The sequence below is a fragment of the Triticum urartu genome, chromosome 6A, assembly GCF_056163025.1.
Source record: "Triticum urartu cultivar PI428250 chromosome 6A, HENAU_Tu73, whole genome shotgun sequence".
NCBI lineage: Eukaryota > Viridiplantae > Streptophyta > Magnoliopsida > Poales > Poaceae > Triticum > Triticum urartu.
The window spans coordinates 201,944,683-202,016,771 of record NC_141878.1 but is presented as its reverse complement, the minus strand read 5'-3'; the positions used below and the strand labels follow the sequence as shown (position 1 = coordinate 202,016,771).

The 72,089-nt window shown below is 42.4% G+C and overlaps 2 protein-coding genes across 2 annotated transcripts; one reads left to right on the top strand and one right to left on the bottom strand.

Moving 5' to 3' along the window:
- The first annotated feature begins 37,011 nt into the window (after nucleotides 1–37,011).
- Nucleotides 37,012–39,414, top strand: LOC147964753 (protein FAR1-RELATED SEQUENCE 5-like). The gene is made up of 4 exons (XM_087530145.1): nucleotides 37,012–37,062; nucleotides 37,558–38,051; nucleotides 38,156–38,493; nucleotides 39,041–39,414. Exons 1-4 carry the CDS (start codon nucleotides 37,012–37,014, stop codon nucleotides 39,412–39,414), a joined length of 1,257 nt encoding a protein of 418 aa, XP_087386271.1.
- Nucleotides 39,415–42,269: 2,855 nt separating this feature from the next.
- LOC147964752 (uncharacterized) lies at nucleotides 42,270–45,438 on the bottom strand. The gene is made up of 4 exons (XM_087527902.1): nucleotides 45,427–45,438; nucleotides 42,966–43,121; nucleotides 42,508–42,714; nucleotides 42,270–42,380 (listed from the first exon to the last, which is right to left on the bottom strand). Exons 1-4 carry the CDS (start codon nucleotides 45,436–45,438, stop codon nucleotides 42,270–42,272), a joined length of 486 nt encoding a protein of 161 aa, XP_087384028.1.
- Nucleotides 45,439–72,089: the final 26,651 nt, after the last annotated feature.

Genomic DNA, 72,089 nt, shown 5'->3' with positions numbered 1-72,089 from the left:
ACGATGGCGATGGATTCCCCTCTCCGGAGCCCCGAACGGACTCCAGAACAGCCCTCCCAAGAGAGATTAGGTCTTGGCGGCGGCTCTTTATCGTAGAACGCGATGAATCCTTCACCCTTATTTTTTCTCCCCGAACATGAATATATAGAGTTGGAGTTGAGGTCGGAGGAGCACCAGGAGGCCCACGAGGCAAGGGGCGCGTGCAGGGGGGTAGGCGCGCCCCCACCCTCGTGGACAGGGTGTGGGCCCCTGGCCTTGATTCTTTTGCCAGTATTTTTTATATATTCCAAAACTAATCTCCGTTGATTTTCAAGTCATTCCAAGAACTTTTATTTCTGCACAAAATTAACACCATGGCAATTATGTTGAAAACAGCGTCAGTCCGAGTTAGTTCCATTCAAATCATGCAAGTTAGAGTCCAAAACAAGGGTAAAAGTGTTTGGAAAAGTAGATGCGTTGGAGACGTATCAGCGCCATTTGAAAATTTACAACAGCGATTTATGCATAGCTTTCTTTTCAGTACTTTCCAAAGCAGTTCATCGATCATTACCTCTTAAACCACCTGCATGGTTAAGAGTGAGGAAGGTATTCATTCAACACCCATGGTACAATATTGAAGTCTTGCTAAAGAGGACGAAGGTTGGGCGGGCAATTATCCATAGCCACTAGCCTAAAGTTGCAAGGACATTCAACATCACTGAAGGATCAATATTTGCCTTCCGCTTCTGCAGTTTCTCAGAAGAGATTCATCTGTCTATTTACCGTGTCTGATGCTACTCTCCAAAGGTTTTTGATGTTGCATGTGAAACTTGGTGCTGTTGTGTAAGGGCATAACTAAGTGCCGAAGCTATCTGATGTAATTCAGTTTTGAAAACCTGGTTGCTTTTATACGGATATGAAATATCTGGCGTGTTTTATAAGATATATGAGTTTGATTAGTACATGCATTATCAATAATATGCTAATTACCCTGCTTATCGGGGTTTTCTATTGCAAACGGTTACTCTGACAGCACTGTGGGCAATGAAATCAAACAAACCTCACGGTTTCTAGAAAGTAGGCGTGTTCGATCAACTAACAATCACACACGGCTTCTGGCAGCGAACTGTTTGCGTTAGGCCACCTTGCACCAATGTTTCCACACAAAGAACTGTGTGTGATATACATACCTACGGAAATGTTTTTCTAGGATTGACCGTGTGGGATGTACATACCTACGGAAATGATTTTCTGGGATTCACTGTGTCGGATGTACATACCAACGAAAATGATTTTCTGGGATTCACCTTGTGGGATGTACATACCTACAAAAATGCTTTTCTGGGATTCACCGTGCGGGATGTACATACCTACGGAAATGATTGGGTTTCGATGCCTCACCCGATCGCACACGGCCCTAGCCTGGGTCCCAGGAGGGCCTATCCCCGAAGATTTCTGGGCCGTGCGGGAAGGACACCCTATCGCACACACTCACTTGGCGATGGTTCCAAATGTCGTCGCAGAAAGGGGTTAAAAACCATTTGTTTAGCACGTCGCTGTACCAGTGGCTATTAGTGACTTTGGAATGACTCTTTGTTGCACATTGAGGGATTGTTATATGATTTAGTTATGTTATCATTGTTGAGAGAACTTGGTCTAGTGAAAGTATGAACCCTAGGCCTTGTTTTGAAGCATTGCAATACCGTTTTCGCTCACTTTCGTTACTAGTTACCTTGCTGTTTTTATATTTTCAGATTATGAAAACCTATATCTAGCATCCATATTGCACTTATATCACCATCTCTGCGCCGAACTAGTGCACCTATACAATTTACCATTGTTTGGGTGTGTTGGGGACACAAGAGACTCTTTGTTATTTGGTTGCATGGTTGTTTGAGAGAGACCATCTTCATCCTACGCCTCCCATGGATTGATAAACCTTAGGTCATCCACTTGAGGGAAATTTGCTACTGTCCTACAAAACTCTGCGCTTGGAGGCCCAACATGAGTCTACAAGAAGAAGGTTGCGTAGTAGACATCACACACTTTGTTAGCACCTTTAGGATCAACAAAACCTTCTAGTTGCATCATATGCAACTCTTCTTTTAGAAATCCATTAAGGAATACAGTTTTGACGTACATTTGCCAGATTTCATGATCATAAAATGCAGCAATTGCTAACATGATTCGGACAGACTTAAGCATCTCTACGGGTGAGAAGGTCTCATCGTAGTCAACTCCTTAAACTTGTCGAAAACCTTTCGCAACAAGTCGAGCTTTGTAGACAGTAACATTACCATCATAGTCAGTCTTCTTCTTGAAGATCCATTTATTCTCTATGGCTTGCCGATAATCAGGTAAGTCAACCAAGCCCACACTTTGTTCCCATACATGGATCCTATCTCAGATATCATGGCCTCAAGCCATTTATCGGAATCTGGGCTCATCATCGCTTCTTCATAGTTCACAGATTCGTCATGGTCTAGTAACATGACTTCCAGAACAGGTTTACCGTACCACTCTGGTGCGGAACATTCTCTAGTTGACCTACAAGGTTCGGTAGTAACTTGATCTGAAGTTTCATGATCATTATCATTAGCTTCCTCTCTAGTTGGTGTAGGCATCACGGGAACACTTTTCTATGATGAGCTACTTTCCAATTTGAGAGAAGGTACAATTACCTCATCAAGTTCTACTTTCCTCCCACTCACTTCTTTCGAGAGAAACTCCTTCTCTAGAAAGTATCCATTCTTAGCAACAAAAATCTTGCCTTCGGATCTATGATAGAAGGTGTACCCAATAGATTCTTTTGGGTATCCTATGAAGATGCGCTTCTTCGATTTGGGTTTGAGCTTATCAAGCTAAAGTTTTTTCACATAAGCATCGCAACCCCAAACTTAAAGAAACGACAGCTTAGGTTTCTTGCCAAACCACAGTTCATATGGTGTCATCTCAATGGATTTAGACGGTGCCCTATTTAAAGTAAATGCCATTGTCTCTAATGCATAACCCCAAAATGATAGCGGTAAATCGGTAAGAGACATCATAGATCGCACCATATCTAATAAAGTACGGTTACGGCGTTCGGACACACCTTTACGATGTGGTGTTCTAGGTGGCATGAGTTGTGAAACTATTCCACATTGTTTTAAATGAAGGCCAAACTCATAACTGAAATATTCGCCACCACGATCAGATCGTAGAAAGTTTATTTTCTTGTTACGATGATTCTCCACTTCACTCTGAAATTCTTTGAACTTTTCAAATGTTTCAATCTTGTGGGTCATCAAGTAGATATACCCATATCTGCTCAAATCATCGGTGAAGATTAGAAAGTAATGACACCTGCCGCGAGCCTCAACACTCATTGGACCGCATACATTGGTATGTATTATTTCCAATAAGTCAGTGGCTCGCTCCATTTTTCTGGAGAAAGGAGTTTTAGTCAACTTGCCCATGAGGCATGGTTCACAATTATCAAATGATTCATAATCAAGTGATTCCAGAAGTCCATCCGCATGGAGTTTCTTCAGGCGCTTTACACCAATATGACCTAAACGGCAGTGCCACAAATATGTTGCACTATCATTATCAACTTTGCATCTTTTGGCATCAATATTATGAATATGTGTATCACCACGATCAAGATTCAACAAAAATAGACCACTCTTCAAGGGTGCATGACCATAAAAGATATTACTCATATAAATATAACAACCATTATTCTTTGATTTAAATCAATAACCATCTCGCATCAAACAATATCCAGATATAATGTTCATGCTCAAAACTGGCACCAAATAACAATTATGCAGGTCTAAAACTAATCGCGAAGGTAGATGTAGAGGTAGCGTGCCGACGGCGATCACATCACCACCTCGTCCTTAGCCAATCTTCGTTTAATCCGTAGCCCCTGATTTGAATTACAAATATGAGAAACCGAACCGGTATCAAATAACCAGGCACTACTACAAGCATTAGTAAGGTACACATCAATAACATGTATATCAAATATATCTTTGTTCACTTTGCCATCCTTCTTATCCGCTAAATACTTGGGGCAGTTCCGCTTCCAGTGACCAGTCCCTTTGCAGTAGAAGCACTCAGTTTCAGGCTTAGGTCCAGAATTGGGCTTCTTCCCGGGAGTGGGAACTTGCTTGCCATTCTTCTTGAAGTTCCCCTTCTTTCCTTTTCCATTTTTTCTTGAAACTAGTTGTCTTGTTAACCATCAACAATTAATGCTCTTTCTTGATATCTACCTCCGCAGCTTTGACCATAGCGAAGAGCTCAGGAATTGTCTTATCCATCCCTTGCGTATTACAGTTCATCACGAAGCCTTTGTAGCTTGGTGGCAATGATTGAAGAACTCTGTCAATAAAACTATCATCTGGAAGATTAACTCCCAGCTGAGTCAAGTCATTATGATACCCAGACATTCTGGGTATGTGTTCACTAACAGAACTGTTCTCCTCCATCTTGCACCTATAGAACTTGTTGGAGATTTCATATCTCTCAATGCGGGCATTTGCTTGAAATATTAACTTCAACTCCTAGAACATCCCATATGCTCCATGATGTTCAAAACGTCTTTGAAATCCCGATTTTAAGCGTAAAGGATGGCACACTGAACTATTGAGTAGTCATCAACACGCGACTGACAAGCGTTCCAACGTCTGAAGTTGCTGCAGGGGGTGGCACAGCTAGCAGTGCATCAAGGACATAATTCTTCTATGCAACAATGAGGATAATCCTCAAGTTAGGGACACAATCCATGTAGTTGCTACCATCATCTTTCAACTTAGCTTTCTCTAGGAACGCATTAAAATTAAAGGGAACGGTAGCATCGCCATTGATCTACAACATAGATATGAAACAACTATCAGGACTAGGTTCATGATAAATTAAGTTCAATTAATCATATTACTTAAGAACTCCCACTTAGATTGACATCCATCGAGTCATCTAAATGATTACATGATCCAAATCAACTAAACCATGTTCGATCATCACGTCAGATGGATTAGTCTTCAATGGTGAACATCTCTATGTTGATCATATCTACTATATGATTCACTCCTTTCGGTCTCCAGTGTTCCGAGGCCATGTCTGTACATGCTAGGCTCGTCAAGTTTAACCCAAGTATTCCGCATGTGCCAAACTGTCTTGCACCCGTTTTATGTGAACGTAGAGCTTATCACACCCGATCATCATGTGGTGTCTCACCACGACGAACTATACCAACGGTGCATACTCATGGAGAACACTTATACCTTGAAATTTTAGTGAGGGGTCATCTTATAATGCTACCACCGTACTAAGCAAAATAAGATGCATACAAGAAAAACATCACATGGAATCAAAATATGTGACATGATATGGCCATCATCATCTTGTGTCTTTGATCTCCATCTCCAAAGCACCGTCATGATCTCCATCGTCACCGGCTTGACACCTTGATCTCCATCGTAGCGTCTTGGTCGTCTCACCAACTATTGCTTCTACAACTATCACTAACGCATAGTGATAAAGTAAAGAAATTGCATAGTGTTTGCATTTCATACAATAAAGAGACAACCATAAGGTTCCTGCCGGTTGCCAGTGACTTTTACAAAACACTAATGCGGGATGGTCCAAACGCGACACTACGATCAGAGACCCTTCGATAAAACTATATGTGATGCCATAATCACAAACAGTGGTGTAAAAAGCCGTCAAAAAAGGTGCAAAATGTTTGTGATGACGGATGCATCCAACACGGTTCATATTTTACTTGTGTGTGCGATGCAGGGCATACGGTTCGGTTCAATTAACTGTTCGGGGTGAGGAGGAACAAAAGAAACGGGCAGCTAGATGAAGGCGTGTGCTATATATAGCATACGGTTCACTAGGATGAACTGTGTGTGATAAGGCAACACAATGGAAACGGTTCAACTGAACAAGATGTGTGTGATATGCGGCAAACAGGTCCGTAATGAGAAATGTGTGCGAAGACCAATAATAACACAGACGATTGCTGCTAATAAGCTGTGATTTGCTCTGTCTACAGTAGAATAACATGTATATATATAACTAAAATAAGCATCCAATTACATAAGTGACTATACAGATCATTCGCACACACCTCAATAAACAATTGCATGCATTCTAAAGTAGGAGAAACGATCGTCTAGTCATATACTTCTTGTGACGCTCCCACCACTGCTATGTGGCTCGATCCCTCATCTGGGTCAGGAAGAAGACAGTTCCTCATGTCAACCATCCGCCTGTACATCTCATAGCTTCTGTACGCGTCCATGGTCGTGTAATTGGCATGTTGTTCATCCAGTCTCTCATGCCACACACTGTGCCAGGCTTTCCTGTCCTTATTGCTCTCATTCTTCATCTTCATGTAGTAGGGTCGATGATGGCCGAGGCGAGGTCAACCAGGGAGTTCAGTTTTTTTGTCGCTGCCCCAGACCTTGTAGTGGTGCTAGATGTTGACAAGATTCGGGCATTTCAAGCCCGAAACCTTGAGCACTTTTAGATCGTTGGTGGTGTCCACCGCAGCGAAGCTGTAGTCGGAGCTGTTGATAAACCTGGAGAAACGCTTGCAAGGCGTTGTGGCCAGGTGGTAGTGGTAGACGAGGACGTCATGTCGCACGCACAACTGGAAGATGGCAACCTTCTGATCGTGCCCAGCACGACCCATGGTGTACTCGAGGTCGAAGCTGACCACTTGGTACTTGTCCTCGGCAAGGAACTGCTCCATAGTTTGGATGGAGCTCTCCACAGAGACTAGATCATTCATTTACACCCTCACGTGGGTGTCCACAACATGTTGCATGGTGAACTGCCCACCGTTGTCGTCGGCAGCTGCTGGGAGCGCCATTGGAGCCATGGGGAGCGCCATTGGAACCGCTAGATGTCCTCTCTGTATGTGTCCTCGTGGGTGTTCTTATTGTGTCATGTGAGACGAGAGATGAAGGTAAATGCCTGCGGGAATAAAATGGGGCTGGGCGGCGTGGATTCTCAGCGTGTCCACATGGCAGTTTTTGCAGCGAGTAACTACATCGTCACGCCGCGCCCTGCGCAACCTCGTGGATTCTCATGCGCCGGCCAAAAACACTGGCAGCGCGCGTGGAGGGACAAGGGCAGAGCACCCGGAGGGACGCGAGAGTAGAGCGTGCCGCGGCCACTTGAACCGCAAGCAACCACACACATAGAGCAGTTGAACACGTAGGAAATGGTCACCTACAAGCCGGCCGACAGTTGCATCGCTGCGTAGAGAGCGGCCGTGTGCTACCGCCTCTATCTAGTCTATAGTCCCATTTATTTTCTGTGCCATACTTTGCCCTCAAATTTAACAAACAAAATGTTAATGCATGTTATAAAAATTATATAATTAGAAACTATGTTCAAATACGAATCCAACTATATAATCTTTGGCGACATGAGTTCGTCTTTTATTAGTTAAATCATACTTATAAACCAGGATGGGGGTATAGTAGGTAATTAAATCGTAAACGTTTTTATTAACCGTATGTGTATGTGGCCTTTCGTCCTCCTCTCGCACGTCTTGTCACCCCACTGCCGTAGACGGCTTACAGCGCAAGCTTGCGCAGCGCGCGGGGGCGTTCTTTTGGCCAAATGGTGGCGCCAATGAATCGTCGGTGACCTCGTTCCCGTGCAACTTCGTAGGTTCCCGCGCAAGCTTCCCACCTTACTCGGTGAAATCCCCCAAAATCCCAATGCTTACCGGCCTGCTATATAAACCCTCACGGGCGGCGAGTCCTGCGTCACATTTTCCCTCCCTCCTTGTAGCTTATCTCGTCTGCTTCTCCCACAATCGCCAATGGCACCGGTCCGTCATCGTCGCTCAGCCACTCCGCCGTCATCAGAGGACAGCTCGAGCTGGGAGGCTACACCGAGTTTCGTCGACCACCGGGGTCATCACCTGCTCCGTCACCGCCGCCCGAAGGCAGGAGACGAAGGTGGATGCCCGCACGTGTGTCAGCGACCTTCCGCGCTACACTGAGTTCCTGCGGAAGGAGGAGGAGCATCTCGTCGAGCATGCAAAGAGCCTTACCGTCGCCGTGGCCGCGGCGCACACCGCCTCAAAGGCGAGGAATCAGGAGATCTACGAGGAGAACCACCGCTTCGAGAGGGGTCGTCTGGAGCGGCAGAGGGCGTTCGAGGTGAGTGTCGCTGAAGCTGCAACAACGGCAGACACCGTATTGCGGTTGCCTAGCTCGTCGGTGGCTCCTCCTCCGCCGCCTCTTACTGAGTGCGCTCGGCAGAGGAGAGGCAGCGGAAGTAGCACAAAGCCCCTCTGTGGTAGTAGTAGTATTTAGGGGCTATTTTGTTCAGTTCATCGGAGTATAGATGTGGTGGAACTGTACAACGTACTTAAAATTGGCTAGTATATATAGTTGAACTGGCTATTTCTGTACGTGGTTGGCAACAATTGGGGAAAAGTTTGGTCGGTTCAGTTGTCGAATTGAACGGTTTGTATAAATTAAGAACGACAGCTTAATCTATGCTTAATTACTAAATTTTAGTTGCAAAAATTAGATACTGCTAGTGACTTTTAGCTTCATATTTTGACAAATCGTAGTGTTACAAGGTTGACAAATGGCAATGTTACTAGATCAACAAATGTCAATCTTTCCAGTTTGACAAATGGTAACATACCCAATATGACAAATGCAGATCACACCAAATTGTTTGTAAGTGGTTGCACAAGGGTCATCCAAAAGAAACATTTGCGTTGAAGAGATGCACAAATCCTGCTCTCACTTTTCATCATGTCGTCCCAGGGTCGACGGGCGGGGCGCGAGAGGACGGCAGCTGGCAGCACTGAGAGGTAGCGTTTGACAGCGGTGTCCCATGCCGCCGAGGGGGGCGCGCACGGAGAGGAAGGCGGGCGGCCATGGAAGTCAAAGGGCTCGCTTACCAGTGAGTCTGCGCAGCGTATAGCTCGCACGCTTCCCGGTGAGCCTACACATTCAAGGAGAGCTTACATGTCTGTCGGTCAGCCTGTGCACCGGACTACGCTCGCACACCTCCCGTTCTGTCAAGGTCATGCAGCTATCCGCAGGGCACCTCCTATAGCCATTAAAACCAAGACACGTGGCATCACGTGAATGGTTAACAGAACGCACACGGTTTGAATTATACAGACGTTTGAGATATTAAAGTGGTAGATTTTTTTCAAAATGCCTTTGTTGGTTGTCATTATTCGAGTGCGCCTTCTCTCAAAATGGACACGAAAAATACCACAGCATGTTGGGTGCTATTCCATGATAGAATGCCGAGTTTCATGAATTTCAGACGAGTTTTGGATTTACTAGAATTTAAAAATAAAGTATCTCAACGTTTTGCCGGCAATCAACGGTGCCGTAGTATTTGAAATTCATTCCCATTTCTTGCCTAGGACCTAAGCATGCACCCAAGGACACAGATTTGATTTTTCAACCAATTTATATGCACTGGAGCATCTGCATGTAGTTCAAATTTGAATTATGCACATAAATGCATTGAAAACTCAGTTAATGCACAAAAAAGTCAAAACGAACCCCGAAGAATCACAAAAAAATGACACAACACTCCTGTTGTTCTATGTTGAAATGATAATTTTTTTGAAAGAAATAACAGCCAATGGATATCGTTTCGTCCCCAATGGTGGGACGTTCCCTACCGAAACCATCAGGCTTGTTGTGAGAAGCTCTGGTTTGTGAGAAGCATATACCCAAACCTGCCCCAAATGGGACAAAAATTTTACCACGGCATGTTGATGCCGCTTCAAGATAGCATGCCAAGTTTCATGAATTTCAGATGAGTTTTGGATTCACTAGAATTTTAAAACCAGGCATCTCAATGTTTTGCCGGCAATCAACAGTGCCCGTGGTGTTTGAAATTCATTCCCATTTCTTGCATGGGACCTAAGCATGCACCCAAGGACTCATATTTGATTTTTCAACTAATTTATATGCACTGGAGCATGTGCATGTAGTTCAAATTTGAATTATGCACATAAATGCATTGAAAACTCAGTTAATGCATAAAAATGTCCAAACGAACCCCGAAAAATCACAAAAATTAACACAACACTCCTGCTGTTCTATGTTGACATGAGAAAAAATTTGGAAGCAATAAGAGGCAATAGATATCCTTTCGTCCTCAAAGGTGGGACGTTCCCTACCAAAACCATCATGATTGTTGTGAGAAGCTCTAGTTTGTGAGAACCATATACCCAAACCTGCCCAAATGGGACAAAATTTTTACCACGGCATGTAGATGCCGCTCCATGATAGCATGCCAAGTTTCATGAATTTCAGATGAGTTTTGGATTTACTAGAATTTAAAAACTAGGTATCTCAATGTTTGCGGCGAGTGACGGTGGCAGGGTGTTTGACATTCATTTCCATTTCTTGCATGGGACCTAAGCAGGCAACCAAGGACACAGATTTGAATTTTCAACTAATTTATATGCATTACAGAATGTGTGTGTGGTTCAAATTTGAATTATGCACATGAATGCGCAGAAAACTTAGTTAATGTATAAAAATGTTCAAGCGAACCCCAAAAAATCCCAAAAATTGACACAACACTCCTGTTGTTCTATGTTGACACTAGGAAAAAATTTGAAATCGAGAAGAGGCAACAGATATCGTTTCGTCCAGAAAGGTGAAATGTTCCCTACCGAAAACCATCACACTTGTTGTGATAAGCTTTGGTTTATGAGAAGCTTATACCGAAACCTGCCCCAAATGGGACAAGAACTTTTACCACGGCATGTTGATGCCACTCCATGATAGCATGCCAAGTTTCATGAATTTCAGACGAATTTTGGATTTACTAGAATTACAAAAGCAAGTACGTCGACATTTGCCGGAGAGCCATGGTGCTGTGGTGTTCGAATTTCATCCCCATTTCTTGCATGGGAGATAATCATAAACCCATGGACACATGTGATTTTACAACCCACATTGGTGCATCGGAGCATGTGCATGTAGTTTAATTTTGAATTGTGCACCTGAAATGGATAGAAAACCAATTTATTGTATAAAATGTTCAAATGAACCCTGAATAATTCCAATTCTTTTATGACACACATATAGTTGCATGTTAACTCCAGATAAAAGGTCTAGAAATTCAAACACCATCCATTGCCGCTGTGACCCCATTATGTAATTCAAATCAAGATGAAAAATCAAGTAGATCGCACACAATTTATTATCACCAACCGTGTGATATGCAGCACAAAATATCCTGGAGCACCGTTGGTGTATAGTGCGCCTATGGCTTACGCGAGAAGGTGTGTCGGCTACAGTCCACAGCCGGCGTCTCAAGCACACTAGCTCGCTCCCCAAATATCATTTCATTGTTCAATCATCACTGGGGAATGATGGGCACGTCGACCCGCGTTTGTAGCGACCAGACCTCAAACAGTCTGATCTCTGTGCTCCGGTGTCATCCCTAGATCAGTAATGCTGACACCACACAGTACTCGGAGGATTTATAGCAGAGTAGAAATCACACACTTATTACATCGAGTGTCTCAAAAGAGAACTTATTACAATAAATATGGCTTAAGGCCATCTAATAACGATAACAGCGGAAGGCTTGGAAGATAAGTGAGTCCATCAACTCCAACGGCATCACTGAGTATAGAACCACGACCTAAAACTCCTTAATCATCGTCTGAAAAGTCTGCAACATTAACGTTGCAGCCCGAAAACGGGTCAGCACATGGAATATGCTGGCAAGATAACACATAGAGAATAATGGAATGCAACAGCTATACTATATGCATATTTTGCTGGTGGAAAGCTCTATGGTTACAGTTTTTGCGTAAAGCCAATTTTTCCCTACTTCAAAGGAATAAATTAATTACTATCATGGTGGTTGTTAAACATTGAGAATGGTTGACAGCATTCTCAATCCCAATTAAGTAACATCATTAAAACCCCACAAAATTAATTTTTGAGTAACATGTTGAGATTCACATGATAATCCAGGTACTAGATACTCAAGATGTTCATAACCGGGGACACGGCTAACCATGATTAGTTTGTTACACTCTGCAGAGGTTTGCGCACTTTTTCCCACAAGACTCGATCGCCTCCGTTTGGTTTCTCGCACTACAGGGTGTTTAAGAAGACGGATGACCGAGACACAGTCTTTCAGAAGTGCTAGCACCTTACGACGGATAGACCGATACACCTACTTTCCCCTACATCTTCTAGTCTACCCTGTAAGAGTTCGCACAACTTAGTCAACTATGCCAGAGCCCATAATGGCTTGTGGCTGCACACGGAAGTTTCTAGTATGAATAATCTCATGATCCCTTTGGGCCTGGGTGGCGGTCCAAATTAAAACAGGCAAGTCCTGGAATCCCCAGGTGTCTCAATCCACCCAGATGTGTGTTAGGTTGCCACCTTAGATAAACCCTTAATTATCAATCTCACATCTGTCATGGATATCACTCACCCAATCCACGTCTACTAGCATAGCATGGCATAATAAGCAAACGTAGAAGTAACTCCCAAAGGTTTGATAATAAACAGGTAATAGGTACTACCTCATCTACTTCCCCTCCCACAATTTAATTAGATCCTAACCATGCAATGTGTGAGGATTGATCTAATGCAATAAAACTGGGTTGTAGAAAAGGTATGATCAAAGTGTTACTTGCCTTGCTGATGATCCGCGAAACCTAGAGATTCAAAGTAACAGGCGGCGCACTCCGGGTATTCTATCATAGACAAACAACAAGCATACAATAAGTACTCATGTAATGCAAAGGTAAAACTCAAATAGAAGATCTAACCAGAAAGTTCAACTTAAGAACCCTGGTTTGCAAAAAGAATCAAATCGAACGAAGCAAAAGAAGTCAAACGGCGAAAGAAAACAACTTCGTTCTAGTAATCTGGATCTAGGGAAAATTTTACAGTAGCAAAAACATGTTTAAGTTGATTATTCGGAAAGAGGGTTTCGAGACGAAACTCCAGACGCTTGAATCGCCTGATTCCGATAAACGAGCGAAAAGTTATACTAAAACGAAAATCGGATCAGAAATCGCGATCAGAAAATAACCGCGGAAAAAATCCGACGAAAAAGAAAAACGACGAACATAATTATTTTTTTTAAACAGCACAGAAAACGAGGCGGCGGCGAACCTCGGGCGGCGCGCTGCTCCGGCGGCGGCGGCGGGTGGCGGCGGCGGCTGGGGCTAGGGTTAGGCGGCGGCGACTGGGTCTCTCTCGGCTCGGGCCTCGGGCAGCTTATAAAGGCCCCGGCCAGGGAAGTCCTGGCCGAGTTCGACCCCTAGTCGGTTCCGGTTTTTTTTAAATAATTCCGCTTGGAAGAAAAATAAAAAGAAATACTAAACAAACTCCAAAAATCACGAAATAAATTTTGCCGGATTTCTAAAATCAAGCCCGATAAAGTGAACATTTATCTGGGCCCAAACTAGAACTTTGAAAAACGCGCATTTTTCCTAAATTCAATTAAAAATACCGAAAAACTCCAAAAAAAATCTTATTTGATTTTTTTATTAAATCCTCAATATTTCTATATTTTGGGAAAGTCATTTTATTCCCTCTCTCATATTTTTTAATAGAAATATTTGATGATAAAATAAATGAAATCAAATGATCCTGTTTACATAATTTGAGAAAACTCAAATATGTAAATAACGAAATCCCCAACTCTCTCCGTGGGTCCTTGAGTTTCTTAGGCTTTTCTAGGATCAAAACCAAAAGCAAAATAAAATATGATATGCATGATGACCTAATGTATAACATTCCATATTGAAAATTTGGGATGTTACAAACCTACCCCCCTTAAGATGAATCTCGCCCTCGAGATTCGGGTTGGCTAGAAAATAGGTGAGGGTGGTCTTTGAGCAAATATTCCTCTCGCTCCCAGGTGGCTTCATCCTCCGTATGGTGGCTCCACTGAACTTTGCAAAACTTGATAACCTTGCTACGAGTAACTCGGCTGGCAAACTCAAGAATCTTGACTGGTTTTTCCTCATAGGTCAAATTGTTATCCAACTGAATTGCTTCTAATGGCACTGTGTCTCTCAAGGGTATGTCAGCCATCTCCGCGTGACACTTCTTCAACTGAGAAACATGAAACACATCATGCACTCCTGCCAATCCTTCTGGCAATTCCAACTTGTAGGCCACTTCTCCCATACGCTCCAAAACTCGATATGGTCCTACAAATCGTGGCGCTAACTTCCCCTTAACTCCAAAGCGCTTAATCCCTCGAAGTGGGGATACTCGAAGATAAGCTCTATCTCTGACTTCGTAAACTGTCTCTTTGCGTTTAGAATCTGCGTAGCTCTTCTGCCTGGACTGGGCTACCTTGAGCCTATCGTGAATCAACTTCACCTTCTGTTCAGACTCCTTAATCAGATCTGGTCCAAACAACTGACGGTCTCCAACTTTGTCCCATGACAACGGTGTCCTGCACCTCCTTCCGTACAAAGCTTCGAAAGGTGCCATCTTCAAACTGGTCTGATAGCTATTATTGTAAGAGAACTCTGCATATGGAAAATTGTCGTCCCAACTAGATCCATAATCTAGCGCACAAGCTCTCAGCATATCCTCCAAAATCTGATTGACTCTCTCAGTCTGTCCATCTGTCTGCGGATGAAAAGCTGTACTAAATTCTAGCCTAGTACCAAAGTCTCATGCAACTGCTTCCAGAACTTTGAGGTAAACTGGGTTCCTCTATCTGATACGATGCTCCTCGGAACTCCATGCAAACATACGATCATGGTCATGTATATCTTTGCCAACTTAGCACTGGTGTAAGTGGTCTTTACGGGGATGAAATGAGCTACCTTCGTCAATCGATCAACTACAGCCCAAATCGAGTCATAGCCTGAACGAGTCCTTGGTAATCCCGTGATAAAATCCATGCCTAGCTTATCCCACTTCCATTCGGGTATCGGCAATGGTTGCAACAATCCTGCTGGCTTCTGATGCTCTGCCTTTACTCTCTGACATACGTCACAAACTGCTACATACTCCGCAATATCCTTTTTCATTCCGGTCCACCAGAAAATATCCTTCAAATCCAAATACATCTTGGTATTTCCTGGGTGAATCGAATATGGTGAATCATGTGCCTCTTGCAAAATCAACTTTCTGATTTCCGGGTTATTGGGTACATAAACACGGTCTTCAAACCATAGGGTGTCGTGCTCATCCTCACGAAATCCTTTAGATTTTCCTTTGCTCAGTTTCTCCTTTATAGCGGCAATCTCTTTGTCGGTTTTCTAAGCTTCTCTGATTCTGTCCATCAAGGTTGACTGAATTTCTAGCGCTGCTACATAGCCTCTCGGAACTATTTCCAAACATAGTTCACGAAGATTTTCTGCTAACTCCTTGGGTATTTCTCCCGTCATTAGTGTATTGACATGGCTCTTGCGGCTTAATGCATCAGCTACTACATTAGCCTTCCCGGGATGATAATGCAATCTCATATCATAATCCTTGATGAGCTCCAACCATCTCCTTTGTCTGAGGTTCAACTCCTGCGTGAAAATGTACTTCAAACTCTTGTGATCCATGTACACCTCACAATGATTTCCAGTGAGGAAATGTTTACATGCCTTCAATGCATGCACTACGGCTGCTAACTCCAAATCATGCGTAGCGTAATTCAACTCATGGGGCTTCAGTTGTCGTGAAGCATACGAAACAACTCTCCCTTCCTGCATAAGTACTGCTCCAAGTCCTCGACGTGAAGCGTCGCAATACACCTCATAATCCTTGGTTTGATCTGGCAAAATCAACACTGGTGAGGTAACCAAACGTTTCTTCAACTCCTAGAAACTAGCCTCACACTCCTCGGTCCATTTGAACTTGGTATCCTTCTTCAGCAACTCCGTCATAGGTTTCTCTATCTTTGAGAAATTCTCAATAAATCTCCGGTAGTATCCTGCGAGTCCAAGAAAACTCCGGATCTCTCCAACTGTAGTTGGGGCTTCCCACTTGGTCACAGTTTCAACTTTAGTGGGATCTACTGCTATACCTTCTCCAGATATAACGTGTCCGAGGAATCCTACTTCCTTCAACCAAAATTCACATTTGCTGAACTTGGCATATAATTGATGTTCTCTGAGCTTTCCAAGTACCAAACGCAAATGCTCTTTATGCTCCTCTTCATTCTTCGAATATACCAGGATATCATCAATGAACACTACGACGAACTTATCCAAAAACTCCATAAACACTTTGTTCATCATGTTCATAAAATAGGCAGGCACGTTTAGTCAGTCCAAATGACATAACGGTATACTCATACAGTCCATACCTGGTGGTAAAAGCTGTCTTAGGTATATCCTGTTCTCGAATCTTCAACTGGTGGTATCCTGATCGCAAATCGATCTTGGAAAACACTTTAGCTCCTTGCAATCGATCAAACAGATCATTGATCATTGGTAGCGGGTACTTGTTCTTGATTGTTACTTCGTTCAATCCTCGATAGTCAACAACCATCCTTAACGATCCATCCTTCTTCTCTACTAGAAGTACTGGTGATCCCCAAGGCGAAGAACTTGGGCGAATATATCCCTTATCCAGTAACTCCTTAATCTGCTTCTTAATTTCCACCAAATCCTTTGCTGGCATCCTATATGGTCTCTTCGATATTGGCCCAGTGCCTGGCAAAAGCTCAATCAAAAACTCAATGTCTCTATCCGGTGGCATGCCTGGCAACTCTTCGGGAAATATATCAGGAAAATCCTTTACCACTGATACTTCCTCCTGCACCACTCCTGATAAGGAATTTACTTGTGTTCTGTTTGGCGCATGTCGGGATACGTACTTGATCCTTCTTCCTTCTGGCGTTGTGAGCAAAATTTTCCTACTGGCGCTATCGATGTTTCCTCCATACATCGACAGCCAATCCATACCAAGAATCACATCCAGACATTGAGATTCCAAAATAATTAAATCCGTTGGGAAAACATGCCTTCCTATACTTAATGGCACTTGAAAACATCCTTGACTGGCCATGTACTCTGCTCCTAGTGAGCTTACTAGCATAGGTGTTTTAAGAATCCTAGTGGGCAGGCTATACTTTTCCACAAATCCCCTTGATATGTATGAATGCGATGCACCAGTACCAAAAAGAACGAGTGCAGTAAATGACTTAACCAAAAACTTACATATTACTGCATCGGGCTAAACTTCAACCTCCTCCACATTAACGTGGTTCACCTGTCCCCTGTTGAAAGGGTTCGGCTTCTTTCCAGAGCTTCCATTGCCGTTTTGTCCTTCAGGATAGTCATTTGCATAATGTCCTGGCTTCGAACACTTATAGCAAGTGACGTGGCTCAAGTCCTTCTTGGCTGGGGTTGATGGGGTGCTGCGGTTCTGGCCATTGCTTCCTCCATTCCCATTACCATTCTTGGTGCCATTGTGATTGTGCGAGCTACCTACTGCATGGGTATGCTGAAATTGTCCTCCCGGTCTAGGGGTAAAACGAGGCTTCTGCTGAGCTCCTGAATTATACTTTCCTTGTCCATACTTCCTCTTGCGGTTCTCAATTTGCTGATGCTTCCCTTCAATCATAAGAGCAAGATCTACTAACTCCTGGTAGTTGTTGAAGGTGTCTACCATCAACTACATACTCAACTCATCATTCAGTCCTTCCAGGAATTTCTCCTGCTTAGCTGCATCAGTAGCAACGTCATCTGGGGCATAACGTGCTAGCTTACTAAACTCCTCCACATACTGGCCAACTGTCCGTCCTCCTTGGCGCAAGTTACGAAACTCACGCTTCTTCATGGCCATTGCTCCTGCTGAAACATGGGCAGTACGATAAAGCCTGCTGAAACTGGTCCCATGTGACAGTGTCGACTGGGAAGGTGGCTGTGAAATTCTCCCACCAAGATGCTGCGGGTCCTTCTAACTGATGTGCAGCAAACTTCACCTTCTCCGCATCTGCGCATCCTGCTGTGGTCAACTCCCTAGTTATCTTGCGGAGCCAATCATCTGCTACTATCGGCTCGGTGCTACTGGAAAACACCGGCGGATTCAGCCTAAGAAAACGGGCTAAGTGGTCAACAGGTGGTGGTGGTGGGTTGCTGTTGTTGTTCCCTTGATTCTGATTCTGAACTAGCAACTGCATCAAGGTGTTCTGCTGCTGGATCAACTGGGTGAGCTCCGGCGGAAAGGCAAATCCGGGGTCACGTCTCGGAGGCATCTGAGGGTTTAGGAAAAGATGAGATATAAGAATAGAGGGGGTCTAAAGGGAAAACACTACCCATATGCACATGAGGCAAAAGCACACAATTCACTTCATTCAATCAAACAAAGGCATACAATCGATCTAACTATCGCAAAGTGCTCGGACTGCTATATTTACATGGTGGACTACTACTACTGATGAGGTGGTCTACTAGAAATATTCTACGGTTGTAGACTCCATGATATCTGCTCCTGCTTCATCCACATAGTCATCATCGCTACTATCTTGTTCCGAGTCGGTGCCGTCAATGATGATGTAGTCCTCCGGGCTAATCTCCTTGGGTTCTTCGTCTTCATCTACTGATGTCGGGCCTCCCATAAATATTCCAATCTTCTTAATCAGATCGTCATTCTTCTCCACCAATACTTCAATTTCTTCTTCATAATCTTCGCGTGTAGCCTTGAGTTCTTCCTCTAGTTCCTTGATTCTAGTCTTAGCCTTCTTCAGATCTATCATGTCGGCGCACATCTGATTCTCCTGTCGCCGAATGTGCTGGTTTAACTCCTGAATAAAAGTTGCAATTGATCTATCTTTCCTGGTGCTGATCATCTCCCAGTGTTCATCTCGGCGCCCACAAATCTGGTAGATAGTATCCTTAAGATCCTTGCGGTAGACTTCTCCAATGCGTCCCATGGCGATGTGAGCTGCCATGCTCTTTCCTAGACTCCAAGTTGGTGCATCAAAAGAAAACTCTATGGGCTCAGTGACTGGCATGAACGTCCTTCCTGGAACTTGAACTTGAATCATCCAGCGCTCTTCTTCAGGTAAGGTGGCGTTGTAGGTTCCCGTGAAGCTTGGTACTCCTATGTTCGGGTATCTAGTGACTTCCTTCAAGTGGCGTCCAAAGGGTGTATCTTCATCTGGTTGGGTGAACTTGTTCCTCGCATCCGCCATCCTAAAGAGTAGAAAAGATGAGAAATCAGAAGAGAAGAGAGTGAGTAGTGATCTAGGTCTTTAGCTTAGTGGTCGTGTCCTACAGTCAGCGTGTGCTCTGATACCATCTCTGTAGCGACCAAACCTCAAACAGTCTGATTTCTGTGCTCCGGTGTCATCCCTGGATCAGTAATGCTGACACCACACAGTACTCGGAGGATTTATAGCAGAGTAGCAATCACACACTTATTACATCGAGTGTCTCAAAAGAGAACTTATTACAATAAATATGGCTTAAGGCCATCTAATAACGATAACAGCGGAAGGCTTGGAAGATAAGTGAGTCCATCAACTCCAACGGCATCACTGAGTATAGAACCACGACCTAAAACTCCTTAATCATCATCTGAAAAGTCTGCAACATTAACGTTGCAGCCCAAAAACGGGTCAGCACATGGAATATGCTGGCAAGATAACACATAGAGAATAATGGAATGCAACAGCTATACTATATGCATATTTGGCTGGTGGAAAGCTCTATGGTTACAGTTTTTGCGTAAAGCCAATTTTTCCCTACTTCAAAGGAATAAATTAATTACTATCATGGTGGTTGTTAAACATTGAGAATGGTTGACAGCATTCTCAATCCCAATTAAGTAACATCATTAAAACCCCACAAAATTAATTTTTGAGTAACATGTTGAGATTCACATGATAATCCAGGTACTAGATACTCAAGATGTTCATAACGGGGGACACGGCTAACCATGATTAGTTTGTTACACTCTGCAGAGGTTTGCGCACTTTTCCCCACAAGACTCGATCGCCTCCGTTTGGTTTCTCGCACTACAGGGTGTTTGAGAAGACGGATGACCGAGACACAGTCTTTCAGAAGCGCTAGCACCTTACGACGGATAGACCGGTACACCTAATTTCCCCTACATCTTCTAGTCTACCCTGTAAGAGTTCGCACAACTTAGTCAACTATGCCAGAGCCCATAATGGCTTGTGGCTGCACACGGAAGTTTCTAGTATGAATAATCTCATGATCCCTTTGGGCCTGGGTGGCAGTCCAAATTAAAACAGGCAAGTCCTGGAATCCCCAGGTTCCTCAGTCCACCCAGATGTGTGTTAGGTTGCCACCTTAGATAAACCCTTAATTATCAATCTCACATTTGTCATGGATATCACTCACCCAATCCACGTCTACTAGCATAGCATGGCATAATAAGCAAACGTAGAAGTAACTCCCAAAGGTTTGATAATAAACAGGTAATAGGTACTACCTCATCTACTTCCCCTCCCATAATTTAATTAGATCCTAATCATGCAATGTGTGAGGATTGATCTAATGCAATAAAACTGGGTTGTAGAAAAGGTATGATCAAAGTGTTACTTGCCTTGCTGATGATCCGCGAAACCTAGAGATTCAAAGTAACAGGCGGCGCACTCCGGGTATTCTATCACAGACAAACAACAAGCATACAATAAGTACTCATCTAATGCACAGGTAAAACTCAAATAGAAGATCTAACCAGAAAGTTCAACTTAAGAACCCTGGTTTGCAAAAAGAATCAAATCGAACGAAGCAAAAGAAGTCAAACGGCGAAAGAAAACAACTTCGTTCTAGTAATCTGGATCTAGGGCAAATTTTACAGTAGCAAAAACATGTTTAAGTTGATTATTCGGAAAGAGGGTTTCGAGACGAAACTCCAGACGCTTGAATCGCCTGATTCCGATAAACGAGCGAAAAGTTATACTAAAACGAAAATCGGATAAGAAATCGCGATCAGAAAATAACTGCGGAAAAAATCCGACGAAAAAGAAAAACGACGAACAGAATTATTTTTTTAAAGAGCACGGAAAACGAGGCGGCGGCAAACCTCGGGCGGCGCGCTGCTCCGGCGGCGCCTGGCGGCGGCTGGGGCTAGGGTTAGGCAGCGGCGGCTGGGCTCTCTCTCGGCTCGGGCCTCGGGCGGCTTATAAAGGCCCCGGCCAGGGAAGTCCTGGCCGAGTACGGACCGTAGTCGGTTTCGGTTTTTTTTTAATAATTCTGCTCGGAAGAAAAATGAAAAAAATACTAAACGGACTCCAAAACTCACGAAATAAATTTTGCCGGGTTTCTAAAATCAAGCCCGATAAAGTGAACATTTATCTCGGTCCAAACTACAACTTTGAAAAATGCGCATTTTTCCTAAATTCAATTAAAAATACCGAAAAACTCCGAAAAAAATCTTATTTTATTTTTTATTAAATCCTCAATATTTCTATATTTTGGGAAGTCATTTTATTCCCTCTCTCATATTTTTGTAATAGAAATAATTGATGATAAAATAAATGAAATCAAAGATCCTGTTTACATAATTTGAGAAAACTCAAATATGTAAATAACGAAATCCCCAACTCTCTCCGTGGGTCCTTGAGTTGCTTAGGCTTTTCTAGGATCAAAACCAAAAGCAAAATAAAATATGATATGCATGATGACCTAATGTATAACATTCCAAATTGAAAATTTGGGATGTTACAGCGTCGTGAGGGCAATGTTGGTGGCCCACTCCGGCGAGAGCGTGGCCGCAGCCGCCATGCGCGTGCGAACAAGGTGCGTGAGCGCAGCCGCAATCTGTGACTGGGCGGCCATGGCATCCCAAACGGCCGCTGTTGCTTCTCACATGGCGGCAGCAACATCTGGCTCAGAGATAATAAATGGCGAGAGTGGCACATCAGCTGTCCGTTCCGCAGCAGTGGCCTTAGCCCTGATGGAGGCCGCCTACGGCCATGTTGAGGCCGCCCACGCCCAGCTACTGGCGGTCACCGCATAAATCGAACGAAGCTTCTCCTACAACGGTTGGCAACCCACGACCGAAGAGTTGGCTATCGCCGAGAGCGTTCGAGCAGCCGTCCGTTCCTCCGCCACATACCTTGCGACGACGGAGCCCGTCCAAGCCCAGATCGCATCCGCCCATGCCCAGCTCATGGCAGCCTTTTCCAAAGAGATGGAGGACGCGGATGGGGAGATGCTTGCCGAGTATGGTGCGATGGATGCCATGGAGCCCCTTCCCCAGGAGACCGTCGGGCGCGAGCTGGACATGGAGGCGGCTGCGGAGATTGACAAGCACCAGCCATAGTAGTACTCTTTGTTTTGTTTAATTAAGAGCACCGATCTTTAATTTTTGAGAGTAATGTTTAGTCAGCTAGCTCTATTTAATTGCTGAACTTTCTCGATTAAGAAGTGTGGGTGTGCTGTAGTCTCCTTTGTGTACCCAAATTATACAATGAAGTGGATGACCACTATAACCAGGGAAATTCTAACCAAAAACTTTGATGTTCAAACTCATCACACACGGGTTAAGCTATCTGAATCGTTTGTGATGTTCACATATCATACACAATTCCGAATAAGGGACCGTGTCTGATGACACTTTGCGCGCCAGTTTTTTTGCTGAAGCAATTCCAAATTTCCGGCTTCCGCGGAAATATCTACCTTCCCGCCCCCTCCCCCTTACCAAAAGCCACATTTCCCCTGTTTCCACCTTCCTTTCCAAGTTGAAACCTTCAATCCTTGCTTTCAGTGTCGCCTCCTCATCGGCAACCCTCCTTCACGTTGCTCGGCCTCGTCTATCCAGGCAGGTAATCCATACCCGACCCCCATCTTCCTCCTCCTTCCACATCCCCTCCACCAAATAAGTGCCGCCCTAAGCCATGGTGCACGCAATATAGATAGGATCTCAAGGAGCATTTGGCAGCGGAGAAGTGAATTGCAGCCACACGAGCATATGAGGTCGCGGTGGCTGCCATTCGTGTGCCGACCCCCAGATCTTGAAGGAGCACCTTGCCATTTGCTAGCTACGCCGGTTAAACATGCTCGGTTTACCCATTGCGTGTGCTGCTCCTGCCTTTGGTTCACAAATTCTAGTGAATTGTGCTATCTAATTTTACCATGCAATATATTTCTCTAGTGTATATGTTCTATATGTCGTGCAGTGTGGTGATCACTTATTAACTGTTCTGTTAATTAGTTGTCATCTTCAGTTAACTGTTTGGTTCAATTATGCAAATGTGATGCTCAATTCTTCAGGATACAATTTTGTATTGTCTTCCATGTGAGAAATAAATCAAATTTATCTTTACAAAATACATGAGAAACGATTACAATTTCTATGTTTCCAAGTTGTCAAGCATTCTTGGTTTGGTTATACATTGTGCAATGTGTTGCTCAATTAATGTTTGGTTCATTTGTGTTGTGGTGTTTAGTTAACTGTTTGGTTCAATTCTGCAATGAGATGTTCAATAGTTGTGAGTGCATTCTGTTATTGTATACCATGTGAGGAATAAATTGAATTTGGTTGTAGTAAATACATGAGAAATAAATACAATTGCTACAATTGGCTGCAGTTAACTATTTGGTTAACTCTCTGATCTTCTATTAGGAGTATGTTATATTGTGCAATGTGGTCCTCAGTTAATGTTTGGTTCATTTATTGTGGTGTTTAGTTAACGACTTGGTTCAATTCTGCAATGCGATGTCCAATTGTCCTGGGTAGAATTTTGTATTGTTGTGCATGTGAGGAATAAATCAAATTTGGTTGCACTTAATACATGAGAAACATATACAAGTGCTATATTTCCTAGTTCTTAATCATGCGTGGTTTGGATAAATGGGTTTTCCATGTGGCTTGAATTAATCTGATCAATCTGCAAAGTGCTTTTTCTTCATCAACATATTTTACTGATAGCATGCGAACCCTTACTTAACCTGATGACTAACTATCTTATATGTGTTGCAGGGAAACAATGGGAAGCACTGAGGTTTACAATCAAGGTTAGCACGTGCATGGTCCATTGTCTAATAGCACATTACTATGCAATTGCAGTAACCATTCTAATATTTTGGTTTTTAACAATTTGGTCTTGCACATGTAGGTCCTGTTGTCAGAGGTTTTGACCCACTGTTCGACCCTTTTTGCATATGGGGAAATGAGTTGTGCATGAATATCAATCAAATCAAGAAACTCAGAAAGATTGTTAGGATAAGGAAACTAGCAACAAAAAACAACAAGATCTTTGTTTGCACAATGAAGAAGACATCAGTTAATTACAAGATGGTACTAACTATTATACCTTGACTTTTTTTATTCCTTTGCCTCATTTCCAATATATAGAAGATATTTATTCACATCCTTGTTTTTAGGCCTTTCCAAAGCAGTTCACTGATGATTACCTCTCAAACCACCTCTATGGTCAGGAGGCGAGGAAGGTTTTCATACAACACCCATGATTCAATATTGAAGTGTTCCTGAAGAGGATGAAGGACGGATGGTCAATCATCCACCGGCACTCGCCTAAAGTTGCAAAGACCTTCAACATGAATGAAGGCTCAATATTCGCCTTCCGCTTCAGCAGTTTTCCAGATGATATGCATCTATCTATATACCGTCTATGATGCTAATTTCGAAAGGTTCTACATGTTGCATGTGAAACTTGGTGCTGGTGCAGTTGTGTAATGGGGTAGCTGACTGCTGAAGCTATATCATGTTGTACTCTGATGTATTTGAATTATGAAATGTTGCTTCCTTAATATGGAAATGAAATATATTATGTGCTGAATATGAATATCAATTAGATTAAGAAATGGATTATTAATAATAGGGAAATTAGCCTGCTAATTGGGTTTTGCTATTGCAAACGGTTATTGAAAAAATACCATGGGCGATGACCTGAGGAAACGCACACAGTTTCTACAAATAAACTGATACGTCTCCAACGTATCTATAATTTTTGATTGCTCCATGCTATATTATCTACTGTTTTGAATGTTTATGGGCTTTATTATACACTTCTATATCATTTTTGGGACTAACCTATTAACCCAGAGCCCAGTGCCAGTGTCTGTTTTTACCCTGTTTTAGAGTTTCGAAGAAAAGGAAAATCAAACGGAGTCCAATTGACCTGAAACTTCACGGAACTCGTTTTTGGAAGGAAAGAAGCCCAGGAGACTTGGAGTGCACGTCGGGGGACCTTCAAGGAGGCCACGAGGCAGGGGGGCGCCCCCCCCCCCCCTTGGCGCGCCCTCCACCCTCGTGGCCCCCCTGACGTACTTCTTCCGCCTATATATCTCCATATACCATAAAAACATCCCGGGACACAATATATCGGGAGTTCCGCCGCCAGAAGCCTCCGTAGCCACCGAAAGCCAATCTAGACCCATTCCGGCACCCTGCCGGAGGGGGCAATCCCTCTCCGGTGGCCATCTTCATCATCCCGGTGCTCTCCATGACGAGGAGGGAGTAGTTCTCCCTCGGGGCTGAGGGTATGTACCAGTAGCTATGTGTTTGATCTCTCTCTCTCTCGTGTTCTTGAGATGATACGATCTTGATGTATTGCGAGCTTTGCTATTATATTTGGATCCTATGATGTTTCTTCCCCCCTCTACTCTCTTGTAATGAATTGAGTTTTCCCTTTGAAGTTATCTTATCGGATTGAGTCTTTAAAGATTTGAGAACACTTGATGTATGTCTTGCCGTGGATATCTATGGTGACAATGGGATATCACGTGATTCCCTTGATGTATGTTTTGGTGATCAACTTGCGGGTTCCGCCCATGAACCTATGCATAGGGGTTGGCACACGTTTTCGTCGTGATTCTCCGGTAGAACTTTGGGGCACTCTTTGAGGTCCTTTGTGTTGGTTGAATAGATGAATCTGAGATTGTGTGATGCATATCGTATAATCATGTCCACGGATACTTGAGGTGACATTGGAGTATCTAGGTGACATTAGGGTTTTGGTTGATTTGTGTCTTAAGGTGTTATTCTAGTACGAACTCTAGGGCTGTTTGTGACACTTATAGGAATAGCCCAATGGATTGATTGGAAAGAATAACATTGAGGTGGTTTCGTCCCCTACCACAATATCTTCGTTCGTTCTCCGCTATTAGTGACTTTGGAGTGACTCTTTGTTGCATGTTGAGGGATAGTTATGTGATCCAATTATGTTAGTATTGTTGAGAGGACTTGCACTAGCGAAAGTATGAACCCTAGGCCTTGTTTCCTAGCATTGCAATACCGTTTACGCTCACTTTTATCATTTGCTACCTTGCTGTTTTTATTATTTTAGATTACAAATACCTTTATCGACTATCCATATTGCACTTCTATCACCATCTCTTCGCCGAACTAGTGCACCTATACAATTTACCATTGTATTGGGTGTGTTCGGGACACAAGAGACTCTTTGTTATTTGGTTGCAGGGTTGCTTGAGAGAGACCATCTTCATCCTATGCCTCCCACGGATTGATAAACCTTAGGTCATCCACTTGAGGGAAATTTGCTACTGTCCTACAAACCTCTGCACTTGGAGGCCCAACAACGTCTACAAGATGAAGGTTGTGTAGTAGACATCATAATCCGTGTTGGATCAATGAACAATCACACACGACTTTCTCTTGAAAACTGTTTGTGTTAGGCCACCTTGCGCAAACGTTTACCACATAAAAACTGTGTGAGATGGACTGCCTTTTGCCACACAGTTTCCTCTATGGACCATGTGTGATACATTCAATAACGCAAACGATTTAACTCGAAAAATTGTGTGTGATGTACCTATGAACGGAAATGTTTTCCTTGGAGCAACTGTGTGGGATGTACATATGAATGGAAACGTTTAGCGAGGACTGACTATGTGGGATGTACTTGCGACCGGAAACAATTTCGCTTGTATAATTGTATTTTTTTTTAGCTCTACTATACATATTTTCATATTTGAGCGCTCGCCGGTCGCACATGACATCATTTTGCCAAGCGTGTGTGCCAGGAGGGCATATACCTGACGGTTTCTGGCTTGTGTGGGAATGACCCCCCTATCGCCAATACTCACTAGGCGACGGTTCCAAATGCCGTCGCAGAAAGGGGTTAAAAACCGTTTGTATAGCACTGAAGCGCACCAGTTAAACATGATCATCTCATATAATAACGTATATCTCATCATGTCTTGACCATATCACATCACAACATGCCCTGCAAAAACAAGTTAGACGTCCTCTAATTTGTTGTTGCAAGTTTTACGTGGCTGCTACGGGCTTCTAGCAAGAACCGTTCTTACCTACGCATCAAAACCACAACGGTGATTTATCAAGTTTGCAGTCAAAACCTTCAACAAGGACCGGTCGCAGTCAAATTCGATTCAACTAAAGTTGGAGAAACAGACACCCGCCAGCCACGTTTATGCAAAATTAGTTGCATGTCTGTCGGTGAAACCAGTCTCAAGAACGTGGTCATGTAAGTTTGGTCCGGGCTGCATCATCCAACAATACCGCCGAATCAAAATAAGACATTAGTGGTAAGTAGTATGATGATCATTGCCCACAACACTTTGTGTTCTACTCGTGTATATCGTCTACGCATAGACCTGGCTCGGATGCCACTGTTGGGAAACGTAGCATGCAATTTAAAAAAAATTCCTATGCTCGTGCAAGATCTATCTAGGAGATGCATAGCAACGAGAGGGGAAGAGTGTGTCCACGTATCCTCGTAGATCGAAAACGGAAGCGTTTGACAACGCGCTTGATGTAGTAAACCTTTCTTCTCGTTCTGACCGATCAAGCACCAAATGTACGGCACCTCCGAGTTCTGCACATGTTCTGCTCGATGACGTCCCTCAAACTCTTGATCCAGCAAAGTATCGAGGGAGAGTTTCGTCAGCACGACAGCGTGGTGACGGTGATGGTGAAGTGATCCGTGCAGGGCTTTGCCTAAGCACTACGTGAATATGACCGGAGGCGTAAACTGTGGAGGGAGGCAACGCACACGGCTAACAGATGTTGCTGTGTGTTCTAGCGGTGCCCCCTAATACGTCTCCAACGTATCTATAATTTTTGATTGTTCCATGCTACTATATTATCTGTTTTTGATGTTAATAGGCTTATTTATACAATTTTATATTATTTTTGGGACTAACCTACCAACCCAAGGCCCAGTGCAAATTGTTGTTTTTTTGCCTATTTTAGTGTTTCACAGGAAAGTAATATCAAACGGAATCCAAACGGAATAAAACCTTCGGGAGAGTTATTTTTGGAACAAACGTGATCCAGGGGACTTGGAGTGGACGTCAAGCAACCAACGAGGAGGCCACGAGGCAGGGGGGCACGCCTACCCCCCTGGGCGCACCCTCCCTCCTCGTGGGCCCCTCGTGGCTCCACCAACCTACTTCTTCCTCCTATATATATTCATATACCCCGAAAACATCCAGGAGCACCATGAAACCCTATTTCCACCGCCGCAACCTTATGTACCCAAGAGATCCCATCTTGGGGCCTTTTTCGGAGCTCCGCCCGAGGGGGAATCAATCACGGAGGGCCTCTACATCAACTCCATGGCCCCTCCGATGATGTGTGAGTAGTTTACCTCAGACCTTCGGGTCCATAGTTATTAGCTAGATGGCTTCTTGTCTCTCTTTGGATCTCAATACAATGTTCTCCTCGATCTTCTTAGAGATCTATTTGATGTAACTCTTTTTTGCGGTGTGTTTGTCGAGATCCAATGAATTGTGGGTTTATGATCAAGTTTATCTATGAACAATATTTGATTCTTCTCTGAAATCTTTTATGTATGATTGGTTATCTTTGCAAGTCTCTTCGAATTATCAGTTTGGTTTGGCCTACTAGATTGATCTTTCTTGCAATGGGAGAAGTGCTTAGCTTTGGGTTCAATCTTGCGGTGTCCTTTCCCAGTGATAGCAGGGGCAGCAAGGCACGTATTGTATTGTTGCCATCGAGGATAAAAAGATGGGGTTTATATCATATTGCTTGAGTTTATCCCTCTACATCATGTCATCTTGCCTAATGCATTACTCCGTTCTTATGAACTTAATACTCTAAATGCATGCTGGATGGCAGTCGATGTGTGGAGTAATAGTAGTAGATGCAGAATCATTTCGGTCTACTTGTCTCGGACATGATGCCTATATACATGATCATGCCTAGATATTCTCATAATTATGCACTTTTCTATCAATTGCTCGACAGTAATTTGTTCACCCACCATAATACTTATGCTATCTTGAGAGAAGCCACTAGTGAAACCTATGGCCCCCGGGTCTATTCTCCTTTATATTAATCTCATGTCAACAAGTTATTTCTATTACCATTTATTTCGCAATCTTTACTTTCAATCTATATCATAAAAATACCAAAAATATTTATCTTATTATTATTATCTCTATCAGATCTCACTCTCATAAGTGACCGCGAAGGGATTGACAACCCCTTTATCGTGTTGGTTGCGAGGTTCTTATTTGTTTGTGTAGGTACGAGGGACTTGCGTGTAGTATCCCACTGGATTGATACCTTGGTTCTCAAAAACTGAGGGAAATACTTATGCTACTTTGCTGCATCACCCTTTCCTCTTCAAGGAAAAACCAACACCGTGCTCAAGAGGTAGCAAGAAGGATTTCTAGCGCCGTTGTCGGGGAGATCTACGCACAAGTCAAGACATACCAAGTACCCATCACAAACTCTTATCCCTCGCATTACATTATTTGCCATTTGCCTTTTCCTTGTCTTCGTCCTCTTCCTGTATGTATTTTTGTTTTTGTCTCCACGTGCCTTCTATTTGCTTGCATCTTTGCTTTCTAGAAATCTATTGATAAGGATCCACTTAAAGTGTTCTACTTGGATCATCTTTGGTCCTTATGCGCTCGTGTTGAAAACCCAACTAGCCTAGTTGATGGGATATCTTTAGATGAGCATGCTCATTTTGTGCATCACCGTTTGTCTGAAAAAGGGAAACTCTTATGGGATCGAATAAACATATTGTTGTGTTATGCTAGAAATCTTTGCGAAATTTGTGATTTTACTTGTTGCTCTAAGAACCCTAAAAAAACACCTTCTCTACCTATGTGAGTTTAATGAAAATAAAATCTTATCTTCTTATGCAAAGGGTGTTTATAGTTACTAGGATATCGAACAGATTGAAGAATTTGTTCCTTTTAAGGGTGCTTATGAAGTTGCTTCTTTGATTTAAAAGTATGATATTACTCTCTACGAATCTGAAAATCTTGACATACTTAAATATTGCTATGAAAACTATGCTCACAATGCCTATGTTAAGGAATTTATTGAGAGAATGACCGTTTCTTTGGAAGAAAATAATGATATGCATGAATCTATAGATAATTATGATTCCGATGATTTTATTGGAATATCCCTAGATGAAAATGATGCTTGCTATTCTTGTGGCCATGATGCCAATATTTATGAAGATGAATTTGCTATAGTTCCTTATGTTAAACATGACATCGTTGCTATTGCACCCATACTTGACAGTTCCTTCGATGGAAAGCATGATTGCAATGATGTTATTATAAATTCTCTTAATGTAAATTGTGCTAATAATATGCAAAACCCTAAGCTTGGTGATGCTAGTTTTGCTATGTCCACTACTTGTTGCAATGATCATGATTGGGGTGATTCTTCTTATGATCCTGAAAATTTATTTAAGCCCCATGATGAATATAAGATTGATAATAATGTTTGCAATATTGAAAGTGGGTTTGAAGAGTGTCAACTTTAGATCCCACATATTTTGAGAATGTTCAATCTTATGAAGTTTTTGATAAAAGTGGGTTTGGAGAGGTCATGACTTTAGTTAATGTTAATCCCACTATTTTGGAAGAGTGTCAACTTTGCATACATGTGGATCATGTTAAGAATATGTTCTGTGATAGCTATATTTTTTAATTTTCTTATGATCCCACATGTAATTATTATGAGAGAGGAAAATATGATTGTATAAATTTTCATGTTACTAAATTACCTCTCGTTATGTTGAGATTGCTATTGTTCCTTTCTGCTTCCTTGCATATGCTAGTTTTTGCTTGGTATGATAATTTGTTTGCCTATAAGATGCCTATGCATAGGAAGTATGTTAGACTTAGATGTGTTTGTCACATGTTTTATGATGCTCTCTTTTGTGCTTCAATTCTTGTCTTCCATGTGAGCATAATTGAAATTATCAATGCCTACCTAGGGCGTTAAACGATAGCGCTTGTAGGGAGGCAACCCAATTTTATTTTTGTTTCTTTCTTTTTGGTTTTGTTTAGTAATAAATAATTCCTCTAGCCTCTCTTTAGATGTGGTTTTATGCTTCTAATTAGTGTTTGTGCCAAGTAGAACCTTTGGGAAGACTTGGGGAAAGTCTTTGCGATCTTGTTGTAAAAACAGAAACTTTAACTCTCACGAGATTTGATGCCATTTTTTTACTGGAGAGTGCGATTAAGTTGATTATTTTTTAAGATGATTAATAGATAAATTTCTCACGTCCAGAAATTTATTTTGGAATTTTTGGGGTTACAGAAGCATTCGAAACCTACAGATTACTACAGACTGTTCTGTTTTTGACAGATTCTGTTTTGTGTGTGTTGTTTGCTTATTTTGGTGAATCTATGGCTAGTATCCGAGGTTATGAACCATAGATAAGTTGGAATAGAGTAGGTTTAACACCAATATAAATAAAGAATGAGTTCATTACAGTACCTTATGATGGTGGTTTGTTTTCTTTTACTAACAGAGCTCATGAGATTTTCTGTTTAAGTTTTGTGTTGTGAAGTTTTCAAGTTTTGGGTAAAGATTTGATGGATTATGGAACAAGGAGTGGAAAGAGTCTAAGCTTGGGGATGCCCATGGCTCCCCAAGGTAGTATTCAAGGAAAACCAAAAGCCTAAGCTTGGGGATGCCCCGGAAGGCATCCCCTCTTTCGTCTTCTTCTATTGGTTACTTTACTTGAGGCTATATTTTTATTCACCACATGATATGTGTTTTGCTTGGAGCGTCTTGTATGATTTGAGTCTTTTCTTTTTAGTTTACCACAATCATCCTTTCTGTACACACCTTTTGATAGAGACACACATGAATTTTGCTCTATGTGCTTCACTTATATCTTTTGAGCTAGATAATTTTGCTCTAGTGCTTCACTTATATCTTTTAGAGCACGGTGGTGGTTTTATTTTATAGAAATTATTGATCTCTCATGCTTCATTTATATCATTTGAGGGTCCCTTACAACATCATGGTAATGTTCTTTGGTTATGAAACTAGTCCTAATATGGTAGGCATCCAAGATGGGTATAATAAAAACTATCATAGAAAGTGCATTGAATACTATGAGAAGTTTGATACTTGATAATTGTTTTGAGATATAAAGGTGGTGATATTAGATTTGCACTAGTTGAGTAGTTGTGAATTTTAGAAATACTTGTGTTGAAGTTTGAAAGTCCCGTAGCATGCACGTATGGTAACTGCTGTGTAAGAAATTTGAAACATGAGGTGTTCTTAGATTATCTTCCTTATGAGTGGCGGTCGGGGACAAGCGATGGTCTTTTCCTACCAATCTATCCCCCTAGGAGCATCTGCATAGTGCTTGGTTTATGACGACTTCTAGATTTTTGCAATAAGTATGTGAGTTCTTTATGACTAATGTTGAGTCCATGGATTATACGCACTCTCACCCTTCCATCATTGCTAGCCTCTTTGGTACCGTGCATTTCCCTTTCTCACCTTGAGAGTTGGTGCAAACTTCGCCGGTGCATCCAAACCCAGTGATATGATATGCATCACACATAAACCTCCTTATATCTTCCTTAAAACAGCCACCATACCTACCTATTATGGCATTTCTGTAGCCATTCCGAGATATATTGCCACGCAACTTTCCACCATTTCATTTATGACACGCTTCATCATTGTCATATTGCCTTGCATGATCATGTAGTTGACATCGTATTTGTGGCAAAGCCACCATGCATAATTTATCATACATTTCACTCTTGATTCATTGCCCTTCCTAGTACACCACCGGAGGCATTCATATAGAGTCATATTTTGTTCTAGTATCGAGTTGTCATCATTGAGTTGTAAATAGATAGAAGTTTGATGATCATCATTAATAGATCATTGTCCCAAATAAAAGAAAGAAAGGCCAAATAAAAAAAGGGAAGGCCCAAAAAATATATTTAAAAAGGGGCAATGCTACTATCCTTTTTTTCCACACTTGGGCTTCAAAGTAGCACCATGATCTTTATGATAGAGAGTCTCTTGTTTTGTCACTTTCATATACTAGTGGGAATTTTTCATTATAGAACTTGGCTTGTATATTCCAACAATGGGCTTCCTCAAATGCCCTAGGTCTTTGTGAGCAAGCAAGTTGGATGCACACCCACTTAGTTTCTTTTGTTGAGCTTTCATACATTTATAGCTCTAGTGCATCTGTTGCATGGCAATCCCTACTCCTTGCATTGACATCAATTGATGGGCATCTCCCTAGCCCATTGATTAGCCTCGTCGATGTGAGACTTTCTCCTTTTTGTCTTATCCACATAACCCCCTATCATTATTCTATTCCACCCATAGTATTATATCCATGGCTCACGCTCATGTATTGCGTGAAAGTTGAAAAAAGTTTGAGATTACTAAAGTATGAAACAATTTCTTGGCTTGTCATCGGGGCTGTGCAAGATGAGAGCATTATTGTGTGACGAAAATGAAGCATGACCAAACTATATGATTTTGTAGGGATGAACTTCCTTTTGCCATGTTATTTTGAGAAGACATGATTTCTTAGTTAGTATGCTTGAAGTATTATTATTTTTGTGTCAATATTAAACTTTTGTCTTGAATCTCTCGGATCTGAACATTCATGCCACAATAAAGAAAATTACATTAAGAATTATGCTATGTAGCATTCCACATCAAAAATTCTGTTTTTTATCATTTACCTACTCGAGGTCGAGCAAGAATTAAGCTTGGGGATGCTTGATACGTCTCCAACGTATCTATAATTTTTTATCGTTCCATGCTACTATATTATCCGTTTTGGATGTTAATGGGCTTATTTATACACTTATATATTATTTTTGGGACTAACATACTAACCCAAGGCCCAGTGCAAATTGCTGTTTTTTTGCCTATTTCAGTGTTCCGCAGAAAAGGAATATCAAACGGAATCCAAACGAATAAAACCTTCGGGAGAGTTATTTTTGGAACAAACGTGATCCAGGGGACTTGGATTGGACGTCAAGCAACCAACGGGGAGGCCACGAGGCAGGGGGCATGCCTACCCTCGCTGGGCATGCCCTCCCCCTCATGGACCCCTCATGGCTCCACCGACCTACTTCTTCCTCCTATATATATTCATATACCCTGAAAACATCCAGGAGCACCACGAAACCCTATTTCCACCGCCCAAACCTCTTGTACCCAAGAGATCCCATCTTTGGGCTTTTTCCGGAGCTCCGCCAGAGGGGGAATCGATCACGGAGGCCCTCTACATCAACTCCATGGCCCCTCTGATGATGTGTGAGTAGTTTACCTCGGACATTCAGGTCCATAGTTATTACCTAGATGGCTTCTTCTCTCTCTTTGGATCTCAATGCAATGTTCTCCTCGATCTTCTTGGAGATCTATTTGATGTAACTCTTTTTTGCGGTGTGTTTGTCGAGATCCGATGAATTGTGGGTTTATGATCAAGTTTATCTATGAACAATATTGGATTCTTCTATGAAATATTTTATGTATGATTGGTTATCTTTGCAAGTCTCTTCGAATTGTCAGTTTGGTTTGGCCTACTAGATTGATCTTTGTTGCAACGGGAGAAGTGCTTAGCTTTGGGTTAAATCTTGCGGTGTCCTTTCCCAGTGACAGCAGGGGCAGCAAGGCATGTATTGTATTATTGCCATCGAGGATAAAAAGATGGGTTTTATATCATATTGCTTGAGTTTATCCCTCTACATCACGTCATCTTGCCTAATGCATTACTCTATTCTTATGAACTTAATACTCTAGATGCATGCTGGATAGCAGTCGATGTGTGGAGTAATAGTAGTAGATGCAGAATCGTTTCGGTCTACTTGTCTCGGACGTGATGCCTATATACATGATCATTCCTAGATATTCTCATAATTATGCACTTTTCTATCAATTGCTCGACAGTAATTTGTTCACCCACGGTAATACTTATGTTATCTTGAGAGAAGCCAGTAGTGAAACCTATGGCCCCCGTGTCTATTATCCTTTATATAGAGTGGCACTATTCTAATCCTAGGATTACAATAACTATTTGGATCACAGCAGCCCTATATAGAGCCCGAAGACAGGTTCCCGAACTTCCCTGGACTGCAGGCCCAGCCCGACAGAATCCCACCTGGACCCCGATCCCGACAGAATCCCACCTGGACCCCGATCTCGATCGAGCCGCCCCTCCCCAACCCCCTCCTCGCCGCTCCTCCCCTCGATCTCCGCCGTGATTCGTCGCCGAAAATCCGCCGGATCCAGGGCCTCCCTTCCTTCTCCAGATCCTGGCCGACTGGATCGAGCTCCGCCCCCTCCAACTCCACCTCCTGCCCGACCGTCGGCGCGGGTGAGCGAGCGACAGCGGATGCCGGCGCGAGGGAGCCCGCGTCGCCTGGAGCCGCCGGAGCCGGCGAAGCCGCCGGATTTCTGCGACGAACGGCCGCCTCGGACTTCCCGAAGCCTCATCCTCGGTCCATCATCACCGCCAGACGGCTTGGCAGTGCTCGTGACGGCCAAGGCGCAACCTACGGCGAACAGCGCACCCAAGGAAGCATCTCGGTGGTGGAGGCCGCATCGGCGGCGCCTTCAAATCTAAGAACGGTATATGAATTTCCTCCCTGAGCTTGCCTTCTTCCTCAATATTTCCTTCTCTGACCTTCTTGCTTCGTGCAGATGAACTTCATGCCCCTTGCAAGACATGGATTGCCATCGAATTCGTCTCATACCTCCACGACGAATTGTTCTCAAGGTGGCCTATCAGCTGCTGGAAAAAGGTATGCCGACCTTCTAGCCAGGGTATGGTTGAACTTCTTCCTTCCTTTGGTTTGTTATTTGCTTACAGCTATGTGAAGTTCAGGTGGTGTGTGAGCATCAGTCCAGGCTACAAAAAGCTTTTTTAAAATATGCCTGCCTGCTTACAACCATGTGAAGTTCTGGTAGTGTATGAGCCTCAGTCCAGGCTACAAAACAGCATTGTAAAATCTGCCTGCCTGCTTACAGGCATGTGAAGTTCAGGTAGTATGTGAGCCTCAGTCCAGGCTACAAACACTATAAAAATCTGCCTGCATTCACATTCACATGTGCAAAAGCCATGTGAAGTTCAACTAGTAAGTGTGCTAGAGTTCAGGTTGGTATGTGTGTGGTTCTGTGCAAAAAAAATAGAAGGAAAATAGAACATGCATGTGATATGACATGAAGGTCAGGTTGGTATGCACTAGCAGTCCAACCATTCAAAAACTTCATGAAGGTTCAGGTTTTTTAACTGTAGACAGTATTTCCCCTTTGCAAAACAAGAAGTTCAGGTTGTGGAGAGTGCTAAGTTCAGGTACATATAAGTAATCAAATACTATAGAATTAAAAAACATGGTGTGAAGTTCATTCTGTGAAGGGGGCTCAGTTCAGGTACAAAGGCATCGGCAGATGCTCAGCTCAGTGCATAGTGTGATAGCTCTCACCACTTTATATATGAGAAGTTCAGGCTGTGAATAATGCTAAGTTCAGTTACAAAGGTATATGCAGATATAACTTGTGTGCTAATACAGATTTTTTTCTTTTATGTCAGGAAGACGATAGACGCATGAAGAAGCTTAGAAGTTCCTAGCAGCAAGTACACAATCCAAAGCCTGTACGCGTTGCACCACCCCCTCAATGGGTCACGCCTCAAACGCACCAACAGCATTACCAACCTGCTCCAGACCAAAAATGGATGACACCCGAAACACACGGATACTTCCAAGATGCTGGGTCACAGCCCTATCCGCACAGGTTTGCGCCTCCACCTAATTGGGTGACGCCGGAAATCCCCCATGGATTCTTTGTATCCACAAGCAGGCTCCCAAGCACGCCGATGGAGCAGGGGTTAGCTCAAGTCCTGCTTGTAACTCTGAAGGTTATCCTGGTGTGCCTCATCAATGCCAAAGCGAAGCAACTAAACCGGATCCTAGGACAAATCCAACAGCAACACACACACGGAGGAGAGTGATCTGCACACTACCACCATTTGATCCTGCTGCTGCTACAAGTCAGAATTCTACGGGGCATAAGGTAGATGGATTGCTTCACAAAACAAAAGAGCAAACCAAGACCAGGATCGCAATACCTCCACAACCACCACAAGCAAAAAGGACGCAAACAAGAGAGAGGCCATCTTCAGCCCTACTTCCTCCTCGCGATCCACTGCTGCATCCTGCTATGATTACTCCACCATGCCCCATCCCAGAGGAACAGCAGCCGACACCGGCGGAGTTGCAATCATACACGCACGTAAGTGAAACAAAAAATATTTATATACGCATCTTGTATTATCTGCACATTTTCTGCTCCCTCCAGAATAACAAGTTCATAAACTGCATTTTAACGTGCTGTTTGGATTATTTTTTTTCTTTTTCTGCAGACGCCGGATCTACCGGATTATCTAATACCAAGACTAAAGATGCGATTCAAAGATGTAGAGAAAGCAAGGGAATTTTATAACAGATACGCCAGGCATGCTGGTTTTGGAATCAGGAAGACGGGTGGAAATGACAACCACAAGTATTTTGTTTGCGCCTTCCAAGGGATACACACATCTTCTGTTTCAGAGGCCAACAGGAAGCGACACAAAACATCACAGAGGACGGGCTGCAATGCAAGAATGAGGGTGAAGGTGCAGGAGGATGACACATGCGTGGCAGTGGACATTGAGTACAATCATAATCACCAGCTCATGCAAACTGATGACATGCTAGTATTTTTGCACTCACACAAGAATTATGACCCCACTATTCTGGAGTATGTAAAGCTCCTGCAGTACCATGATGTCAAGCACACAACAATCATGTCCACGCTATCTGAAAATGAAGATGGAAGCTACTTCCTAAGCATGACCGGACGAGACCTACTAAACCAGTACGTATTCAAACACCCACATGCTGCAATGTAAAAATAGCATCCTAGCTCAAAACCCCTTTGATAGCAAAAATAACAAATGCATGTTGGCGTGTGATTTGCAGGAAAGCCATGAATGCAAGGAAAGATGATTTGGATGATGTATTAAAACTTGTTTCATTCGTCAAAGACAAGGACAAGTCAATTAAAAACATTTTCTGGTCCAATGCAAGCTGCCGAGGAGCCTATCAAGACTTCGGCGATTGCGTAACATTTGACATGACTTACAAGTCCAACAGATTTCATATGCCCCTGGGAGTGTTTGTTGGAACAAACCATCACTTGCAGTCAACGATATTTGCTGTTGCCCTCATAAGAGATGAAGATGCAAAGCCATTCAAGTGGCTGTTCGATACATTTCTATGGTGCATGAACAACAAGCACCCAACTTGCATTCTAACAGGTGAGTTCAAAAAAAACTCCTCAAGTTTCATCATCTTTTCAGTCTATGGGTCTCTGTTGATTGGGTACATTTGTTTTTTCTGAAAAATATGTAAAGAATGCAGTTCAACCACTGTTAGCACATAAGTCCAACTAGCAATACAAGAAAGCAAAATTATCCATCACATGTTTAGAAAAAAAGTAGTTATGAATGTGAAGTTCAAGTACATGAATCATATAAGTTCAAGGACGAAGCTGTTAGATAAAAATACGTATCATGTTCAGAAAAACATAGTTATTTATGTGAAGTTCAATCACTGCTACCACAGAAAGTTCAACAACACTGTTGTAAGAAAAATTTTGAGTGTGACACTACTAGTTTGTCATACTACTAACTGTGAAGTTCAAGCACTCGTACCACAGAAGTTCAGCAACACTACTGTAGGAAAAAAATACATGTGACATTCTTAGATAGCCATACTACTAGATGTGAAGTTCAATTACTTGTGCAACATAAGTTCACCATCAGTACAAAAAAGAATCAAGTTTCATTTTTTTAATTCGATCAGACCAGTGCCCATCGATGGCGAAAGCTATACCACAATCATTTCCAAACACCGTCCACAAGCTATGCCGTTGGCACATATTGAAGAAGTACAGGGAATACCTCGCGTTGCTGTACAAAAAGTATAAAACATTCAAAGAGGAGTTCACAGCTATATTGAACTGGCCGCTGATGCCAACGGAGTTTGAAGATGCCTGGGTTGAACTCGTGCACAAGTACCACCTGGAGAACGACCAGATGATGATGCAGCTCTGGAGTGATAGGAAGATGTGGATTTCAGCATATTACAAGAACATTTTCTATGCTAGAATGACTTCCACACAACGAAGCGAGAGCATGAACCACGTGCTAAAGAAAGGGTTGGTCAAGGGGACCTAGAACCTACACAAGTTTGCTAGGTGGGTCAATGCTTGCATACAAACTCGGATGCAGAAGGAGAACGAGCAAACAATGAGCAGCATGGTATGATGACAAGTACAAAACACCACCATCATGTTCTGTTTACCTTCAACATGTGCGCTTTGAATTTTAGAAAATGAAACCCATGATTCTGCTTCGACTAATATCTTACTTTTTGACATGTGCAGACCAATCCTGTGACAAAGACAACTTACGGCTACGAGGAAGACATGTCTATCAAGTACACGAGAGCCGTGTACACCGAGATGAGGAAGAGGATGAGAAAGGCCACGCTATTTCGCGCAAAGCATACATCAGAGTCCACTAAGTACCTTGTGTACTACCACAACAAGCCTGGCCATGATGATGAAGAAAGATTTTCCTGGTCAAAGCATGAATTCCAGGTTGTAGTTGACCCAGACAATGAAATATACGAGTGTGAATGCAAGCTCTGGACACACACAGGTGAGCGGGAAAACAAACTCATTAAATATCTAGACTAGTAGTATCATATCAAAATTTATGAAACTCATTGCTGGCTCACAAACTATGTATTCTGCATTCATCGCAGAATGCAGGCCTGTTCTGCCTTCACATCATGAACATACTGGACTACCTAAAGCCTGACAAAATTCCAAACAAGTATATCTTCAAACGGTACACAAAGACTGCAAAATTATAGCCAACCTTTGATACAAGGGACTACAACACAACCGCATCGGATGGCAGCTCAAGGCTATCGAAGCAAGACATCTTGCTACAGCTAAATTTGATGGTTAACAAGAAAGCGATGAGATGTGACCAACAGTATGACAGAGCCTACTATGTTCTCAAGAGGCTCGTGGAAGAGCTTGATGCAATACATTCAGCAAATCGAGCGGATGCTGACGAAAGGATGGCTGAAGAGGACGCTGAAATTGAAGATGACCTTCACTATTATGCAGCTGAAATGCTCAACGCCGCCGCTGAAGCCAACCAATGCAAGCAGGGTGATGGCCAATCAATGGAGCAGCGACAACAAGAGACGATGAAACTGCCGCTGTATTCTGAAACAATGGGTAGGAAGAAAATTACTGCAGCAAAGAAAAGTGACAAGAGAGCGCAAATAAAGGTACCACCTGCAGGAAGAGTCATGGTGCTCGATGAGAATGGAGTGCCACTTGGACACAGGAAATGTAGTGTGTGCAACCAGGTTGTGGGACACAACAAGCTGACCTGTCCAACACTCTTGGAAAGAAACAATGCCGAGGAGGTCAAGCAACCCAAATCTCAAAAACAGCAACCCAAAGTTACGGAACAAAAGAAGGGACCACACCCACAGAAAGCAAGCACCAGACTTTGTAGCATATGCAAGGAGTATGAACCACATAATGCAAGAACATGCCCGAAGCAAGCAGATGCTGAAAAGACAAGCAAAAAGCCAGAGAAGAAACAGAAAGCAAAACCCAGAGCTAGTAACAAGAAATAGGTGGAAGAGGAAGAGGAAGACGAAGACGAAGACACCTTCGAAGAAGAGGAAGATGAAGAGGAAGAGAATGATGAAGAGAAAGAGGAAGAGGATGATGAAGAGGAAGAGGAAGAGGACGATGAAGAGGAAGATGAAGAGGAAGAGGTACATGTCAAGCAAAAACCTATACAACCAAAGCCTAGGAGGAGCGCAAGGCTGATGAACAGTTAGAATAGGTCAATTAACACAATGCAAACTTATGTCATGTCAATGTCCAGAATATATGTCATCCCCTTTTATTGTTGAACTTTCAAAGAAGTCCTGGTAACATACACTGTGAAGTTCACGTAGTATTACTACAGAAGTCCTGGTATGTTATGAGATGAAGTGCTGTGCTGATGATGTACTGCATGAAAGAGCAAGCAGTAATAAAATGAAAAACATACAATGTGAAGTTCAAGTAATATTACTGCAGAAGTCCTGGTATGTTATGGGATGAAGTGATCTGCTGGTGATGTATTGCATGAAAGTGCAAGCAAGAACAAACATGAAAAACATATACTGTGAAGTTCAAGTAAGCTTACTGCAGAAGTCCTGGTATATTATGGCAGGAGGTGCTCGTGTTGTATTCCATAAAAGTGCAACCAGCAAATAATCATATAGTATTGAAGTTCAGGTCAGCTTATAGAAGAAGTTCTGGTATATAAAATCGATGTAGGAAAAAAATATGCTTAAAAAATAAAGTTTCACCGCATAAACTAAGGTTAGCAAGCCTAAGATAACGCGTTCAAATCTGAAGTTCTGCTTGGATACGTGCAGAAGTTCATGTACAATGCCGACAAAATATAAAGAAACGTCAACAATATTTCTGCACAGATTTACATATGAAATACGTTCGCACTTGAAAAAAACACAAAAAAACAAATATAGATTCTACGCAAAAGCATACATATTGGTTGGGTTGAACATTACCAATACATTACACAACACAAAATATCCTCTCCATCTGAAACCAGAAGCCCAGCCACATCTCAAAGCAGAAGTTCAAGTCTACGATCATATGTTGCGAGCCCGAAAATAAACAACACAAAAAAATCAAGCAGTTAAACCAAAATCGAGGCAGAAGTTCAGGTACATCTATTGGGGCAAAAACATTCAACACATGGATACTGAAAAACGACGCAGTACATTGAAATTCACAAAGCCAAATCATTCTTCACACCAAATGGATTTGTCCACAATATCATAAGTAATAGTGCTGCACCTATAGATACACAAATCACTAAAAACATTCTTACAACCAAATCTTTATGGAATTGTTCCAATCATTATCAAACCTAAAAATCTGTACGAAATCAAATCTACAGATGAAACTAATGCTTCAAATTCACGGGCCAAAGCACTGGATCTCTTTAGGGAGCTCTGAACGCACGACTTTATTCTTCTCACTAAAAATCAGAGTGTGCATGAACTCAGCCTTCCAGTCATTTGCAGCAGCCTGCAAACAAAACAAAGGTGAAAACGATGGTTTAGTAACGGATATCTAAAACCACAGCAGGAGCGTCTCAGCAAAAACACACAAGAATAATCAAAGGATGATGAGAAAGAACAAAGACAGAACATACTTCCACATCACCAAAATCTTCAACAATCTCATCGCCATCATACGAAGAGCTGAACTTCACGGCAAAGAAACCACAATCATTACTCTTCTGCTTCGGAACATCAATGAAAGTCGGCCTCTTTGCAATAGTCACCCAGTTAGGCTGCTTGCTCGCCTTGTATGCAGCCTTGCCGTACACCTCCTCGAGCAACCCAACAAATCTCTTCATCTGCCGGAAATAACAAAATTAGATGAAGTCAAAAACATGTTGACCAAAATAGTTAAGTTCAGGTACATAAAAAAGCGGCACTTGCATAAGATCCACCTAAACAAAATAGCAGAAGTTCAACTTCTAAAGACAGTCAGTTCAAGCAGTATTACCAAAACAGAGACATCAACATATTTTGTCAACACAAGGCATAATAAACTTCGTGTCAAACAAGAGAATGTGAAAGGAGGTTCAGGCTAAGAAACACTCACGATATTTTGGCAGTCCCCATGGAAACTCGATCGCGACGTTTGCATATTATCGTAGGAAAGTGAATCAAGGATGTCAATTCTCCCACGAAATCTATTGAACACATACACACTATAGTGCGCCATTGTGCCAATTGGCTTGAATAGAATCAAGAAAACCTGCCAAGAATGAAAGGACCGATGAACACAAACTATAAAAGCATATGTACTGAAGAACCGGCATGAACAAAAACTTTCTTGACAAACTCAGCAAAAGGATACACATGAAATTAAAAAAAGCAAGAGTTATGCCTAACCAGCTTTGCATTAAGAAGGTCTTCTTCCTTGCGAACAAACATTGGGAGGAGACCAGCAGATTTTTTTGCATCAAACTTTGGAACTGTTGCACCGAAGAAATCATACTCCAGGCAGTACTGTGCATTGACAAAAAACACAATTAAAACACCTCCCAAATGCCACTACAACAAAACTAAGGCAAAAAAGGAGATAGGGGTGCAAACAACTAAAACCTGTATGAAGTAGGGACTAAGTACAACCCTGTTAGCACTAGTGAATATCTCAGAGGTCTCCGGCTTATCCTTCCACAAATTTATGAGATAATCCATTATGTCTCATTCCATCTGCTGCCCTTCACTAAAAAGCGTATAAAGGACACGTCCTGTGAGGTCAATCACATTCGCAGGGATTGTAAACATGCAGTAGCTTGTCCTGCAGAATACAATAGGATGGTAAAAAAATATTAGAAGTTCAGATACAACAACAAACAGAAGTTCAGACACTATAACTCAAAAGGCAAGAGGAGACATAAAACAGAAGTTCAGATACTACAACAACGGCAGTTCAGACAATACAACAACAAAAGTTCAGACACTACAACTCCAAGGCAAGGGAGTGACAGATGAGGGTAACTCACTCAGAATACTTCTCCAGACCGTCTTTACTCAACACATACTATTTCAACTTCCGGGCCTCAGATAGATGAGGGTAACTGTATTTTTCAGGGGAGCGACAGGAGAACGCCACTTCAAAGGCAATCTTGATGCTCTCTTGGAGGAAGTTATGTTCCCAGACTCAACTGCCGGTTTCCTCCTGGTGATCACAACATTCTTCCCACCTCTACCAGCAACAGTACCAGCAGCACATTTAGCATTCTTCGGGTAAGCAATCTTCTCAAAATCATCATCGGACGAAATCACTTCTGCTTCGGCTGCTTCGACTGCATCAGCCTTCCTGTAGCAAGGGGTTTTTGGAGTACCACGAATACCACCAGCCTGCTTCCCCAACTTGGAAGGAATAAGGGTCCGAGGTCTATCATCTCCAATCGGAGCTGTACTCATCGGTTCCTCCCTAGGCTGGTATTCCTGTGACCCGAGGAATGAGTAGTGGTAATCGGTCATCTCCAACGGTTCCACTGTCAAAGAAAAAAGGAAGAGAAAACATCACCATTAAATACAACTGAAGTTCAGGAACATCACAATGTGCAGTCCAACTAATAAAGATGACATGGTTACTACTCAAGCTGACCTAAAAAATTAGTTGCAGTAAAAAACTAAATGAAGTTCAGGCACAACCAGAGACACAGTTCAAGATAAACTGATGAACTGTAAATCATTCAACTACAGCTAACAAAACCATAGAAAGGCATCATCTCTGAAGTTCAATTATAAAAGAAAATGCTCATGTCCATTTAAGAAAAACAAAACACACAAGCAAAATTAAAAAAGATAGAAATGAAGTTCATGTACAAAGAAAATGCTCATCTCCTTCCGAAACCAGCAGCCCAGCCAGACCTCAAGCAGAAGTCCAAGTTCAGAGAAAAATATGAAGTTCAGGTAGAATAAAAAGATGCAGTGCAGGTAACCAGTACAAGTTCCAAAATACTTACATGTGTAGTAGCCAAATAGAGCTTGGAAGTCTGTCTCAAACAGGTTAGAAGAAGCGATTGAGTACAGCCACGTCTTCCTGATATCCCCAATATTCTCATGGAATAATTTGCAAGAACCCCGTCATGATATGAATTAACATTCGTAAGCATGAAGAATCTGCAGTCGATACTGCCATCAAACGAAGTAAAAGAAATATTGTTAGGACAGAAAAAACAAAGCCAACGAACTAAACACGTCGCAGCTTAAGTACAACTATAGTTAAACAGATGTGATAAAGAGAAAAAGTCGAACTCATACTTGTTTTGCTGCTGGGGGACATCAATCCAATCCATAGGGAAATTGTCGATGCTAATAGGACTGAAGGGTGTCTCCCTGTCGTTGCTGGCATCCTTCCAAAGCCTCTTGATGTTGTCGGTCATCTGTCGAAACAGGCGTACCGCACATTCATCTTTTGGTCCATAGTAGGAATCGAGAAGATGGAACCTTGAATTCTTCAGGTCAAGGAACACCGACACCCAATGACCGACACCACCCATGGAAGCAGGAAGCTCAGGCGGGTCAAAAGTAGGGAAAACAACCTGAAGCATCATAAACACACGAATCATTAAAAAATGAGAATTAATATCAGAACGGTACAAAAGAAAAATAAAACAAATATTAACACAGTGGATTACACTTCAAAACTAATACAGAGGCAAAGAACAAGATATTGCATACCAAATCATGTGCATCCATGCTATCTAGACCACTCGCCATGAAGTACTTCCTCACACGGGAATCAAAATGACCTCTGAAAATCTTGTCCTAAAATAATGCAGACAACACCAACATATGAAAAAATACAAAAATGAGACGAACAAGTTTTAACTAAAATGGTAAGGAACAAAACAGAAAAGAAATCAATGTATGGTTGACTTACACAAACCCAATACGGCAGGATGAGTTTATCCGATCCCTGGTACTTTGCACGTAGACAATAGACTGCACACTCAGCCACATTATATGTAAGCATTCCGCGAGGACCAAAAGATATTGCGACTTCTTGAACAGAAGCTTCACACTCCTTGTTTTGGAACATAATCATTGATCTAAAACAAGCGAATAGAAAGTAAAACAAGTTAAGCAGCAGGAACTCAGGAAGTTCATAACACATGTTAGCACAGAAGTTCAGCTATATCATAACAGGCAGTACAGTACAAAAGAGGCCAGAAGTTCAGCGCCAGAGAAGCAAAAAAACAAGAAGTTCAGGTACATAGAGTTGAGAAGTTCAGGTATGAAACCACAGGCAGTTCATAGGGGGTACATGGATGATGTAAATGTTGAGCAGCTGCACTCACCTCTTGGAATGGTCGTTCCTAAGCCTAGTTACACTGTAATAAAAGTCATCAACCTTCTTCGCACGACAGCAAGGTCGCTATCTACTCACCAAAAAAATAGCAATTAACAACTCAAAGCACATAGATTCACGACAGTTTCAATTAAGACCAACATTCAAGCACAAACATTCAAAACATAAGCACATCTCAGCTGCTACATCAGAAAAGATAAAACACAGCATCATAGACATCACAACCCATGCATTACAAACATCCACTCACATAGAAAACAGGTTCACTTAACATTCTTTACAACCCACACGACAAACAACAAAACCAGAAGTTCAACTTAGACCACATAGGCAGTTCACAGGGGATATCATGGACTAAACCAAAGAACAAAGAGGGAAGGGAATGGGGAAAGAAGAGAGAAGCATGCTCCTCTCTTCATGGATCCTTTCCTAGAAAGTGGCAGCACTGGAATGATCAACCTCCTCTCCATAGCTATCGCTTTCGGTATCTTTATCGTCATCTCCAGCAGACGTTGCAGCGTCGTCAAGAAGGACACCAGCAGCAGCTGGAGCAGTTGGAGAATCTGAAACAAGAAAAACTTTTGGTTGTGCCTGTACAGCATTAACATCAACTGATGGCTCTGCTGCAGGAGACTTCTCCGGGCTTGCAGCAGCACTACCACCAGTTTCAACAGCAGACTCAACAGCATCTTTCTCCAAAATGATGTCTCCAGTTTTCTTGCCCTGCTCAGCATTTGAAACCTCGGCGACAATGGACGACTGAGGTTCAGTTAGGACCACCCCGTCGGAGTAGCCGGTGCCTGAGACGGACATGTCTGCAACCTTCTCTCGAGGAACACTAACATCATCATTCTGCTGCTACAAAAAGAAACAGAAAGTCATTACAAAGGGCTGACTGAACCTCATGCACAGGAGCAGCAAGTCTGTCTCAGGGGCAACAAGACAAATGGACAAGAAAAATGGTACCTCATTTTCACTGCCATGAACCTCATCAACTATTACGCCACTAGCCGGAGCAGGTTCATGCATAGGGGCCGCCTCATGCACAGGAGCATCTTCATGCGCAGGTAAAACATCCTCCTCAACCCTAGCATCATCATGAATAGCCTAGAAATAAATAAAAATCATTTAGAAAACAAATACCTAATCAGCAGAAGTTCAGATTGCACAATCAAAGAAGGTCAGCTATCACAACTGACACATAATGGAAGTCCAAATAGAGTAAACATAGCAGGTCAGATATCAAACTACTCTAAGATACAAAAGGGAACAAAAAAGGGCCAGTCATCGAAGTGATAGAAGTTCAGGTGCTGTAGAAGTTGAAGTTCAGGTTCAATAAAAAGATAAGGTCACCTAGGAACACTAGTGCTAAAAAGAAACAGTTTATGACACATCAAATCAACAACGCTCGCCTATGACCACAAATAGTAATAACTGAAACCTAACATTTAACATTGAACATTAGTGCAAACCTCTTTGGTATGCTCCACGTGGCCTCCTTCACGACCCGAATGAACAGAATCCTGCCTCTGAATCTGTCTCACAACAACACTTGCCTCATCTTCAAAAGGCTTGCAATGAGCATCCTGCATTTCCTGGAACAGCCCAACGCTAGTCCGGAGGTGGGAAGTGCTCTGACGAAGCTCTTCAAGAAATTTAGCTTCAATACATAAGACCTCCTTCGAAGACTCAGCATCAAACCCGTTCCTGGGAGGAAGAATCCCATCAATGCGACTAAGACGCTCAACAGTCAAAGGAACATGAGCCAACTCCCCACAAACAGTTTCAAGAAGACTATCAATCCTAACCATAGAAACATTCGCAGCTTCAAACAAATCCTTGCAAGAAACTCCACCTGCATCACTCACACGGGCAGAAGAACCTTCTGGATCTACAGGGGGCACCAGTATTAACATCCCGGGAGAATTCAAATCTTGGGGAACTTCCACTCCCTAGGCCGGCAGAACGAGGCATAGTTAGAACAGGACGTTCGATAACCCTAAAGAACACAACCTCAGCCTGTGTCTTCCACTGCATACAAAAACAAAAGTCAACGCGTCATAAAACAAATGAAGCAACATGGGAACAAAAAATATACAAGACAATACCAAAGGTTCAAGGAAAGAATAATGCATAGAAACACTCATAGGCAGTCTGCCAAACACCCAGTTGGCTGGGTCATCATCACCTTTCGTGACCAAGTCAGCCGCAGCAAGCTCAAGAAGCTTGGCCTAATACATGAAATTGATGCGAGGGGTCCTCAAGTCAATATTAGGCGTCTTGCCAATGATAAGGCAGTCTAGATACATAAGAACCGGCGATGGCACAGCCTGTGACAGCTTTTCCTCTGCTAGTACCTTGCTGATACCTAACAACAGCACTCCGAATATCTTCAACAACCAACTGGCAGTAGTCCATGTCTGCCATATCCTCAAACACAAGGTTATCGGCCATTGCTGCCTCCCCGGACACTCGTGTAGACGTTCCAGGGATAACCACCTTCAGGAAAACAATAAGGTAAAACACCTGCAGAGCAAGATCATCCTTCGTCTCATCCTTCACAAGTTCAGCGAGGATATTCTGCAAATCCTTTGTCTTGATGTCGTCACTCCTAGCATACCCAAGCTTGCCCTTCAACCTCATAACATCATCATCGAAACCATCATTCGAGGGCCTAGGGGGGGTACGATTACCTTGAGGGAACCCAAAGAGATGGTGAATAGCATCACTTGTAATACGTATAACCTTGTTCACCTCACCCATGTCCAAAATCATGGTTGAAGGGTCAATCCTCGTGTAGATGTTGCCCATCAAAGGACGAGAAATGTTGTAATCAACCTTCAAGTCAAACACACAACCAAAACTAGCCTTGATAACCCTCGCCTTGTGCCTATCTTGTAGCATTTTCGCACACGTCTTGACCTCTCCTAGTGAGCAGCGAACCGTCTTGTTAAAACGTTTCGCCTCACCTCCTCCTTGGCCACCTTCTTCGGGCGCTTTGCCTCCTCTCTTCCTCCTCTCAGGCCGCTGCACAAGCTGATACTGAAAAAAATACATTGACAAGGAAAAAAGGCAGAACAATGAGACACACAACCTTCACCAAAATTCCACTAATGCCTACATATACGCACTACATCTCAGAAGTCCAACCATGTCTACATAGGCAGTACAACCATGCATGACCAGAAGTTAACATGCTTTCAAAAAAATGTTGGAAATTTACAAAAGAAGAAGCTCAACCATGTATACCAAGGCAGTAATCAAACATGTATCTCAGAAGTCCAACTATGTCTACATAGGCAGTACAACCATGTATGAACACTAGTCAACATGCTTTCAAAAAAATGTTGGAAATTTACAAAAGAAGAAGTTCAACCATGTATACCAAGGCAGTAATCAAACATGTATCTCAGAAGTCCAACTATGTCTACATAGGCAGTACAACCATGTATGAACACTAGTCAACATGCTTTCAAAAAAATGTTGGAAATTTACAAAAGAAGAAGTTCAACCATGTATACCAAGGCAGTAATCAAACATGTATCTCAGAAGTCCAACTATGTCTACATAGGCAGTACAACCATGTATGAACACTAGTCAACATGCTTTCAAAAATGTTGGAAATTTAAAAAGCAGAAGTTCAACCATATACACTAAGGCAGTAATCAAACATGTATACAAAACAAGTTGAGCTAATTTCTTCATGTATATACCCAGAAGTCCAACTATGTACACAAAGGCAGTAATACCATAAAAGCAAAGCACGTCGGCTAATTTATTCGTCTATATTGAGATGGAGCAGAAGGTCAGCTATGTACGCCAAGGCAGTGCTAAAAGCAATAAAACTACAGCAACAGCGATAAATGCTCTAAAAAACAGTAAACATGAGACATTCATACCTGATTAGCGGCAGCATCATCATCGTCGTCGTCCTCATCATCAGCATTGAAATCAACATCATCCTTGTCCTCTGGATTAACACGAGAACGCTGCTTCACACCTTTGTTGACCTTTGCAGGTGGAACCTTGCACTTCATGCCGCATTTCTTCCCCTTACCAGATACACCAGCACCAAGCGGAGAAGGTGTAGGCGCGGCAGTGGCAAGCACACGAGGACTACGGTGTGGCGTACCACCAAGGCCTAACCCTTCATCTTCAACAACTTCTGTAGGCCTTGAAACACGTGGGCTCCTCTGAGGAGTAACTTCACCAACTGCTAGCTTCCTCACAGTAGTCTTCTTGATATTCTTCTTAACAGGGACAACCGTGCCATCACTACCACACGGCACGTCTTCCCCAACAGTGAGCTCAGCCGCATGACCAGATCCAGGAACATCAGAACCTTTCGCAAGGCAGGTCGCCCTCTTCTTGTCAAAATTTTCTTGCTTCTTCCTCTTATGTTGGTCCTCCAAGAGAAGCTGAAAAGGCACATCCTCGGGTTGCGTGACAGGTTCAGTGCCATCAACAGACTGCGACTGCGTCTCTGACATCCGAAGAAAGCACAAAGGATCCGGAACGGAATCACAACCTTTGACTGAGGGAGCCCCCTCCTCAGCTGCAGTAGGGTTTTCTGGTAAACCCAACTCAGATAAAACATCATTGATGGTGTTCACTGCTTCCTCCTCTGTGGACACATCTGTAAAAAACACAAAAAATTGAAGCAAAAAATAAAAAAAAGTCATGAACAAAAACAAAAACAAACGACATGAACAAGCTAAAAAAACATGGCTGAAAACTTTAAAATGAAAAGAAAAGGGGTTTCACATACTAGGTGAAGCAAGAGCTACAGAAGCAAGATCCTCGAGGCTTGAAACATTCTCAAGGCTCGAAGCAACCTCGGCAATCAAAGTCAAAGGGATAATGGGTGATTTAGCTGCATCAGATATTGGAGCATCAGTATTAACCTCTGAAGCTCCATCTTGATCGCAGGCATTTTTTTAGAACTATTCAACTTATCACCAACTACAAAAAATGCAAGTAAAAAGGAAGCTGAGTTCTAATGCACAATCCTACACCAAAGGGACTTCTACTTTGACAACAATGTCCAATAACAAGAAGTTCAACAATACCTAACAAAGCAGTAAACACAACAAACAAAGTAAAATCTACACACAAACTATAAAAACAATCTACACTCAGAGGGGCTACTACATATAACATGAATGTCCAGAAGGTCAACGATATATAACAAACTAGTAAACACAAAATGTGCATAACAGAAGTTCAACAAAATTTCATTATGAACAAACAATAATTAAAACCAGAAGTTCAACTATGTGACCCAAGAAAATAGCACATAAAAAATATGTAGCATGACCACAAATAGTATTTCACAACCAAACTAAAATATCAATACCATGAACATGATAACAAATAAAAAACAAAGATATACACTATAAATATGAATCATTTGGGAAGTCCAACAACACTTGGTGACATAGTTTCCCCTGCAAATCATCAACTAAAAAGTAAGCAACACTACTAACTCAAGCTAAGGGTAAAAAGCATACACATAACCTTTCTTAGAAGTTCACACTAATAAGAATGGCAGTCCAACAAGAAAACTAAATGAAGATATGGGAAGACATATATAAGAATACTGCTTTAAAATACAAGATCCAACTACATTAAGATACCTGGAGAAGGTTTGGAAGCCATGACAACACAACCCCCTTGACGAATGAAACTCCAAACCCTAGAACAACCTACTAAAAACAGGGGATAGAATGCATATAGTTAGCAGGTAGAAAATCATACAACAAATACAAAAAAACAACTAAATGAAACCCTAGGATGAAACAACTAGATAATATCAACAAGTATGAAAACATGAACAGTAGCACATATAGGCAAGCACAAACAAAAAAAGAATCCAGAAACTAACTAGCATGTGACAGACACAATCTAGACTTTGAAATCAACAATACTAAGACAATTAGATACATCAGATTCAGCATGAACCATCACACCACACCCTCTCTCACATGCATCTAAATGCTGAAATCACCAAAGGGGAAATGAAATCCAATCAACTCTGAATGGAGAAATAGCACACACAAGCATCTCATAGACAAATCTGACCACAGGGGAATGGAATCCACCCACCACACGCACAAGAACCCTACCTAATCTCCCATCAAACCATCAGAAGAAGGGGGTAGGAGGCAGACGCGAGAGCACACAGGAGGCAGACTCGACAGATCTGGCGAAACTAAAAGCAAGCATTAGGGGGGCGGGGGGCAGCATTTGTACCTCTTGAAACAACCCCCACACACACGAATCCGCGGCGGTTCTTCCACTCCCCACGATGCCATGCGCACCTTGCAACCGCGCAGGCCGTTGCCGCCCTCGCTTTAGAGCAGAATAGAGCGGGTTGGGTGAGGGAGAGTGGGGCGTGGGGGAGAAATAGGAGCGGGGGCGTGCGCCGGTTACTCCAGCACGAGGGCAGGGGACAGGGGCGGAGAAATCAGCGGGAGTTGGAGGCGAGGAAGGCAGCGGAGCAACGGAGAGGGGGAAGAGAGCGAGCGACAGGGGGAGAGGGGTTTTCTGACAGGTGGTGGCGAGGGAGATGCTCACTTAATGCCTATCTGTCGTGGGAATTGCAGCGCCACTGAATTTACAGTTTTACCCCCCCCCCAACAGCTAAAAAAGTAAATACATCGATAGATAAATGAATGCACCATTTGAATGCATCTATTATAATGAGATAACTTCACACAATAGCACTGCTAATATCCTTAAAACCAAAAATAGATGGCAAAGGCACTACCAAAGGAAGAAAAATACATACATAAATATGCACCTAAAAAACAACAGAAAGAAGTTCAAAAAATAAAGAAAGAAGTTCAAGTACTCTAATAAAAGAAGTAATGGCATAAGAATAAATAAACCCTAAGAAACAAAAAGAAGAAGTTCAAGTACAAAAACACATGAAGTTCATATCTAACCCTAAACCATAATAACCCTAAACCCTAAAAACCCTAAGATAGATAGTGGGGTCACGGATGTGATGGACTCGCCTCCGCATGCGACGACGCGGCATGCCGCATCGTCGCCTGCTCCGGCTCGTTCCTGTCTCGGCCTCGCAGGGCGAGGGAAGGGGGGTCCCGACCCCCCTCCCCCCTGATCGGCCTCGCGCTACCGCATTGCTGTGTGCTAGGATTTGACAGGACGCAATGCGGTTATTCTGTTTCCACCCCCACCGCACGCACCCTAAACCCTAAAAACCCTAATATAGATAGTGGGGTCACGGATGTGATGGACTCGCCTCCGCATGCGATGACGCGGCATGCCGCGTCGTCGCCTGCTCCGGCTCGTTCCTGTCTCGGCCTCGCAGGGGGAGGGGAGGGGGGTCCCGACCCCCCTCCCCAACCCTGCTTGGCCTTGCGCTACCGCATTGCTGCGCGCTAGGATTTGACAGGACGCAATGCGGTTATTCTATTTCCACCCCCACCGCACGCACCCTAAACCCTAAAAACCCTAATATAGATAGTGGGGTCACGGATGTGACGGACTCGCCTCCGCATGCGATGACGCGGCACGCCGCATCGTCGCCTGCTCCGGCTCGTTCCTGTCTCGGCTTCGTAGGGGGAGGGGAGGGGGGTCCCGACCCCCCCTCCCCAACCCTGCTCGGCCTCGCGCTACCGCATTGCTGCGCGCTAGGATTTGACAGGACGCAATGCGGTTATTCTGTTTCCACCCCCACCGCACGCACCCTAAACCCTAAAAACCCTAAGATAGATAGTGGGGTCACAGATGTGACGGACTCGCCTCCGCATGCGACAACACGGCACGCCGTGTCGTCGCCTGCTCCGGCTCGTTCCTGTCTCGGCGTCGCAGGGGGAGGGGAGGGGGGTCCCAACCCCGCCTCCCCCCTGCTCGGCCTCGCGCTACCGCATTGGTCAATACGCACAATGCCGATTTCAATATCTACAATATATTTAAATCCAAAAAATAACAACCTCAAATTTAACATGTTAAAAATGATTATCACACTGAAGTTCAGGATAGTTATTCAGTGAAGAACAACAACTATTATAAGTACAAATAACATACTAGAAAAAATAAAAAAAAATACACATATCCATCGCCCAATTACATGGCTGTTCACGGGACTAAGTCAAAGAAATCCAAACCAATGCAAATAATGAAAAGTAACATAAAAAAGAAGGAAATACAGAGGAATTGCTTTATTACTTTGCAAAGAAGGAAAAAGCAGAAGTTCACGTATAAAGAACATAGAAGTCTAGCTTCTACAAATGACCCTTACATGATCTGGAAAAAGTGCATGCATACTTGGGCTAATCCCACGATTGCTCACGAGACAAAAAATAAAAAGGAACATCTGAAGAATTAAAAATACGAAAGGAAACCAAACAAAGAAAATATAGAGCACCATGCGCCTTCGCCTTGCAAATGTGGAATGTAATCTGGAAAACCAGAATTCAACCATTAATAAAAAAAGAGAAGTCCAGATCTTACCAAAGATAAGTGGATGATCAAAAAACTATACCAAAACATAGACTAAGGGAAAAAGAGGATGCATGTTCCTATGGTCCAGCTCCACGCTGACACACTAGCTACAACAAAAATTGCAGAAGAAAATCTAGTAAGGGTTTCTAATACAAAGGACTTGCTGCATTATCTTGCAGCGAAAGAAAAAAGAAGAAGTTCAGGTATGACAACGCAGAAGTCCAGCACAGAAACCCGGACAGACCCAACAGGATCCACCTGATCCTCCCCCGATCCCGAGCCGCCCCAGCCCTGACAGGATCCAATGAAGGAAAAGAAGAAGTTCAGGTATGAAAACGCAGAAGTCCAGCTTGTACAACGACCATTAGAAGATCTAGAAATAATGAACAAACGAATTCGTCCGAAGCATAAAATCATCTCCACAGATTGCAAAACGTCTGCACCCCCTTGGAAATGATCTGGCAACTACCTTTCGACAACTGAAAGGACCAGAGGGTAAATTTCAAAACAACTAAAATAACATGTGCAGAAACCCGCAGGAGTGCCAACATCAAATCGCTAGAAATAAAACCATAAGGACCCTCCCGATTAAAATTTACGGATTAGTAGGCCTCGAATTTCACTAAAGTACGCAAATCAGGCAGCAAACTTTAAAGAAAAACAAGAAATCACTAGAAGCGCGGGTTGCATCTCGGGCGGATGAAGAACACGGGCGATTTCAAATTTGTTTGAAATAACAAAGAATTTGTGCTCCAAACTCGTACTAAAACCTAATCCCCATCGTTCCAGAACTTCGACAACATCCAAAACATGCATTAAACTTGTAACAGAAACAAGTTCATCATGACCCCGAGAGCAAATCCGCCAACGTGCTAGAATCCGAATCAAAACAATCATTTAGACTCTAAAAAACGTGTCCACATTACACTTACATCACAAACAACACGAATGATCAGAAAAACTCGCAGGGGAAGCCACGGTTGCGAAGATAGCCAGAAGGTCAGGATAGTACACAGGGAAGTTCAGGTGCGTTACTCAAGCAGTTCAGGTTGTGATCAGAATATTACTTTGATCCCGTGATCAGAATAGTGTTTATGTATATATATAGGTTGGAGGGAAGGAGATGCAGCCAAGGGGGCGCCCCAATTAGAAGGAATCCTACTTGGGCGCCTCCCCAATTCGGCCTCCCCCTTTACATAAGTTCCGGAGGGGAAAGGAAGGAGGAGGGAGGAGGGAAGGGGGAGGCCGAATCCCTCCCCTTTCTTCTCTCTTCCCTTCTTTCCTTCTCCTCCTATTTAGTCCTGTATGGGGGCGCACCAGCCCCTTGTGGGCTGGTCTGTCCCGCTCTTAGCCCATAAGGCCCATATCTTTGCCAGGGGTGCCTGGAACCCCTTCCGGTGACCCGATACCATCTAGAACACTTCAAGTGTCTGAATACTATCATCCTATATATAAATATTTACCTCTCGACCATTTCTAGACTCCTCTTCATGCCTGTGATCTCATACGGGACTCCGAACAACATTCGGTCACCAAATCACATAACTCATATAATACAAAATCGTCATCGAACGTTAAGCGTGCGGACCCTGCGGGTTCGAGAACTATGTAGACATGACCGGGACACCTCTCCAGTCAATAACCAATGGCGGAACCTAGATCCTCGTATTGGCTCCTACATATTCTACAAAGATATTTATGGGTCGAACCATTATGACAACATGCGTTATTCCCTTTGTCATCGGTATGTTACTTGCCCAAGAGTCGATTGTCGGTATCTTCGTACCTAGTTCAATCTCGTTACCAGAAAGTCTCTTTACTCATTCCATAATACATCATCCTGCAACTAACTCATTAGTCACATTACTTGCAAGTCTTCTTATGATGTACATTACCGAGAGGGCCCAGAGATACCTCTTTGATACTCGGAGTGACAAATCCTAATCTCGATCTATGCCAACCCAACAAACACCTTTGGAGATACCTGTAGAGCATCTTTATAATCACCCGGTTACGTTGTGATGTTTGATAGCACACAAGGTATTCCTCCAGTATCCAGGAGTTGCATAATCTCATAATCGAAGGAATATGTATTTGACACGAAGAAAGCAATAGCAATAAAACTGAACGATCAATATGCATCGCTAGCGGATGGGTCTTGTCCATCACATCATTCTCCTAATGATGTGATCCCGTTCATCAAATGACAACACATGTCTATGGTGAGGAAACTTAACCATCTTTGATTAACGAGCTAGTCTAGTAGAGACTTACTAGGGACACGGTGTTTTGTCTATGTATCCACACATGTATCAAGTTTCCGGTTAATAGAATTCTAGCATGAATAATAAACATTTATAATGATATAAGGAAATATTAAATAACAACTTTATTATTGCCTCTAGGGCATATTTCCTTCATAATACCATATACACGTGGCACTGTCGCCTTGGTCATACCGGAAAGAAACATACGCAAAAGCTTCATAAAGATGGAGTGTTAACATCATTTGATTGTGAATCGTTTGAAACATGCAAACCTTGTCTGATGGTAAAATGACTAAAATGCCATTTACTGGTCATCTAGACTGGTCGCTTGAATTATTGGATATAATAAATAGTGATGTATGTGGTCAAATGAGTATTCCGGGGCGCGGTGGATACTTATAATCTGTAATCTTCACTGGTGATTTAAGTAGATATGGGTATATTTACTTGACGAAACATAAGTCTAAACATCTGAAAATTTCAAGGAATTTCAGAAGAAGTTGTGAATCATCGTTGCAAGAAGATTAAATTTCTACAATCAGGTGGCAGAGAAGAATATCTGAGTCATGAGTTTATGAAACATCTAAGTGATTGTGGAGTTGTCTCACAACATACTCCTCCAGGAGCTCCATAGAGAAATGAAGTATCTAAAAGGCGTAACCGAACTTTGTTGGACATGGTAAGGTCAATGATGTTATTTACCGATCTGCCCTTATCATTTCGGGGATTGCACTTGAAATAGAAACATATACACTAAATAGAGCACCATCTAAGACTGTGGAGACAACACCATATGAGTTATGGAATGGCAAGAAACCCAATTTGACGTATCTCAAGATTTGTGGTTGAGAGACTTAGGTAAAACTCTTGTAGCCAAATAAACTCGAACCCAAGGCAGACAAGTGTTACTTTGTAGGTTATCCCAAAGAAACAATTGGGTATTCCTTCTACCAAAAGTCCGAAGACAAAGTGTTTGTTACTAAGAATGGACATTTTCTGGAGAAGGAGTTTCTCGCTAAATAAATAAGTGGGAGGGCAGTACAACTCGATGAGATTATTGAATCTCTAGAAGTGAGGTCTAACGAAACATAATTTGTTTTGGAAGTTGTCCACACAACTGAACTGGAAATTACTACACCCGCTGTAGAAACTCAAGTTAAGACTAGAACTAAACCACATAGTTCAGGAAGAGTTATCGAACCTCCTGAATGGTTTCACAATGAACTATTCATCTTAGAGGAAGATGAACCTACGCACTATAAAGAAGCGATGGCGGCGCCCAACTTAAAAGAATGGCTCAAAGCTATTCAATCTTAAATGGAGTCCATGTACGAAAATCAAGTTTGTAACTTGGTTGATCCTCTAGAGGGTGTAAAACCCATACAATGTAAATGGATCTTCAAGAGAAAAACGCATGCGAATGGTAGTTCCACCATCTACAAAGCAAGGCTAGTTGTGAAAGGGTTTTCACAAGTTGAGGGAGTTGATTATGATGAAACTTTCTCTCAAGTGGCAATGCTGAAGTCTGTGCGGATTATGATGGCTATAGCTGCATATTTCGATTACGAGATATGGCATATGGATGTCAAAACTGCTTTCTAAATGGAAATCCAAAAGAGGATGTACACATGATACAGCTAGAAGGTTTTGTCAATCCAAAGGATACCGGAAAACTACGCAAGCTTCAAAGGTTAATATATGGTTTGAAGCAAGCATCAAGGAGTTGGAATTAACGTTTTGATGAAGTAGTGAAAGATTTTTTCTTCATGAAAAATGACGAAGAAACTTATGTATACAACAAGTTTAGTGGGAGCTCTGTAGCATTTCTAATATTATATGTGGATAACATATTATTGATTGCGAATGATACTAAGTATCTTAGTACAATAAAAGTCTATCTAAAGAGTGTTATTTCAATGAAAGGTTTAGGTGAAGCTGCATATATATTGGTCATAAAGATCTATAGTGATAGATCAAGACATCTAATAGCACTAAGTTAGAGCACATACATTGACAGAGTTTTAAAGAGGTTTAAAATGGAGAATGCAAAGAAAGGACTTCTCCCAATGTCACATGGCCACTTAGCAGAAATCAATGTCCCAAGACAGTTGATGAGCGAGTGCAAATGAGCGGAGTACCATATGCCTCTGCTATTGGATCCATCATGTATGCTATGATATGTACAATACCAAATGTTTCTTATGCGCTAAGTGTTAGTAGAAGATACCAGAGTGATCCAGGAATTGCTCACTGGACAACTGTTATGTAGCAACCCGACCCAAATGGATCGGTGCATCTGTGCTCTCTGTGATCCCTGGATCGATATGCTAGCACACACAGTACATTGATGAAATACTATAACGTCACATGTTAAAAAGATAACATAGATCCAGAGTATACCTCATATAACACAGCGACAAAACAATTATAAGGGTGTGGAGTCCCATCAATGACAATGGCAAATTGAGTGTAGACCGTAACCCTACAACGTCACTCTTACTCGTCATAGAAATTCCTGCAGCATGATAAGTTGTAGCCATGTAGGTCGGTACATTGAATGTACTGTTAAGATCACAGATAAATACCGATGAAAATAACTCTGTCACTATATGCAATATGGTTGTGGAGGCTTTGTGTCTTAATTTGTATAAAAGATGGTTTTTCCCTCACTCAATTTTAATCAAGATAATTAATCAATTTGGCTACTACTACTTTGCTATTATTAATGAGATGGTTCTACCAACCAGTGTCTCACAACACAAAGTCATTATTAAACCCAATAATCAAATTATAGTGCGGTGTTGAGAGTTCCATGAAAGATCCAATTCCAGGGGCTCAAGTTTTCTATAACCGGGGACACGACTAATCGATTAGGTTAATACTCTGCAGAGTTTTGCAATCTTTCCCCATAAGATTTGATCCCTCCTTTTATGTCTTTGCACTTCCTGGTGTTTGAGAACAGGATGACTGAAACATGGTCTTTCAAAGAGTATCCTTAACCAATGACAATACCCATCCAATCCTACCGTTCATCTACATCTCATAGCAATGTCCAGTTAGAGTCACAACTAAGATCAACCAAGCCAGAGCCCATGTTGACTTGGGGTTGCACAGGTAAGCTTCCGATCTTGAAGTGTCCTTCTGTCTCTTTGAGCCTGGGTGGAGCTTCCCTCGTGATAAATGGCCTACTCCAGCTCACACAGGCAAGACCTCTGGTTTCTCCAGGGTGCCCTTCAACCATTCCACCCAGTGGTGTATTGAATATTGTCTTGAGTCTTGAAATCTTGAAGTTCAAGACTTGATCCATCGTATCATATATCTCACAATTATCTTGAGTTCACTCATACCTAATCCCCTTCTACTAAAGCATAACATTATAATCAATTCATCTATTCCCAGGGTTTAGTAACAGGGTAATGGGTTCCTGCCTCATGATGGTACTCAAGCTACAAATTCAATTTACCTACTGGATGCAAGGTGAAAAGGTGGCACTAATGCAATAAAAACATATGTATTTAAAATATGATCAAAGTAAACTTGACTTGTACTTGTTGGTGAAGTTCATCGCACTCACAATTCCTAATAACTCTACTCGTCACACTTCGAGAAATCTATTGTAACAAAACAATTGCATACATATAAACAATCACTCCAAAACCAAAAGAAAGCATAAACAAACATAAATAAAGCTAAAATAAACTATGAAGAACTTACGGAAAACTCAAGAACATCAAACAAAAACAAATAAGGCTCTCTGATCTAGAAATAAAAATTTATAGAAATGAAAATCTAATTTTTTTTCCAGCTCATCTAATTGTTCCAAGGTCTCATTACAGTTTGCAATGCCCTCAAGAAACATCTCTTGTGCCTTCTCAACTATCAAAATCAATATTGGAAAAAATGCTGCACCATTCTTTGGATTAAATTCGGCGATGAAAACACAAAGTTTGTCCAAGCTGTGGCCACTGAATGGTTCAGATGTAACAACATTGCAAGCTTCAGAAATGATGAGGGGGGAATTGTTGATGATCACTCTGGGAAAGAAGCTTTGCTTTTTCAAACTTATACTGATCGCCTGGGCACCTCTCGTCGGACTGAAATGAAATTCAACCTACTAGATATCATACAGTGCCACACAAATCTTGACCACTTAACAGAAACGTTTACGCATGCTGAAATAGACGTGGCGATTAAGGAAATGCCGGCAGATCGTGCCCCCGACCCTGATGGATTCAGTGGCGCCTTTCTCAAAGCATGTTGGACTCTCATCAAGCATGACTTTTACTCCATGTGTGACCAATTTCATGAAGGCGGTTTGGATCTCACAAGTATAAATGATGGGCTGATTACCCTAATCCAGAAAACAAACTCACCTGAGACTGTGAATGACTACAAGCTGATCACGCTGCTCAACTGCTGCCTCAAGCTGATAACCAAGCTCCCTGCCAATCGTCTATAGCGCATCATCCTAAATATCATCCATAGAAACCAGTATGGTTTCATCAAAGGGTGAACGATATAGGATTGTCTTGCTTGGGCTTTCCAATACATTCATCAGTGCCAAGCCTCGAAGAGAGAAATTATCCTACATAAGCTTGACTTTGCCAAGGCCTTCGATATGATCGAGCACGCCCCCATGCTTAACATCATGAAACACATGGGCTTCAATGACATGTGGCTCTCATGGATTAATATTATCTTCTCCATGGGGCGCTCTTCTGTAATCTTAAATGGGGTTCCTGGACGTCAATTCCAGTGCCGCAGAGGCGTGCGCCAAGGGGATCCACTCTCACCACTTATCTTTGTGCTAGCCGCTGATCTTCTCCAGTCCGCTATAAATGATGCCTTCAGAAAAGGCAAAATCCACCTGCCATTCCCCTGTGCAGGAAAACTGAATATCCGGTAATTCAATACGCGAATGATACGATCTAGGCAATGTGAGCTTGCGCACAACAAGAAGCCATCATCAAAGAGATCCTTACCGACTATGCCTCATCCATTGTCCTTTGGATTAATTTCCATAAGTCCACACTCATCCCGATCAATCTCTCAGTGGACTCAGCTAATGCCTTTGCGAGTCTGTTTGGTTGCTCCGTTGGATCAATGTCGTTCACGTATCTTGGCTTACCCCTTGGCACTTCAAAACCCACTGTCCTTGACCTGATGCCGCTTGTCTGTAGCGCTAAACGCTGCCTCACTTCAACTATCGCAATGATGTCTTATGGTGGCAAACTTTCCTGGCTTAATGCAACCGTTACTTCACTGCTCATTCATGCCATCTGTAGACTCATGTTTCCCCCCAAGCTGATTGAGATGCCTGACAAGATTAGGAGAAGATGTCTTTGGACCAAGAAAAATGAACAAGGAGATAAATTCAACTCTCTAGCTGCTTGGGAAATCGTATGTAAACACAAAAAACTTGGCAGGCTTGGGGTGATCAACATCATGCTGCAAAATGATTCGTTGCTCATGAAATCCCTCCACTAATTTTATAACAAGCTTGATATCCCGTGGGTGCAGCTCCTTTGGGACACATACTACACAGACAAGGTACCACATGCCATGACCCCGATCGGCTCATTTTGGTGGCGATTATTCTAAAACTCAACCCCATCTTCCGAGGCATCTCGCAAGTACAGGTGGTATCGGGCACGACAGCTCTATTTTGGAAAGATCTTTGGGACTGTGATGTACTAGAAACTTCACACCCCTATGCCTTCTCCTTTGTCATGCATGAAGACGTGTCCATCAAGAGTTTCTTGGAGAGCACGGCACTTTCAGAAACTTTCCATCTTCCACTCTCCTTGCAAGCTTTAAATGAAGTGTGTGACATCCAAATGATTCCCTCCCGCATGAGCCGGACCTCCTCCATTAATGATGTCTGGTACTATACTTCGGGCAAAATAGATTACAAGTCGGCCGACTACTATAAATGCTACTTCAAAGAAGCGATCATTTATCCTATCTTCAAATGCCTATGGCGATCCCATTGCATCATGAGGACTAAGGTTTTCGGGTGGTTGCTCCTGCATGACACATTAAACACGCGCAACATGTTGAAACGCCGCCATTATGATATTGGTCATGACCACAGCTGCCTCCTCTGCGGGACCAAAGTGGAAGAAATAGTGGATCACATGATCTTTACTTGTCCCTTCAGTCAAGCTTGCTGGCAAAAACTTGGCATCACCTGGCCTATGTTCACCAGCCGTCTCCAACTGCTGCAAGCTACTAAAGACACCTGGGGGAGCCCCCTCTTCTTCGACACATTCCTAGTGGCAGCTTGGAGCTTGTGGAAAGAGGGAAACAACAAACATTTTAGAAGGGTGAACCCGAGCATTGATGCCTGGTTTCGGAGATTTAAGAACGACTTTAGCCAACTTCAACACAGGACCAAAGAGGCACATTCTGCCTTCGTCTCCTCCTTTCTGGCTAATCTTTGATAAGTAGATTTTGTATTAGTTAACTGCTCTCAAACTTCCACTTGACCACACACAGCCCCTCTATGGGTGCCTAGAATGATGTACATATGATGTAACTATGTAAAAACACCCACATTATATATGAAAACACAGTAGGAGCCTCTCCTACTGCCCTTTCCCTCAAAAAATATAATTTTTTATTAGTTTAACATAAAGTATTTTGCTCAAAGTTTAATTTGCAAAAATAATCAATCAAAAGGTTTTATAAATCAAAATTTATGGCCTAATTAAGTTGAAACTTGGATCTGTTCCAAAACATTATTTGATAACTAAAAAATATTTTTATTGATCTAATCGATAGGTATAGCATATAGAAAATAGTAGGAAGAAGAATTACCCAAAATAATTTTTTTAATAAAAATTAGTCCAAATTTAGTGTTTAGAGCAAATCTTATCAAATTCAAATTTAAAATTTTCAAACATAAAATGCTTTTTCTACCACTGGAAAGACGGAATATTTTTTGAGGATGAGGGCTTTGGAATCACTTAGTTTGGATCTAATATGAAAAAGGTTGTGGCTATTTTAAAAATGGAACTAATCTAAAAACAGAAAACTTCTATGGATCATCCAATGATACGTGTCATGTTTTGGTTGGCTGAAAAACGGCTTGCTCGGTGGCCAATACTTAAGGAACCTGGGGCATATAGTTGACTAAAACCAACTGGTTTTCTTAGATCTACACTGAACCGGTTGGTTAACCAACATTAAAAAAACAATCTAAAAATAACAGGAGAAGGAAGGGACTACAGAGACGAGGTGGGGCGTATGTGCGTGCTTACAGAGAAGGGGCAGGAGGCGTGGTAATGGCTCCCACATGGAGGGAATTGGGGGCGGTGCATCGAGGGGATTCACGGGGTGGTGGAGTTGGTCCTCGGGGATGCGGATGCAAAGCGGGGTGAGCTTGTCTCTCTAGTGAACTATCGTGCTCCAACGTCAGTGTACGAGCTCGAACGCATTGCTATGGTGGAGGAGACGAGAAGAAATGGTGTCGAATGGGTGAGTTGAGTCGAAAGAAGTTGATTGGCAGAAGAAGAAGGCACATGGTGGCTTACCAGTGCCAGGAAGGGCCAGTGAACTTTGATGAATTCCGACGAGATCCAACTTGTTCTCGCGGTTGATACGAGAGGATTTGGGCGAAGGTTTTAGGGGAATCGATTGAGGGTATTTATAGGACATAAATTCTTGGGCAAGAGATGATCCAAAGATCGAATCCAGGGAGATAGAGATTCGGTTCATGCATTAGAAGGAAACAAAGAAGACATAAGGAAAGGAAGAAGAAGGAAAGAAAAGAAATAAGTTAAGGGTATGTGATCTGTGCATAAGAAAAAGAAAAAAAAGAAGAAGGGGCGCAACTGGGCCTGGGGGCGGCCTGGTGGGGGGAAGCTGGCCTGAGGTTTTTTTTAAAGAAGCACAAAACCGGTAGAAATAAATCGGAAACCAACTCGGAAAAAATTGAAATTTTGCACAAACATACTAGGGGATATATAGGTCCCTATGAACTATTTATTTTGCCAAAATAAAATATATCTAAATATTGCTAAAAAATTACATAAGTAATCTGGTGCTCAAAATAGATTAAAATGACTTTTGAAAATACCAAATGGCCTCAAAATAATTCCCCACTATTTTTCCTTTGGAGGGAGTCATTTTACCGTCGCTCATAATTAATCTTTTTTAGAGTAAAAATATTTTGAATAAAACCCAATAAAAGTAATATTCAATAATTTCAAGAAATGACTATGCAAAAGATTTTAAATATTTTTGAATGTATCTCTGTTGGTTTCATAATTCATTTTCCATATTTTCTTTCTGATATTTGAAGGAGTCATATTTCCTTCTCTCTTTATTTTATTTCAATAAATGGAAATGAATTTGAAACTCAAAATGGGAAACTCTTCAAAAGTGATTCAAATAAATCTTGAGAGTGGTCCTCATCACTCCCCACTCTATTTCATATATTTTGTAGAAGCCATGTTATCTTCCCTCCTGAAAATGCTTGAGTGGCATAAAGTTTTTGGTTTGAATTATTCTTAAATGGAATTCAAATCTTCTCAGCCCCTTTTTTCATTTCTTTAATGAAACAAGTCATATTGTCTCCATTCTAGGGTTTTGTGTTGAAATAAATTTGAATTCATGGAAGCAAAGTAAAAATTCAAGAATGATAATTGAGAGAGTCCTTTTATTCCCTCTCATTTAACTTTCAAAAAGTTCCAAATTCCACTCAATTTCAAACAACTATCACGTAAGCAACAATTATTACTTATTTAATATAATATTCCAAAATTTAGAATTTTGGGATGTTACAAACCTACCACCCTTAAAATGAAACTCACCCTCGAGATTCGGAGAGGCTAGCAAGCAAAAGGTTAGGTTTGGGTGTCTTCTTGAAAATCCATTGATCGTCACAATGGTCCGCGGTGCTACCACACTGGTGCGCGTCAGTGCTATACAAACGGTTTTTAACCCCTTTCCGCGATGACATTTGGAACCGTCGCCAAGTGAGTGTGGGCGATAGGGGGGTCCTTCCCACACGACCCAGAAACCGTTGGGGATATGCCCTCCTGGCACACACCCTAGGCAAAATTAGGTCGTGTGCGACGGGTGAGCGCTCAAATACGGAAATACGTACAGTAGAGCTATAAAAATACAATTATACACGTGAAATTGTTTCCGGTCGCAAGTACATCCCACACAGTTAGTCCCCACTAAACGTTTTCGTTCGTATGTACAACCCACAGAGTCGCTCCAAGGAAAACGTTTCCGTTCACAGGTACATCACAAACAATTTTTTTCCGTTAAATCGTTTGTGATAGCGTTGCCATTGCACACGATATTAATAATTTTATCGTTTGCATTATTGAATCCATCACACACGGTGCATAGAAGAAACTGTGTGGCAAAGGTTGTCCATCACACACAGTTTTTATGTGGTAAACGTTTGCGTAAGGTGGCCTAAAGCAAACAGTTTTAAAGAGAAATTCGTGTGTGAAGTGGAGATTGATCACACACGTAGTGGATCCTAGAAATGTTTCTGATCTCTATGTATATCACGGATGTTTCGCTTTTGCAAACGGTGTGCAGTGTAATCCCTAATTTAAAAATCACATGTTTTGAATTTGAATGTAGGCAATCACTTATTCCGTATCCAAGCATGTTTATTACAAATATAGGTTCAACCACAAATGCATAATTCGATGCACATGTACATATACTGAAGAACTACAAAAGCATCAAGTAAAGAATGATGAACCACAGTTGTACTAAATACTGTAAAGAGAGAGGCGAAAGACATTCTGGTGGCTGGAGAAGGTGAAGCGGAATGCCCATATTGTGCCCTCCTCCATGCGTAATGCGCGCACGACTCTAGGCCAACCCTTGTGATGACTTCTCATCCATCCTTCACTATCTTCATTAGGACTTCTTGATGCTCATTGTAGTCTGGATGAAATACTTTAACCTTCATTGCGTGTCCACCAATCATGTACTTTGCGAGGTAATCTTGAGTGAACTACTTTGGGAACCACTGGGAACGAAAAAGATTCAGACATTGTTGTCTAACAACTCATTATGGGCAATAAAAAGAGAAGGTTGCAGAGTTTGTAGTTACCATCCTATAGCTCATTGTTGTATTGGATAGAGCATAAACAACTCTTTTTGCTAATAATCCTTATTGGTTTCCTCACTTGATGCTTGTTCATCAATATCTCATTACCCCATACGCAAAAAGGGTCGATGCATGGATCCTTTCCAAGGGCATATGTACCTACAAGCAACAAGTAAATATTAGAAGCTAACTAGTGTCCAGGCCTGGATCTATATGCACTACATTATGGAACGACGGGGGGAGTACAAGCCGAGGGATGAAGCTAACCTCGGCGGAAAATGGTGGCCACTCCCGTTGTTGTCCTGCATAAGTAGGGGAAAGGCATGATAAGTACAGCAACCTTAACATCAAATAAATATAGCAAAGGTAAACAACATCATCTCCAAATGATAGCTTGAATGTGTTGGTTTCAGCATGCTGTTAAAGAAGATATAAAATGGAAGGCAATGTTACCGACAGCAGGCTTAACAGCCATCAAATATTGCAATTTAAACTGGTATTGTTGAAAATGAATAGAACGTAGCTCATGCTTAAACATCATACTGGATAAATGTGTAAAACTGAAATAAAAGGCATGTGTTAACTACACCAGGAATAACTGGAACCAAATACAGCCATTCAAACTGGTATTGATGTAGTCGAGCGGCACAGTTCCAACTTGCACATAATGAACAACACATTGTGAATGACTGAAATAAACAAAGCATAAATGACTAGTATAACAACCAAATATAGCCATTGAAAACTGGACAGAGTCTCACTTCAGCCAACCTAACAAGCAAATACAGATAAACAGGGCATATGCTTGAGAAGTAGAGAAATGCTCACTGCAACCAACCTAACAAGAAGATAAAGATAAACAAGGCATCTGCTTGATAACTGGACAGATGCTAAAAAATAAACCTAACAGCAAAATACAGATAAACAAGGCATTTGCTTGCTAATTGGAAAAATGCTCATTCCAGCCAACCTAACAACCAAATACAGATAAACAAGGCATCTACTCACTATAAACAACCAAATATAGCCATTCGTGAAACTGAAGTGGACAATTCATACTTAAACATCCCATAGACCTATTAAACAATACATTTTTGCATAACTGAAATAATTAAACACGGCACAGTTAAAGCACCACACAACAAATGCTACTACAACAAAGGGTACGGGTTGGCAAGCTAGAAAAGGTAAGATTTGCGGATAGAATGTTGCCTCACATTTCATGGATGGGATCCTTCCAGTTGGAAGAGCACAAACCCATGGTGCATTCTTTGATGTCATAGATGGGCTATTTCACCTTGGAAGAACCTTTGTGGGTGCCCTCCTTGTGGTCATGGTCGTGGTCGATGAGATCTGACTTAGCAATTGAGGATCCCAAGCCGTCGTCGTAGAATGTGTCCTTCAGAAATGACAAAATGGGCTTGATGGTGTATAAAGCTCGCAAATCCTTGAACGCTTGGCGAAGAAGATCAGCGGCAGGGCCGTCGAAGAGATCGATGGCTGTTGAACCAGAGGGGTTGGGGATGGACCACTTAACCTGTGACATGGCCCGCGTGAAGCCGTCGGTGTGGACGAGCTTGATGTCGTAACCAGCTTTCCCGAGATATAGTAATACGCTAGCCCGCTGACATGAAGCCTTTAGCATGGCAACATAGTCAATGTCTTCACCGGCTTCTGCGGCGACGTGTTGGTCCATGATCAGCAGGTCGGGGCGAACGGCGGACACCTTGCCAACGGCCATGATAAACCTCTTCTTGGCCGAACGCTCGTGGGATCCCCGGCATACGTGGTCGAGCTTAGGCCGCGACATTATGGAGCAGGGGATGTGGATCTGGCGGGGAGGGACACCGCAGGCCTCATCTAAAAACTCAGGGGAGTGGGGCGACGGTATGAGAATCGTTGGGTAACCTGAACTTTATTATCTAAGTTAGGAGGAATGGGCAGACCGACAGGGGTTGGCGGCAGCGCCGGCGGCGGCCGCGAGCTAGGGTTAGAGGGGGGAGGGGGTAGGTGGGGGACTGTGGAGGGGGGGTTGGTGTTTGAGAATATGTTGTGGCTAATGAAAATTTTAGTAATGGTGGATGGAGATGGAGGTGGATGAGGGAGGGCGACGGTTCAAATGCCTCGGCTACTGCAATTTTACGATAAGGTCGGTGCTGGAGGAGTGTGGACCATGGTTGAAGTATGGCGGCTACTACAATTTGGGTAAATGAATTGATGCGAGGCGGGAGTGCCCAAGATCGTGCACGGTACAATAACAATATGCGTGTATGATAATAAGGAAAAGTGGCGCGGATCCGCCGATTTTTGCAACGCTCAAGGCGGGTAGTTTGTTTTTTTTTGATATTTCTAGCTAGCTGGTCTATCGCACACGGTTCTTCCTAATTTCCAAATAAACTTACCCGCCTTTAGCTTGCACTGGTGGTGTTTTATGGCGCACATGCATCGCACACGGTTAAACTAGTACCTCCAATCTTTGCTCGCGCTTGCATCGCACATGGTTGAGCTAGTACCTCCACCTTAATTTGTGATACGTCTCCGTCGTATCTATAATTTTTTATTGTTCCATGCCAATATTCTACAACTTTCATATACTTTTGGCAACTTTTTATACTATTTTTGGGGACTAACATATTGATCCAGTGCCCAGTGCCAGTTCCTGTTTGTTGCATCTTTTTTGTTTCGCAGAAAATCCATATCAAACGGAGTCCAAACGGGATAAAAACACACGGAGATTATTTTTGGAATATATGTGAAATATGGGAAGAAAATCAACGTGAGATGGTGCCCAAGGGAGCCACGAGGCAGGGGGCGCGCCCCAACCCCCTGGGTGCGCCCCTGACCCTCGCGGGCCCCCCGTAAGGCAGTTAATGCTCTTCTTCGGCCGCAAGAAAGCTAATTTTCGGGAAAAAAATCGGAGCGATGGTTTCAATCCAATCAGAGTTACGGATCTCCGGATATATAAGAAACGACGAAAGGGCAGAATCTGAGAACGCAGAAACAGAGAGAGACAGAGAGACAGATCCAATCTCGGAGGGGCTCACGCCCCTCCCATTGTAACATCCAAAATTTTCAATTTGGAATGTTATACACTAGTTCATCATTGCATATCATATTTTGTTGCATTCTGGTTGATCCTAGAAATTCTACGCAACTCAAGGACCCTTGGAGAGAGTTGGGGATTTCGTTATTTTCATATTTGAGTTTTCTCAAGTTTTGAAAATAGGATCATTTGATTTTATTTATTTTATCTTCAATTATTTCTATTACAAAAATATGAGAGAGGGAATAAAATGTCTTTCCCAAAATAAAGAAATATTGAGGATTTAATAAATAAAATTCAAATAAGATTTTTTGGTTTTATTTGCTATTTTATTTGTATTAGGGAAAATGCGCGTTTTTCAAAATTGCATTTAGGCCCCAAATAAATGTTCATCCTGTGCGGCTTGATTTTAGAAGCCGGGGAAAATTTATTTCGGGATTTTTGGATTCCATTTAGTATTCCTTTTGTTTTTTTTCGAGCGTAATTATTTAAAAAAACGAACCGACCTAACCGGGCCGTGTCCGACTAGGACACTTGGCCCGGCCGGCCTTCAAATAGCGCCCGAGGCCCCGAGGCCAGGCCAAGCCGCGCCCCGCCCCCGAAACCCTAACCCTAGGCCTCGCCGCCGCCGCCCCACGCCGCCCGCGCCGCCGCCGCCCCGCCCCCGAAACCCTAACCCTAGGCCTCGCCGCCGTCCTTGTGGGTTGGGAAGTAGTTGAGGTAGTACCTATTACCTGTTATTATCAAACCCTTGGGAGTTACTTCTACGTTTGCTTATTATGCCATGCTATGCTAGTAGACGTGGATTGGTTGAGTGTATCCATGACAGACGAGAGATTGTTAATTAATGGTTTATCTAAGGTGGCAACTTAAATACACATCTGGGTGGATTGAGGCACCTGGGTATTCCAGCGATTGCCTATTTTTCTTTATGGACCGCCACCCAGGCTCAAAGGGGATCATGAGATTATTCATGCTAGAAACTTCCGTGTGCAGCCACAAGCTATTATGGGCTCTAGCATAGTTGATTAAGTTGTGTGAACTCTTACAGTGGTAGACTAGCAGATGTAGGGGAAAGTAGGTGTAACGGTCTACCCGATCGTAAGGTGCTAGCGCTTCTGAAAGACTATGTCTCGGTCATCCGTTTCTCAAACACCATGTAGTGCGAGAAACCAAATGGAGGCGATCGAGTCTTGTGGGGAAAAGTGCGCAAACCTCTGCAGAGTGTATAAACTAATCATGATTAGCCGTGTCCCTGGTTATGGACATCTTGAGTATCTAGTACCTGGATTATCATGTGAATCTCAACATGTTACTGTAAAATTAATTTTGTTGGGTTTTGTTTAATGATGATGCTTAATTGGGATTGAGAATGCTGTCAACCATTCTCAATGTTTAACAACTACCATGATAGTTAAATAATATTTATTCCTTTGCAGTAGGGAAAAATTGGCTTTACGCAAAACTGTAACCATAGAGCTTTCCACCAGCCAAATATGCATATAGATTAGCCTATTTCATTCCATTACTCTCTATGTGTTACTTTGCCAGCATATTCCATGTGCTGACCCGTTTCAGGCTGCAACGTTAATGTTGCAGACTTTCAGACGATGATTAAGATGCTTTTAGGTCGTGGTTCTATACTCAGTGATGCCGTTGGAGTTGATGGACTCACTTATCTTCCAAGCCTTCCGCGATTATCGTTATTAGATGGCCTTAAGCCATATTTATTGTAATAAGTTCTCTTTTGAGACACTCAATGTAATAAGTGTGTGATTGCTACTCTGTTATAAATCCTTCAAGTATTGTGTGGTGTCAGCATTAATGATCCAGGGATGACACCTGAGCATAGAGATTGGACTGTTTGAGGTCTGGTCGCTACAAGATGGTATTAGAGCACACGCTGACTGTAGGACACGACCACTAAGCTAAAGACCTATATCACTACTCTCTCTTCTCTTTCTGACTTCTCATCTTTTCTACTCTTTTAGGATGGCGGATGCAAGGAACAAGTTCACACAACC

Excerpts from the sequence above, each read along its gene's own strand:
- LOC147964753 (XM_087530145.1), top strand. The coding sequence starts at position 37,012 with ATGGAGCAGGGGTTAGCTCAAGTCCTGCTTGTAACTCTGAAGGTTATC. Across the intron at positions 38,052-38,155 it reads GGACGAGACCTACTAAACCA|GAAAGCCATGAATGCAAGGA; the intron begins GTACGTATTCAA and ends TGTGATTTGCAG. Across the intron at positions 38,494-39,040 it reads CCCAACTTGCATTCTAACAG|ACCAGTGCCCATCGATGGCG; the intron begins GTGAGTTCAAAA and ends TAATTCGATCAG.
- LOC147964752 (XM_087527902.1), bottom strand. Across the intron at positions 42,715-42,965 it reads ATGGGGACTGCCAAAATATC|ATGAAGAGATTTGTTGGGTT; the intron begins GTGAGTGTTTCT and ends TATTTCCGGCAG. Across the intron at positions 42,381-42,507 it reads AAGATTTTGGTGATGTGGAA|GCTGCTGCAAATGACTGGAA; the intron begins GTATGTTCTGTC and ends TTTTGTTTGCAG.